Raw genomic sequence first — 72,089 nt, forward strand, 5'->3', positions numbered from 1 at the left:
CATTTGCATGAAGCTTTGTTTTGCATGGCAAAAACGTGACTGATGGAAATTTGCCACTTTACCAAGGCATTTTGCCATCTTTCTAATGGCTTCTAGAAGGGATGCCACATGGTTTTGATTATGACATTTGTCAACAATGGCTTTAAAATATTGCCACGGTCCCCCATTATTTTAAAGACTTTCTGAAATAAACTTGCTGGATTTGGATGGTCTAAATGTAATAGGTTTGGTGTCTTTTGGACTATGAACCAAACATAGATCGATAAATCTTGACCCACAGAATTACTGGTGAAATATAATATTTCTATGAATCAATAATTCTTATTGTAAGTCAGAAATTTTATCAATCATATTTCGACCCTCACAATTTTGCTGTATTTTATGCCCAATAGGCCATGCGCATACCTGGTTATTCATGAGAGCTCTAGAGAATAGGACAAAATCTCATAGGTACGGCCCCACTCCACTTTCATATAGGTGAATTCATCAAGTGTATACTGCTTTTAAATACACCATCCATAAGGAATATGAATTCATTAAGAGTTATAACTCAACCTCTCAATTAGTACCAGCCAAGCACTCTCTTTTAGTGCTTCAGTGTCAATATCAACTTGTTATTACCCATATGAACCTACTTCATGGGATCTCCAATCACATAGGTTGGGTTACCATCTCTATTGACAACATGTCGGCCTTAACCCTATCTCTTTTGAGGTTTGAAGAATTAATTTTTATCCCACAGGTTTAGTTAGAGGATCAACCAAATTTATCTCTGAGTTCACATAGTCAACAAAAAATTATTCCATCTCTTAACAGTTATTTTATGACATCATGTATCTACTTTTACAATTATAAGATTTAATATTTGCAATAGCTATTGCCGCTTGACAATCACAATGCATAGACACGGGAGGCAATACATCATTTATTAAAGGAATATTAACTAAGAAGTTTCTTAGCCATTCTGCCTCAGAACCAGCTAACTCCAGAGCTACAAACTCTGATTCCATAGTCGATCTAGCAATGATCGCCTGTTTAGCTTATTTTCACGATATTGCACCACCACTAAGGGTGAATACATAACCACCAATGGATTTTGTCTCATCTGAATCAGAGATCCAGTTTGCATAGTACCCTTCTAAAGTAGAAGGAAATCCACTATATAGGATACCATAATTCATGGTTCCTCTCAAATATTTCATTAGTCTAGCTAATATAGACCAATGCTCTCTGTTGGAATTATGTGTATATCTACTCAGTCTACACACAATATAGGCTATATCAGGCTTTGTAAAATTTATTAAATATATCAGACTCTCAATAATCTGAGCATATTTAGACTGAGCAACTGGGTCACCATTATTCTTTTTCAACTGAGAGTTAGCATCAAAAGGAGTGCTCACAGGCGTGACATTAAAGCATTCAAACTTTTTTAGAAGTCTCTCAACATAATATTTTTGTGACAACATTATGACATCTTTACTCCTTATAACTGTAACTCCCAATATTGTATTTACTTCATCCAGATTTTTTATATCAAAATTAGCAGACAAAAATAATTTAGTACTTTGCACAATATTTAAACTTGTACCAAATATAAGCATGTCATCAACATATAGACATATTATCACATAATCATTATGTACTGCTTTAGAATAAACACACATATCCACCTCAACTGAAGAAAAATTATCTCTCAGTAAGACTTGTTCAAATTTCTCATACCACTGCTTAGGAGCTTGTTTAAGGCCATAAAGAGATTTAATTAACTTACAAACTTTATTTTCTTGCCCAGGAATGACACAACCTTTAGGTTGAAAAATATAAATTTCTTCTTCTAAATCACCATTTAAAAAAGTTGTTTTGTCATCCATTTGATGGATAAAAAACTTACGAGTTGAAGCTAAGGCAATTAAAATTCGAATAGAAGAAATTCTAGTCACTGGTACAAATGTATCATAATAATCTATATTTTATTTTTGAGAAAATCCTTTTGTTACCAACCGAGCTTTATATTTATCTAAAGATCCATCATGATAAAATTTCCTTTTGAAAATTCATTTACAACCAATGGGTTTTGCACCAGGAAGTAAATCTGTTAAAATCCATGTTTTACTTTTCACAATATAATCAATTTCAACTTTTATTGCCTCTTTCTAATAATTAGCTTCTGAAGAAGATATAATTTCAAAATAATTTGATGGTTCATTATCGACAATAAAAGTTTGAAAATCATTTCCATAAGAAAAATATTCTTTCCTAGGCCTTTTGCTCCTTCTCAGTTCCTCGTTAGAGATACTTTCATTATTTATTTCAATAGGTGTATGAGAAATTTTATCAGACAGTGGATAAATATATTCAAAGAACTCGACATTCTTTGTCTTAATTATAGCATTGCTATCAAGCACATCACGCTTCAAAACAAGAAATCTATATGCAACACTATGTTCAGCATATCCAATAAGCATACAATCAGCAGCTTTAGAACCTATTTTTCTCTTTTTAGGTTCAGGCAAAAGGACTTTAGTAAGGCACCCCCACATTTTTAAATATTTCAAGTTAGGTTTATAACCCTTCCACAATTCATAAGGAAATTTGCCAGTTCTTCTATGTAGTATTCTATTTTGTAAGTGACGTATTGATAATATAGCTTCACCCCACAAATTATCAGGTGCATTAGAACTAACTAACATGGAATTCATCATCTCTTTCAATGTTTTATTTTTCCTTTCAGCTACTCCATTTGACTTTGGTGAATAAGGCGGAGTTACTTCATGAATTATTCCTTCTTTTTCACAAAAATCATTCAAAGAGAAACATTCTCCACCTCTATCAGATCTAATTCTCTTGATTTTTCTACTAAGTTGATTTTCAATCTCAGTTTTATAAGAAATAAAAGCATTAAAGGCGTCATCTTTATTTCTAACTAAATACAACTTAGTATATCTGGAAAAATTATCAATAAATGTCACATAATACCTTTTACCATCTCTAGTCATGGTTTGTTTTAAATCGCCTAAGTCAGTGTAAACCAAGGATAATAATCCAGTTTCTCTATTTACAGAAAAATAAGTCTTTATGGTGCTTTTAGCTTCAGCACATATTCACACTTGTCAATATTATTTAAGTCTAAATCGGATATTAATCCTAGCGAATGCATTTACTTTATATATGCGACATTAACATGTCCTAGTCTAGCATGACATAAAGAAATCGACTCAACCATATAAGCAGAAGCAGATGCATTTCTTTTGATAACATCAGAAACCTTAAGTATAAAGAGTCCTTGGTTACAATAACCCTTTCCCACAAACATATTATTTTGGTCATTATATTCTTATCAGATTCAAATGACACCTTCACTCCGGCTCTTCCCAACAACGATACAGAGATCAAGTTTGCCCTCATAGTAGGAACATGCAGTAAATCAACAAAGGCTAAAGTTTTTTCCAAAGTGAGTGTCAGGAGAACTTTACCCTTACCCAAGACTTTGGTAGTACTTGAGTCTCCAAGGTAGACCTCTTCTCTATCATCCTCTACAGGAGTATAAGAAGAAAATGCTTCTTGATTTGCACAAATATTTCGAGTAGCCCCAGAGTGTACCACCCATTCTTTTGCATGTGCTACAATATTTACTTGAGAAATGATAGCCGCAATAATATCACCTCCTTCAGCTAAGTTAGCCTTAGTAGTATTAGTTTTTCCTTTGTCATTTCCTGCTCTGTACCTGCACTTTGAGGCATGATGGCCTGATTTTCCACAAACAAAACAAGAGCCCTTTTCTCTTAAGGTTAGGATTTTTGGGCTTATAACCTTGAGACTTATTCTCATACCTTTTGCGGTTGTTGCTGCTACTTTGCACTAAGTTTGCTTTAAGAGGTGTTATCCGAGCTTTGTCAGATTCTTTTATGTTGGAATCTTCAATTAGGATGTGGGTCATAATTTTCTCAATGGTGAAATTTTTCTGTTTGTGCTTTAAGATGTTCTTGTAGTCATTCCATGAGTCAGGAAGCTTCTCAATTAGTTCTTCAGCAGCAAACTTTTCCGGTAAAGACACCCCCTCGGCCTTCAAGTCTTCCAGCAATTTTTGATATTCGTTGATTTTCATATTCATCTCTTTATCATCTCTCATCTGCCACTGATAAAATTTTCTTACTACAAAATTTTATTTTGTAGCATCTTCAATAGTGAATTTTTTAATTAAGGCTTCCCAGATCTTTTGCTTCCTTATAACTGTAATACACGTCAAACAGTTCATTAGAAATAGTTTGCAATATAGTATGGCGGCATAACTTGTTGGCGTGTTGCCATGATTCTACTATTTTATTATCAGCATCTGCACTAGGTTGTGGATGCAGCAGTGCATGTGCAACACCATGGACATCAAGCAGTGAGAAAATATGTTCCCTTCAAAACAGTTATGTCTTCAGAGAAAAGATGAACGAAGATCCAAACAATCATTTGATGGACTTTGAGGAGATCATGAATACCTTCCAATATAATGGTGTGTCACAAGATGCAGTCTACTTAAGGGCATTCCCCTTCACTCTCAAGGATAATGCAAAGCACTTGCTTCAAATCTTGCCTAATGGATCGATTAGAACATGGGATGAGATGACCAGAAAATTTCTTGATAAATAATTCTCATCAGCAAAGACGGGCAAGTTTAGAAGGGAGATCCACAACTTCTGGCAGAATGAGACTGAAACGGTGTTTGAAGCTTGAGAGAGGTTCAAAGAAATATTGCATAAGTGTCAGCATAGTGGAATAGAACTCTGGATGCAACTCCAGGATTTTTGGGATGGATTGACACTAACCTCACGCAGGACATTGAGCAACGCAACTTGATGGTCTATTGATGGTCTATTGATGGAAAAAACATTAGAGGAGATAGTCACAATTTTAGATGAGTTGTCTGAGGATACAATCAGTGGCCGTCTGAAGTTGCTGAAAGAAGAAGAACAACTGGAGTTCACCAAGTTGATGCTAACATATCGGTACAAGTACAGCTTGATGCCATGGCAAAGGAAATAAGGAAGCTAACCTTAGCTCCAATACATATTGAATACACGATAGAAAACTCATGCTGAGAGTGGGTGATGAGACCGTAACTTTCGAGATGAATGTAGAAACGAGGGTGAAAAAGGAGAAGCCAGCTACAAGTGTAGAGTGAAAAGTGAAGGGCGTGAAAGAGAAGGCTGCTGATAGTGGAAAAGATAAGTGTAGGATGTACCCCAAAAAGGCTGAAAAGAAGTTGTCTGCATGGATGTGTGCATTGGTTCGGGCGCGTGGAATGGAGCCCAATTTTGACTCAGACCCCGACTAGATATTGAGGAAAGTTTTCATAACCTTATGATTTTTAATTGTGTATCATGGGGACATGCCATAACTTAAAGTGTGGAGTAGGGGGATAATTATATGTTGTATGTATGTTAGTTTTAGTTTTTGTTTTGTAAAATTGAAAAAAAAATAGAAACTTTTAAAATTTTCAACTTTTCCCAATGATGGATATCATTCGACAGGTTTCTTGAGCGATTTAAGTCGAAAGAAAAAGAAAAAAAGATTTTCTTTTGTTAGGTAGTGTAATAATTCCCCCTTGGTTTTTCTTTGTGTCGCGATTCTTTTCCAAGGGTTTTGTTTGAACCGGGTATAGTTAGTTTTTATTTTTAGAAGTAGAAAATCTTGTGCTATGATTTTAATTGAAAGCAATGTCTCTTAACTTTATTATGCCTTGAGAATAGTGACTGTTTTAGTTGTGACACTTAGGCTCAGTTTTTTACTCTTGCATAAGCACCTTAAATTGTATAAGTTTAACTTTGCTTAACTACTTTGACTAGAGAGTCTTGATCATCCAATCTTGAGTGAGTTATGTGCCATGTGTGTGTGAGGTTTTTGTGTTATTCTGTACATTATATTTGATGTCTAGAACTTACCCCGTATGTTTGCAAAGCGAAATAGTAGTTTTGTTCAGTTTGGGAAGTGATATAGGTATTTCTTTGTTGAGCCAATTATATGCTTTTACCCACCTAATTGTTATGTATCTTAGTTAACCTCGTTGAGCCTGTAATTCTGTTTCTTTTGGCAACCACATTACAAGCCTCACCCATTTGTTTGACTTGACCATCTATTTGAACCATTTACCTCTTGTGAACACTTGAATTTGGTATGAACTTTGTAAAAGTTAAAGTGTGGGGTGTTGGTTGGGCCGAGTGGAACTTTTGAAATAAGAAAAAAGGTGCACTGTTTTGAAAAAGTAAGAGCCACTTGAATTGGAAAAAAGAAGAGATTAATTGTACTATTGTGAAAAATATTCCTTGACAGTGGTTACTTATGATGTAATTGTGCTTAAATAAGTTGGGAGTTAATATATATTGATGTGAAGGTGGAGTTATGGTTTGACATAACTGTGGGGTTTCGAACAATGAAATGTATGTATTAAAGTGCTTAGAGAGGTGTAATCACTCTTATATCTAAATGTATCCTACCCGTCCCGCAGCTTACATTACAACCAATGAAAGTCCTATTTAATCCTTGACTGAATGAGCTCGATTAGTTGAGTATTACACTACGGGTAAGCCTATGGTTCATCTTTAGTGGCATATGAATGTTGTTTCTGAGAGTGAGTAAATTCTTACTATCTTGAGTTCCTAATTATTCTTAAATCTTAACTTTTATTGTGTGTGGAACTAATCTCTATTATTGTGAAGGCACTTGATTCATGAAAGAAATGCGATATTGTTGACCTCTATATTAGAGTAAGTGAGTGAGTTGTAAATAATGCATGGTTCTTTTGAGTCAATTCTTGAGGTGTAGATGTTACACTATTGTGCTTAGTCTATTTTAAATATTCTTGGTGTAATGAATTATGAGAGTTGCTTAGTAAGGTTGTGTCTATATAAAGTGTGGTTTGATTGCTCGAGGACGAGCAATGGTTTAAGTGTGGGGTGTTGATGGTAGGCTATAATCTTGTGTTTTAGTCGCTTATTACATTCCAATTTACTAGACTTTAATTGAGTTTGAGCGTTAATTGCTAGTATTTTACACTAATTGTGTATTTTATGCATTGTAGGAGTGATTCTGAGCTATGTAGATATTATGGAACTAATTGGAGCTAATTGGAGCTTTGAAGTCTGAATAAAAGCCCAAAGAAATAAGCCGGAATCGTGTTCGGGGGTCGAGGATCACTTCTGGGCATCAAAATTTAAGGAAGAATAATCTGCTGAAAAAATGCACTGGTGCGGCGCACTGGGCGATGCACAGTGCGATGCATCAGTGCAAAAATCTGTCAAAAAATAGCAAACTTCATAGACTGGATTTTTGGGATCTGTCAGGAAAAAGCACTAATGCGGCGCACTGGGCAATGCACAGTGCGATGCATGAAAAGCAATAAGTTTGCAAGTTTTTCTATTTCGGCTAGGAAAGGATGATTTCGTTTGGGCCCAACCCTACTTGATATAAATACACAGAAAAACGGTATTTTCAGAACTTTTGACACATCTAAGACCTAAGGAGGCTAGAGAGAAGGTGGAGAAGCCAAAGCACAAGGAATTCATCATTCAATTCTCACTCAAGATAAGAGTTTGGATCATTTAATGCTTTTCTTTATATTTGTGATAAATTACTCCATATCTATGGAGTAGTTCTCTTTAGGGATTGATGGATTTGGTATTTTGATGATTGTTTGTGGATATTAACTCTAGTTTTTATGTATTAAATTATTTTGGGTGATTTAATTATTGGATCTATATTCACATGTTCATATAATCGAGAGACGCATAACTTGTGATGTTTTTGCATCATCTTGTTGGTTGAATTCATTGATTCTTTTTAGTAATTGAAAGAGGGTAGTTGAATTATTGTTTAGACCTAGTTAAGAGGATAATCGAAAGAGGCTAGTTGAATTATTGTTTAGACCTAGTTAAGAGGATAATCTAAAGAGGTTCTCCTAAAGACCAATCCATTACGAATTCTTGCATATCTTCGCCGAGCTTAAATTGGTTCATATTGTGAGGTTGAGACTTAATCGAGAGAGGAGTTTCTACGAAACGGTTGAACTAATAATTGAGTGAATTCGAGAGACTCACTTGAACATTAGGAGTGAATTAACTAGAGTTAACCCAGACAATTATCTTGCACCTATCCAATCAACCCCTATTTTCTCCTATTGATATCTTCTTTGCTTACTTTTATTGCGATTGTCATAGTCAATTAGCTCTAGATTCTTAGTTAATTTTAGTTTTTAATCACATAATTCTCAACTGTTGATCATATTGGATAGCAACCAAGTTATAAACTACGAAAATACTGTTTAACTCCAATCCATATGGATACAATAATTTTCTATATTATCTTTTACTAGCGAGCATATTTAGGTGTGTGTTTTGAGCTCGTCAAATCAACTAATATTTTATGCCAATTAAAATATATAGAAAAAGATATTAGAAGGAAAAGGATGTATAAGAGGGAAAGAAGATAAAAGTATTTCTTTTGTCTTGCAAGTTGCTAATGATGAAAAGGAGAGATTGACAGTGGCTATTTATAGCCTCATTTGCATGAAGCTTTGTTTTGCATGGCAAAAACGTGGCTGATGGAATTTGCCACTTTACCAAGGCATTTTGCCATCTTTCTAATGGCTTCTAGAAGGGTTGCCACATGATTTTGATTATGACATTTGTCAACAATGGCTTTAAAATATTGCCACAATAATTTGTTATATTTTTTCACAAAAGAAATTTAAACTTATGAGTCATGAAATTATGAGAAGAACTCATTCCATTATCTATTTTTTCTACTATTATATATATTTTTGTTGAGTCCCACAATGTGGGTGTGGGAGGTCATTTATCTCTTTATATGGTCTTCTGCAATCCTTACCAATTAGTTTTTGGGTTGAGTTAAGTTTAAGGTCCATTTATCATGGTATCAGAGTCAGGCTCACCCCATTGTATGTTTCCCACACGACTTTTCATCTACTGAAACAACGAAAACTTTTGAAATTTGTAGTCTTAAACAAGTCAAAATTTTCGTATGGTTATAATTCTTTTGAAACTTGTGGTGGTAAATATGCCAGAGTATTTGTATGATTATAAAAACTTATCATTAAAAGTATAACTGGAAGTTTAAGTTAAATGTTTTTTCAAATTTAGAAAGAGGTCATTTTTTTTGGAACAGACCAAAAAAGAAATATGTTCACATAAACTGAAACGGAGGGAGTAATTATTATCTTGACTTTAAAAAAAAAAAAAGAAGAAGCAAGCACCTCTCCATCGACAAAAAGTAACGCAATTAATTAATTCTACATTTGATGTCAACGTTTATCGTTTAGTAACAATTGCTATTCCTTCTTAAGTATAAAACCGAATCCAACTGCTCACAAGCAAACAAAACAAATCTATCAAAATGTTCGAAACAGAAACAACAACAAGGAAAATGTAAACTTAGCTTTATGATCAAATCCAGTCATAAACTAAGCCGAAGATTATAAGAAACTATTAACTGCATATAGAAAGCACGAACTCTTAATTCGCCGAAATGGGCATCTGTACATAATTTATTTACATACAATGGTAATCTTTGATTATAATAAGTGGCGTAAAGTCCTATAAATTTTCTGTTACCAAGATTTCCCTATGTATATAATAACTTCACGAGCATTGACAGAGCAAACTTTAAGCCATGGCCAAAATCACCATATTTTCTGTAGTTGCACTTATCATAATATTTGCACTGTCTACGAAGCAATCATCTGCTTAAGCAACTCCTAGCAAACTAGGGGCACCGCATAATGCAGTTACAAGCTTAACAAATACAAATGAAGCAACTTTTGGTGGATGGGCACCGGTATTTTTCCATTTCAAGCTTGTCAGCTAACACAAATGCAATTATAACTCCTCAAGACCCAATTATAAGTGCAAACGAAGCGACTCCACTCAAGATTGGGATGCGCCAGGGTGTAATTACAAATGAAGCAACTCCTCGTAAACTTGGGGTACGCCAGGGTCCAATTACAAACTCGCCAAATACAAATGAAGCAACTCATCGCAAGCTTGGGATACAATAGAGTGGAATTACAAATGAAGCAACTCCTCGCAAGCTTGGGATACTCCAGGGTGGAATTACAAATAAAGCAACTCCTCACAAGCTTGGGGCACGCCTGGGTGGAATTACAAACTCGTTGAATATAAATGAAGCAACTCATCGCAAGTTTGGGATACGTCAAGGTGGAATTACAAATGAATCAACTCCTCGCAAGCTTGGGACACGTAAGAAAATAATTGCAAATGAAGTAACTCTTAGCAATAGCGGGGCACGCGAGGGCCAAATTACATGCTCGCAAGATACAATTGAAACAACTTCTCGCAATCTTGGAGCACACCAGAAGATAATTACAAATGAAGCAACTCCTCGCAAGCTCGGAGCACGCCAAAAGATAATTGCAAATGAAGCAGCTCATGGCAAGCTTGGGGCCCGCCATAACGCGGTTACAAGCTTGCATAATGCAAACGAAGCAACAAACTTTGGTGGATCAAAACACCAGGATTCTCCCATTTCAAGCTCATTAGCCCAAACAAGTGTAATAATTCCTAAAGGCCCAATTATAATTACAAATGAAGCAACTACTCGCAAGCTAGGGAAATGCCAGAACCCAATTATAATTACAAGCTCGCCAGATACAAATGAAGCAACTGATTCTCGTGAATCAGGGCTCCATTCTTTCCACATCTCAAGGTCGCCAACTCAAACAAATAGAGTATTTCCTCGCGATCCAGATGAGACGGGACATGTTTCAAGCTCGCCAACTCATGCAAATGTAGGTCTTCCTCGCAAACCAGGGACCGGACATGGTGACTAGGGGATCGTTTTTCTCCCATCAAAATTGTACCTGTTGAAATTGTCAAAAGTCCCACATCGGTGGATGACAATTTTGAATGGGAATTTTACCCTATAAAAGGAGGCCTAATGTTTAGGATTTATACACACCTCTCATTTGCCTTTTTATCTTCTTAAGGCATTTATATCTTCTCTCTTTAGTATTATTTCACTTGTAATTTTGGAGTAAAATAAAAATATTGATTGTGTCCGAGGAAGTAGGCAAAATTGGCCGAACCTCGTAAATTCCGGTGTTCTTTTATTGTTGTCTCATTGTCTTGTTTATTATTTAGTGGTTGTCATAATTTTTGGTATAGTAGTTGTGACTCATTCACATTATATACATTTGGCTTCCGCAACAATTGATATCAGAGCCAAGGTACTGTCTAAGTATGCTCTGTGGTTGTAGCATAGTCTGATCTTCCACATCAGAACAGATCTATCTTGGTAACTGAGTCAAGGTTCTGTCTGAGTATGCTCTGTGGTTGCAGCTTAGTCTGATCTTCCACACCAGAAAGAAAATAATCTTGATTTGTATCGTCAGCTACTAAATAATATTTGTGTCAAAATGGGAGACAGTAAACAAGAAGAATCTACATCAAGTGTCAATAATACGTCATCGTTGGCATCTTCGCTTATGACAAAAATTGTGTCAAATGCGAAATTTGCGGTAGAAATTTTTGACGGGTCAGGACATTTTGGGATGTGGCAAGGCGAGGTTCTAGATATTCTTTTTCAACAAGGGCTAGATCTTTCCATTGAAGAAAAGAAGCCAGATGTTATTGAAGAAGAAGATTGGAAAATTATCAATCGTGTTGCTTGCGGTACCATTCGATCCTACCTTGCTAGAGAGCAGAAATATCCATACACAAAGAAAACTTCTGCAAGTAAATTATGGAAAGCACTGGAGGATAAATTTTTGAAGAAAAATAGTCAAAATAAATTGTACATGAAGAAGAGACTGTTTCGCTTCACCTATGTTCCTGGTACCACAATGAATGAACATATCACCAGTTTCAATAAGTTGGTCACAGATTTGCAAAATATGGATGCAACTTTTGATGATGGTGACTTGGCCTTGATGTTGTTGGGGTCACTTCCTAATGAGTACGAGCACCTTGAAACTACTCTACTCCATGGAAATGACGAAATTTCTCTCAGAGAAGTTTGTTCGGCTTTGTACAGCTATGAACAAAGAAAGGGAGAAAAACAGAAGGGCGGAGAAGGAAAAGCACTAATTATGAGGGGTCATCCTCAAAATCAAATGAGGACTAAGAAGGGAAGATCCAAGTCGAGATCTAGACCCAGCAAAGATGAATGTGCCTTTTGTCGAGAAAAGGGGCACTGGAAGAAAGACTGTCCGAAGTTGAAGAATAAGGCCAGAAATAACAATGAAAAGGCCATTATGGATTCAAATGTAGCTGATTGTGATGATTCAGACTTCTCATTAGTTACAACAGAGTTATCAACATCATCAGACATATGGTTGATGGACTCGGCTTGTAGCTATCATATGTGTCCCAACAAGGACTGGTTCGTGAATTTTCAAGAAAGAGAATATGGAGTCATCCACACAGCGGATAACAGCCCTCTCACCTCATATGGCATTGGTTCAATAAGATTAAGGAGCCATAATGGAATGATCAAAACATTAACAGATGTTCGATATGTACCGGGTTTGAAGAAGAATCTCATCTCTGTGGGAGCCCTAGAATCAAAAGGGTTCAAAATCATTGCAGAAAATGGAGTGATGGGAATATGCTCCGGTGCACTAATGGTAATGAAGGCCAATCGGAAGAACAATAACATATACTGCTATCGTGGTAGTACAGTTATTGGGACAACAACAGTGACATCCAGTGATGACAAAGATGCAGAAGCAACCAGGCTATGGCACATGCGCTTGGGACATGCTGGAGGGAAATCCTTGAAAGCTCTATCTAATCAAGGATTATTAAAAGGCGTAAAGACTTGCAACTTGGAGTTTTGCGAGCATTGTGTCAAAGGAAAACAGACAAGGGTTAAATTTGGTACAACGATCCATAATACTAAAGGCATTTTAGATTATGTACACTCTGATGTTTGGGGTTCTTCCAAAACACCTTCATTGGGTGGGAAGCACTATTTTATAACATTTGTTGATGATTTTTCCCGAAGAGTGTGGGTGTATACAATGAAGAGGAAAGATGAAGTGTTGGGAATTTTTCTCAAATGGAAAACGATGGTGGAGAATCAAACAGGCAGGAGGATCAAGTTTATTCGCACAGACAATGGAGGTGAATACAAAAATGATCATTTCAATAAGGTCTGTGAAAATGATGGCATCGTCCGACACTTCACTGTCAGACATACACCACAACAGAATGGAGTGCCAGAACATATGAACCGGACTTTACTGGAGAATGTACGGTGTATGTTGTCCAATACTGGCTTGGGCAAAGAATTTTGGGCTGAGGCAATTACATATGCATGCCACCTCATTAATCGTCTACCATCTGCTGCCATTGATGGCAAGACACCATTTGAAAAATGGTATGGAAAACCTGCTGTAGATTATGACTCTTTGCACGTGTTTGGCTCAATTGCATACTATCATGTGAAAGAGTCAAAATTGGATCCGAGAGCAAAGAAGGCTATATTTATAGGGATTACTTCTGGAGTCAAAGGATACCGCTTATGGTGTCCAGAGACAAGGAATATTATATTCAGCAGAGATGTTACCTTTGATGAATCTGCCATAACAGATAAGGTGACAGTTGAAGATGTCAAACAAACTGGTGGTGCATCAAAGCAGGTGGAGTTTGAGGGAAAATTTATTTTTCCTACACAAGAAGCAGAGGAGGAAACTCATGAAGATTACCCTTTGGAAGAAGAGCCAGTAGAGAGGGAGATTCCAACTCAGGAACCTCGACAACAACTTGAATCAATAGCAACCAGCAGGCCAAAAAGGACAATAACGAAACCTGTTCATCTCATAGAGACGGTTGCTTGTGCAACCTCAATTGTAGCTGATGGTGTTCCTACCACTTATAAAGACGCAATCCAAAGTTCAGAAGAAGATAAGTGGAGGATTTCCATGAATGAAAAAATGCAGTCCCTTCATCAGAATCATACATGGAAATTGGCCAATCTCCCGAAGGGAAAGAAAGCAATTAGGTGCAAATGGGTATTTGCAAAGAAAGAAAGATTTCCTAACCAAGAAGATGTTCGCTACAAAGCAAGATTGGTGGCCAAAGGATATGCTCAAAAGGAGGGAATTGATTACAATGAAGTATTTTCTCTAGTTGTAAAACATTCTTCCATTAGAATTATGTTGGCTTTGGTAGCACAGTTGGATTTGAAACTAGTTCAGATGGATGTAAAAACTGCGTTTTTACATGGAAACTTGGAGGAGGAAATCTACATGAATCAGCCAGAAGGATTCAAAGTTGCTGGAAAAGAAAATATGGTATGCAAACTTGAAAAATTATTGTACGGATTGAAATAATCTTCTAGACAATGGTACAAGCGATTTGACAAGTTTATGTTGCGGCAAGGGTACAAGAGAAGCAAATACGATCATTGTGTGTATTTGCGCAAACTTAATGATGGTTCCTTTGTATATCTTCTCCTATATGTTGATGATATGTTGATAACTTCCAAGAATTCGGAAGAAATTGATAAGTTGAAGATTCAACTGAAGGAGGAGTTCGAGATGAAGGATCTGGGTGAGGCAAAGAAAATTCTTGGCATGGAGATAATAAGAGATAGACGTACAAAGAAACTCTGTTTATCTCAGAAAGAATATTTGAAGAGAGTACTAAAGCGTTTTGGCATAGATAAGAAGACTAAGCCAATTAGTACGCCACTTGCTCCCCATTTTAAGCTAAGTACTACTATGTCGCCAAAGGATGAAACTGAACAGGAGTATATGTCAAGGGTACCATACGCAAATGTTGTTGGTAGCTTGATGTATGCAATGGTTTGTACGAGACCTGACATTTCACAAGCCGTTGGAGTTATTAGCAGATATATGCATAATCCAGGAAAGGAGCATTGGCAAGCTGTGAAATGGATTCTACGGTATATTCATAGTACTGTAGATGTTGGGTTAGTTTTTGAGCAGGAAGGCAATCGGTCTGTAGTTGGATATTGTGACTCAGATTTTGCGGGTGATCTGGACAAACGAAGGTCAACTACTGGTTATGTGTTTACTTTTGCAAAGGCACCAGTTAGTTGGAAGTCTACTTTGCAGTCAACAGTTGCTTTGTCTACAACAGAGGCAGAGTACATGGCTATTACAGAGGCTGTGAAGGAGGCAATTTGGCTTCAGGGGTTGCTAAAGGAGCTTGGTATTGAACAAAAAAATATTATAATTTTTTGTGATAGTCAAAGTGCTATTCAATTAGCAAAGAACCAAGTTTATCATGCAAGGACGAAGCACATTGATGTTCGGTATCATTTCTACGAGAAATCATAGAAGAAGGTGGAGTCACGGTGAAAAAAATTCATACTACGGAGAACCCTGCTGATATGCTGACAAAAGTGGTGACTGCGGTCAAGTTTCAACATTGTTTGGATTTGATCAACATTGTTGAACACTAAAGATTGAAGATGAAGACACGACCAAAATTTGTTATTGAGAGAAAATTGAAGATGTGGAATTTTGCCAAGGTGGAGATTTGTTGAAATTGTCAAAAGTCTCACATCGGTGGATGACAATTTTGAATGAGAATTTCACCCTATAAAAGGAGGCCTAATGTTTAGGATTTATACACACCTCTCATTTGCCTTTTTATCTTCTTAAGGCATTTGTATCTTCCCTCTTTAGTATTATTTCACTTGTAATTTTGGAGTGAAATAAAAATATTGATTGTGTCCGAGGAAGTAGGCAAAATTGGCCGAACCTCGTAAATTTCGGTGTTCTTTTATTGTTGTCTCATTGTCTTCTTTATTATTTAGTGGTTGTCATAATTTTTGGTATAGCAGTTGTGACTCATTCACATTATATACATTTGGCTTCCGCAACAGTACCAACCAGTACATTTTGAAGTAACTTCTCATAATAACTAATGGCTGCTCGATCGAGCCCACTATGTATAATAAGTATATGTTCCATGAGAGATCATAGTTATCTTGTATATCTAAATGTGTTGTATTAATACTATCTATGCACTGTGTGCTTTGTTATCTTCCATTCTAGCTGCATATAGAGAGCATGAAATCTTAATTTGCCGAAATTGGAATCTCTACATATACACATTTTGAAGGACCTTAAAACTGGTCACTTTCATATTATTTTATAGAAGAGACAGAGCATATGAGCTGAGGACTCGACAACACACAATCAGAGGCAGATTCGGGATTTGAAGTTTGTGATTTTCTATGACGACCTCAAGTTGATACTATAATAATAATTGGGTTCACAGTAAAATATTTATGGATATTTTGTCATTTATATACATACAAGGATCTAGACAAAAGCTATTGAGTTCACGTGAATCTCTAGCCGATACTCTAGAGTCCGCCTCCGTAGACAATTCATCTAGTAAACAAATATATGTAATTATCTTGATAGTATTTTACTAGGTGATGTAAATGAAGTCTGAAATTGTCTGTTCATTGACATTAGTTATTACCACGATTTCCCTATATAGCACCCCCTTAAAGTATTAGCATTGCAGAATTTGGACATTTTTATCTTTAGACAGCAAACTTTAAGCCATGGCCAAATCAACTCACTTTCTTCTACTTGCCGTCATTCTCATGATATTTACACTTTTTTTGCAACCATTGCAACTCATTACCTCAAACCAACATGAATGAATCAACTCCTCGCAAATTAAGGGCACGCTATAATGCAGTTACAAGCTTGTCAAATACAAATGAAGCGACTTTTGGTGGATCAGGGAACTGTTATTCAGCTAGCGATTCAATTAGGCCAACTCAAAAAACTGCAGAAACTCCTCGCAAACTAGGGGCACGCCAGAACCCAAATACAAGCGTGTTTAACACAAATGAAGCAACTTCTGATGAATCAAGGCACCGTTATTCGTCTAGTGAATCGAGCTTGCCAACTCAATCAAATGCAGAAACTCGCAAACTTAGGGGATAATAACAATAACTACTACTTCTACACTTTAGTCTCAAAAATAAGTTGAGGTCGGCTATATGAATCCTTACAAACTAGGGGGACAATAACAATAACAACAACAACAGCAACAACAACAGCAACGTAACAACTATTACTTCTATGTCTCAGTTTCAAACAAGTTGAGATCGGCTATATGAATCCTTGCAAACTAGGGGGGACAACGACAATAACTACTACTACTTCTATACCTCAGTCTCAAATAAGTTGAGGTTGTTTATATGAATCCTCGAAAACTAGGGGGACAACAACAATTACTATTACTTCTACGCCTCAGTCTCAAACAGGTCGCCTCAGTCTTTCAACTATTGATAAATTCTGACTTTAGCCTTTGTGATATCTAACTAAGCACATTTATCTTTTAATTAATTGAAATGTGCACTTCTGATCCCTTAGCTTGTGAATATTTATAAATTTACTAGAATTATTTATCATTTTATCATTTAATTATCCATGTGTAATGTTAAATTTGTGTTGTTACTCCATATTTGAGGGTGATATGATTCTAAACATAGTCCAATTAGTATAACATATTTCTTACATATAGGGACCAAAACACACACATTTTAATTAATTGAAGAGTCAATGTGTTGAGTCATATATTACAAGGATAAAAATAAGAATTTACAAATAACTGAAGGACCAAATTTATAGTCACACAAATTTCTAAGACTTGTTTTAAAGGACAAACTTCAAAAGTATTACATTTCTTTCGTGCACATAAATTGAAAAGCAAAAAATATACAAATATACATTCATTATAATTCTATATAACTAATAGGTGAATTAAACTATCCTTAAATAAAGGGATTTTAACATATTTGATTGGTCCGCTAAAAATAATTATAGCGGCTAGCCAAATATAAAAAGTATATATTGATTATAAATAAAATATATTATATTCAAATATAAAAATATATATATTTTGACTATTACTTTGAGGTTAATTATACCGTAAATCCCAAATAAATTCTGGTTCTTTAATCTTATTGACACCTCTCCCTTTCCCTAGGTTTTCTCGGTACAAATAAGAAATTCCCACATCATAGGTGTGTTTGGTATGAAAAAAAATACTAATAATAGAAAAAAACTGTCTTTTTTGTATACTTTCCCCGGTTGCCGTCACTCGGACTCGAACCGAGATGCATTAGGACTGCTTACCCAACATGAATTTTTAGCTAAAATGGTTTTCGGGAGATAGAGAAAGATATTTTCGGGGTTGGAGTCACCGAAGTGGACGATAGGCAAGAGAAGACGCGAAAAACTTTTTGAATTCCTGGTAGAAAGAAAGCTCACATCGACGGGAAGGTTTGGCACCTCAATGTTGGTTTATTCGAAAAAGGCCTTGTTCTTTGGAAGATTTATCTTGTGTCTGGAACCCATCTTTCGACTAACCTAGCCTCCTCCGTCCCTCGGGACTTTTTAGTAAGTGTTAGTGTTCCAATAACGTCTTGGATAAGAATCTACAACGCACTAGAATGCCCTTGTTGACGATCCTTTACTCCGACAACATCTAGGGTTCCTATCACTTATTTTTCCTTGTTTGGTTGGTGAGTTCAAAAAAAAATTCGGAAAATATTTTTTAGTATTTGGTTAGAGAGTGTAAAATATTTTTAGAAAAATAATTTTTTATGCTATTCTCCTAAACCACCTTCCCCAAGTTTCTTGTACTCCTCCCCCATCCCCGACTCTATTTTCTTCAACAATTTAATTATTCTTGTCAAAATTCATACAAGCTCAAATGAACTAATGTGCTACTTTACTTTTTCACATAAGAACAACGTTGAAATTTGAGCTCGATAATTAAAACGAAAATATTTTATTTTGTTGAAAAAAATATCATTTCTACAACATAAAAATAAATTAATCATTTTGTTGAATGAAAGAAAATATTTTTTCTACATCATGAAAAGAAAATCCTCAATTTGTTGAAATGAAAGAAAATATTTTTCTATATCATGAAAAAAAAGTACTTATTTTGTTTAAATAAAAGAAAATATTTTCTCTAAATTATGAAAATAAAATACTCATTTTATTGAAAAGAAAATACTTTTTTACATTATAAAAAAGTATTCGTTTTGTTGAAATGAAAGAGGTGGGTGGGGGTGGGTTGGTGGGGATAAAAAATAGGGTGGAGAAGGTTGAAAAAGAATTTGGAAAATATTTTTCCTTCTTTTGATAGGGAAAATATTTTTTTTCAATCGGAGAAAATTGAGTTCATGAGAAAAATATTTTTCAAACCATTTAAGCCAACCAAACATGAAAAAATTGGAAAACATTTTCGTTCGTACCAAACACACCCTAATTTGGACTTGGGAATAAAGAAGTGGATGCCACAATGTCGTATAGTTTACTCATCTTATTTCCTGCTGATCTCTCTCTCTCTGCTGAAGACTGAAACACTAAAACAAGAAGTGAAGAATCAACTTTTTTAGAGGAAAATGACGACTTCAAATTTGGAAGTTCCTTTGCAAGTTCCCACCTTTCATCATACACCTTATTATTGGTACACTCTCTCTCTCTTTTTTTTTTTTGGGGGGGGGAGGGGGGAAGTGGGGGTTGTGTATATATGCATTCTTGAAATACAGACATAGCTGGTGATTGCTGTTTGCTTATGAAATCTGATGCATAAAATGATGATACCCTTTTGGTTTAAAAGCCTAATTTAAATGAATTTCACAGCTGTCTAGTTTTAGAATCTGCCCTCTTTTTTTTCTCTTTTTTTTTTCTTTTAAATCTTTTAGTACAAAAGTATATATGGAAATTTGGTCAAGAAAGCTGGCACCACTGTTATGAAAACCAAATATATTTGTGTGAAATTGTAAATGAATAAAGAACGAGCTGAAATTTTCTTTGTAATGTGAATTAAACAGTTGATAGCCATAGTTTGTTTTGTTTTTGGTTTGGTCGGGTTTACCCACCCGGTGTCCGATGCCCGTATTGGAGCCCAACTATATTCGGATTCGCGCATAAGGCCCATTCAAGGGGGAAATGCTCCCTAACATGATTTTTTCCATATCCACGGGACTGGACTCGAACCCGAGACCTCTGGTATCTATCCCACCACAGCCCATGTCGGTAGTTGAAGCCATAGTTGAATGAGTAGAAAAGTGGAATAATTATTTTATTATCTAAAAGAAGTTAACGTACTAGTACTATTCTTGTATTTTCTTATTCCTAGTTCTTTATTATTACATGTTGTGTTATTCACTTTAGTTACCCTATTACATGTTGTGTCAAGCGTAACCCCACTTATGAGATTACACTGGGTTTGTTGTTGTTGTTGTAAAGAAGTAAACCAGATAATAACTTGTATCTTTTATTTGGTTGAAGAAGTTTAATGCACTAGTGCAAAATAAGTTGGAGGTATATTTCTGAGCCTATTTTGGAAGAAATGCTCCTCCCTTCCTAAAAATTATATGTTCATAACAATAAGGGAAACTTTTGAAACCCGTGAAATCTCTTTATTTTGAATTATTCAATCTAAGTACTTATCTTCTCAAATTTGACATGTCCGTTTTTTAATTTCCATTCACTTTAAGCTTACTTACCGAGGAGAGAGGAACTGACCCCAACTAATTTAGAATTGAGGCATAGTTGATTGATTGATTAAGATTATCTAGCACTAACAAGAAGTAGTCTCTGTCTGCTTTCTTTATTTACTTTTTATTACAGTGAGGAAAACGTCTACCTGCTATGCAAAAAGCTATGTGATGATGCGCTGGCAAATACCAACGGTTCTGATCTGTTTATTATTTTCATTTCCAATGAGAAGAAGCAGGTAACTACTCTTTGCTCTTCCTTTGGTTACTCATTACTCTCTTAAGAAGTTCATGCACTTCGCTGATACTTCATTTCAGTGAAAATGATGCTCGTATAAGATGTTTTTCGCAACTAGTCAGGGTAATGTTTTCCGTTATACTAGCGAATAGTTTACTGGATAACAAAATGATATTAATTGCAAGTCTTTGTTTGCAAATGGAAGAGACTAATTGTTTATAACATTAGATGAACTTGGTCTTTTTGCTTACCATTTGACGATTCCTTGTTATGTATTACTCCGTTCAATTTTTCTCTCTATCACCAATTTCAACAAAGTAATAGGATGAAAGGAACTTCATGTATACACATATCTGAAAATGTTCCAGGGCACTTAAATGAGTTAACCAAACCTGGTGGCTCGGTTGATTGGCACCACGGGCCTAAACGACGAGCAAACACTCGAACATACTATAAGCGTGTCATCAAGTTAGGTTAGGCCAACCTCGGAACTAGATGCTGCTGCAGAATAAACCAATTTCAAAATGAATAAATATGACTTAAACATTCTAGTATTTTGTTGCCTTCCATCTTAGTTGTTTTAATAAAGGAGAGACGAGAATGGATGACAATTAAGTTGTTCCTATGCTATGGCCATGTTTAGTAATTTAAAGATATGCGTTCAGATTCCTCTGTGGCATCAGAAGGCTAGCCAGCGAGCAGAGGGAGTTATTTTGTGGGACTATCACGTCATTTGTGTACAGGTCAGATTAACCTACTTCGTTCTAGTATAAGCTGTATAGCTATTAGGGAGTTCATGTCCTTAAGATATCTGGTTGCAATGCTAATGCAGAAAAAGGGAAATGAGAACTCTTCATCGCTAGTGTGGGATTTAGATTCAAGCCTTCCGATTCCATCTTCTCTTGGCTCCTATGTTGCTGAGAGCATTCGTCCATCAATTCAAATATTTTCAGAATTCAAAAGGTAGTAACTTTTCTAGTCCCAAGACGAAACATGACTTCATTGAATACATCGATAAAGCTACATATCACTAGAATTTTTGTTCTTAAATGAGGAAGAACTGTTATTTCATTCTCTTCCGTAAAAGCTAGATGTTTCATATGTGCTCAAATCTAGAATTCTTAAACTTGTGATGCAAAAGTAGTTGTTCTGCCTTTATGTGTGTTATTCTCCATTCCCGCCTGACGTCATCCCGACCTTAAAATGTTTCTAACTTTCCTTCACACTACATGTTGAACATTTAAGCTCTACATAGTGAATCTCATTTTCTATTTATCTTTAAGAAATTAGCTTTATTTGTAGTCGATCCTATACTGGTGTTCTCATGAAATAAATAATGCTCCTTTATTGACCTTTCTCTGAAGAAACAATTCTTCTGGTGATCGTGCATGGAGTAATAAGCTAACTGCAACCACATGAACCAAATTTGGCAGGTTCTTTCGAGTTGTGCATGCCCCTATATTTCTCCGACACTTTGCATCTGATAGAAGACATATGAAGGATTCTGCTGGAAATTGGATTGCCGAACCGCCATTGCACGAAGCTATTGTTGCTGAAGGTAAATACAGGAAATTAAAGTTTACAAAATTATGCTTTTGCCATTTGTTGGTAAATGTTGCCTGCGGGTAACTTCATTTAATGAATGAAAGGACGTCTAGGTTAAATAATTGTTGCTCTCTTAAATCGGGCACTTATTAAAGTTTCATAGCCTGCATGTTCCTTAAGGCACCTAAACTCTGGTTATCTATGCATTATAACATGCATCTTGGTGACACAATGCTCGCTTTAAATCAACTTACATCTTACAGTGAAAAAAGTGGAATTTATTTAATGCGTTCTGCATTTATCAAAATACTCTGGCCATTTTGAAATTCTTAGAACTTCAAGGAACTTTGGTGATTTCTCAAAACATACCTTTCAGTGAACCTAATCGTGGATCACCTTTTGAATTATATAATTGAAACCCTCAAAGTTTAGTGCTTTTCTTTTCGTCTCTCATGAGCCGATGGTCTATCGAAAACAACCTCTCTGCCTTCAAGGTAAGGGTAACGTCTGCTTACACACTACCCTCCCCAACCCCACTTGTGAGATTACTCTTGTTTGTTGTTGTTGTTAAATCCTCAAAGTTTAGCTTCTCGAGTGTACCTGAATATGTTCTGTATAAAAGTTCATTTAGGATCTATTGTTTCCTAATAACTTACACATTGGAAACTTTAAGTAAGTCTAAACATCATTGTTTCTGGAAGAAGATTCATATTAAAACATATCAGAGCTATGATAAAAGGGCCAGCCCGGTGCACTAAGCTCCCGATGTGCGTGGGGTCCGGAGAAGGGCCGGACCATAAGGGTCTATTATACGCAGCCTTACCCTGCATTTCTGCAAGAAGCTGTTTTCACGGCTCGAACCTTATCAGAGCTATGATAATTGAACCTTAATTGACGAAACAACTTTATCTTCACGTTTTGGCTCAGTAAGGTGTAAAATAAGTCGCTACGACTATGGTTGTTTACTGTTAACTCGGTGGGCAAAGTAGTCACTTCAAACACGGGAGTGTACTTCTCCATTCTGATTTTAAGTTTATTCTGATCTTTGGTAGATAAACATAACTTTGTTCCCTCGATATAATTTTTAACTCAGAAATACTCAAATGCTTCCTCTAATTCGATTGTTCTCTTTTTCACTTTTGGTCATTATCTACGTAATAAACCTCAATAAGGAATTACCGTTTTGCTTGACAGTCAATTAATTTGCTCCACTTAATCTTTTGGCTTGCTACACTCGACCAAATTTGGAGGTGGAAATATTGCATTAAAATTTGAAATACGTTACTGTATCCCACATCAAAATAACTAGCAGTTTGAACCAATACATTTGAGCTTCAAGTATTTGTTCATTGTTAAATAGGGAAAACACATTTACATTACCTATAAATCTGATAGGTAGCTCATGTGTTTTAGGGTCATTTGGTGCATTTAGTGAGAAAACATGGTGACCTCTCGTTTATTTGAGCTATTGTTGCTAATTTTGTTCTACATTTTGCTTGTACAGATGGAACCATACACAACCTGAACGAGTACATTACAGTCTCTCCAGACGATGTTGTGAAAAATGTCGGAGCTGATAATGTCAATGTTGTTTTCTCCGAGAAACATGGCGTTGTAGTTGGTGAAAATGATTTAATGGAATTTTTCTCTTTGATTCCTGATGAGAGTTGAATAATGTACTAGCTGAGAGTTGAGTTCATGCTCTAGGATGTTTACATTTGTAAAGAAACAGAAAAAAGAAGTGTCTTGTGGAAATTTTGCAAATAGAGGCTGGTGTGGGCCGAGTGTCTTTCGGAAACGGCATCTCTACTCCCTTGGGGTAGGAGTAAGGTCTGCATACTAACTACCCTCCCCGGACCCCACTTGTGGGATTTCACTGGGTTGTTGTTGTAGAGGCTGGTGTGGGCCGAGGGTCTTTCGGAAACAACCTCTCTACTCCCTCGGGGTAGGGGTAAGGTCTGCGTACTCATTACCCTCCCCAAACCCCACTTGTGAGATTTCACTGGGTTGTTGTAGAGGTTGGTGTGGATTCCTCTCGAGGTGAGGGTCTTTCGGAAGGTCTGCGTACACATTACCTTCCCCAGATCTCACTTGTTGGATTCCACTGGGTTATTGTTGTTGTTAGGCTCGTGTGGATCATCTATCTTACCTGATAAAAAAAAAAAAGAAAAAAAAAGAGGTTGGTGTGCATGAATTCTTGTTTTACCAAGTCTTTTGGGGGTGATGTTTTATTTTGTAGAACTTGTGTAGACATTTTCTGGTGTTTGTGAACATGGTTGAAGGAGGCATACCATATTGTGCAGTGATTTCTTCAAAATACTACATTCACATGACTTATTAGCAATTTCTTAGCAACATTTCTATTTTTTTTTATTAACGATGATGTCTGATTCAACTTGCACGCACCTCAACTATTCTACTGGATATCTACTTTCTTCCAGCAACACAAGTATCAGGTAACTTTGATCACTTAGGCTTAGACTGGCCAAAAGAAACCACTTAATGTTTTCTGTTTTCGCTATGTTGAACCTTGGTCTCCAATGTTTGCACTATTTCTTTGCTACATTTTTCCCCTTCTCATTGTGTTCTTGAATGGGAGTTCGAATATTCAAGAGACAAGTACTTCTACCTTAATCACTATAAATTCTAAGAATACCTTAATCTTTCAGTCATTCTTTCTTAAATTTCATATCAACTCAAATAATGCCATATAAAATGGACTCGAAAAGCACCATATAAAATGAAACAGATGAAGTATACAATAGTAGAGTTTATAATCAATACTATTATTACCACCAGGCATAAGTGGTTTATTGAGTTTATAATCAATACTATTATTACCATCAGCCATAAGTGGTTTATTTTCTTGAATCCTATGGGCCAAATTATGCTCCTATTAATTGTGGAGAAAATGTGGGAAATTTCCTCTTCATTGTGAGATAAGTGGTAATAATTGATTCAAAAGTCTCTATCAATGCTGTATTGTATTTCTTTTCCATCATGAGTTGGAATAATTTCTTTTACATAATTATGGACACATTAGCTACTCATTTTATCCTTTAAAATATAATTTTTTTTACACTAATATTATAGTTTAACTTGTAATAGCTGATTATTTATTATTTTACTTGGGGATCTAAGTTTTATGCACTGTGACAATGTAAAGATCTTGTCATTATCCCCTTATTTTAACATGTTATATTAATTGTACCAAGCTACCAATTATAATACTTATCATATAGATTTATATGTAATTATTTTATAAATGACCTAAATATATAAATATTTTTTAAATCATCAATATTTAAAACTTAACTCTTTACAGATTACCAAGTAATGCTTCTCTCTCTATATATATATTGCAGTACACATTTCTTAGCCTCATAACAAAAAGCAAAGTTACTCGTTTGGCATATTTGCCTCAACACACAATTCCAAAATGTGAAATTGTACAAGTGTAATAACTTTTTTTTTATTTTATACAAGTTCCAACTCCATTTATTTTGTCTTTTTTTTTTATTAAAAAAAAAAAAAAAAAAAAAAAAAAAACCTTGCTTGGTAGTTTACCTGGCAGAAGAATAAGATACCTGGACCCATTGAGGTTCACACATAAAATATCATTTCCTTTTCACTGAGAGTCACAAACTCAAAAAAATCAGAATTTTTACAAACAAAAAGAAACTAAATGACTAACAAAAAATAAAAAAAATAAAAAAAATCTCCCCTATTTTCTCTCTCATCATAATCCACACTCCACACTCCCTCTTCTCTCTCTGCCCATTCCTTTATTTTAGGAAATCTATACTCACCAATAGAAACTCAAGAATCATCATCAAACATGACCCCAATCAGATAGAAAATACAACAAAGAAGAACAAAATCTCATTTTCCTACCTCATAAATTTTACTGCCAACTTTTTGATACATACCCTTCTTGCCACGTGTCCCTTTGTCTCACCACTAACTTAACCCCCCCCCCCCCCACCCCCCAAATAAAATAAAAACAGCTATATTTTCACTCAAATTTCTTAACTTCCATAACAGCCACTACTCTCCACATAAAACTATAAACTTAGAACATTTCACTTGAAAAAAGAGAGAGGAAAAAAGTGAAGCAGAAATCTTTTCTCAAAACACAATCTATAGGAAGTTAAATTCAACTTCCACACTTCCAAGATTCTTGTTTCAAGTTTCGTTTAGTTTTTTTTTCTTGGTTTTTTTTTTATAGTTTTCTGTACAATTTGTGTAGAATCAAGAAACCAAAGAGTTAAAGTTTGAAACTTTTTTACAAGTTTGAAACAATGGCTTCTTTGGTTTCTTCACCATTTACATTGCCAAATTCAAAAGTAGAACACTTGTCATCCATTTCTCAAAAGCATTACTTTCTTCACTCATTTCTTCCCAAGAAAATAAACCCCACTTACTCAAAATCACCAAAGAAATTCCAATGTAATGCTATTGGCAATGGTTTATTCACTCAAACAACTCAAGAAGTTAGGAGAATTGTGCCTGAAAATACTCAGGGACTTGCTACTGTGAAAATAGTCTATGTTGTATTGGAAGCTCAGTACCAATCATCACTTACTGCTGCTGTTCAGACACTGAACAAGAATGGTCAGTTTGCTTCTTTTGAGGTTGTGGGGTACTTGGTTGAGGAGCTTAGAGATGAGAATACTTATAAAATGTTTTGTAAAGATCTTGAGGATGCAAATGTGTTTATTGGTTCATTGATTTTTGTGGAAGAATTGGCTTTAAAGGTAAAATCTGCAGTGGAGAAAGAAAGGGACAGACTTGATGCAGTTTTGGTGTTTCCATCAATGCCTGAGGTGATGAGGTTGAACAAGTTGGGATCTTTTAGTATGTCACAATTGGGGCAATCAAAGAGTCCATTTTTTGAGCTTTTCAAGAAGAAGAAACCTTCTTCTGCAGGTTTTTCTGATCAGATGTTGAAGCTTGTGAGAACATTGCCTAAGGTTTTGAAGTATTTACCAAGTGATAAAGCTCAAGATGCTAGGTTGTACATACTAAGTTTGCAGTTTTGGCTAGGAGGTTCACCTGATAATTTGGTGAATTTCTTGAAAATGATTTCTGGTTCTTATGTTCCTGCTCTTAAAGGGATGAAAATCGACTACTCGGATCCGGTTTTGTACTTGGATAATGGAATTTGGCACCCTTTGGCTCCTTGTATGTATGATGATGTGAAGGAGTATTTGAATTGGTATGCAACAAGGAGAGATACTAATGAGAAACTCAAGAGTTCAAATGCTCCTGTTGTTGGGCTGGTTTTGCAAAGGAGTCATATTGTTACTGGTGATGAGAGTCACTATGTGGCTGTGATCATGGAATTGGAGGCAAAAGGGGCTAAAGTTATCCCAATTTTCGCCGGTGGGCTAGACTTTTCGGGGCCAGTTGAGAGATATTTCATTGATCCTATTACAAAGAAGCCTTTTGTGAATTCAGTAATATCACTTACTGGTTTTGCACTTGTTGGAGGGCCAGCAAGACAAGACCATCCAAGGGCAATAGAGGCTTTGATGAAACTTGATGTGCCTTATATTGTGGCATTGCCTTTGGTTTTCCAAACAACAGAGGAATGGTTGAACAGTACTTTGGGGCTGCACCCTATTCAGGTGGCTCTACAAGTTGCTCTCCCTGAGCTGGATGGAGGAATGGAGCCCATCGTATTCGCCGGTCGCGATCCAAGAACAGGCAAGTATCTTTTTACTTCTTTGTTCTTTCCCTTAGCAATGTTGATTTCCATTTTTACTAGATATGAAATGCAAAAGTATGTTTAGTTTGATTAGTTTTCCTTTCATTACTTGAAATATGCAGGGAAATCACATGCTCTTCACAAAAGAGTGGAGCAGCTTTGCACCAGGGCAATCAAATGGGGAGAGTTAAAGAGAAAAACAAAGGTATGTGTGCTGAAATATTGGTTCTTGCCCCTAGCCTATTGTAGTAGTCTATTCATATTGGTTCTATTCATATTGTTTCAGATTTAAAGATAAGATTTGTTTAGTGGTTTTAAGGTAATACATTGGCTAATAGAAATAATGAAACACCTCAGAAAGGTGCTTAGACCAAGGGTAAATTTCACAAATGGTCATATAACTTAGTTATTTCAATGACAATTGATTTGATATGAGAAAGTGTAATTAACATTGTCAATTGCTTGCAAATACTTGACAATGTCAAGTTGTCTTAGAGCAACGGTCCAGTTGTCTCCGTGTGACATATAGGTCACGGGTTTGAGCCGTGGAATCAGTCATTGATGCTTGCAATAGGGTAGGCCCCTTGGGGTGCGGCCCTTCCCCGGACCCTACGGGATGCTTTGTGCACCGGGCTGCCTAATTACTTGCAAATACTGTTTAACATGAACCAATTTCTTTGAGTAAGTGGAAATTAATATGGACCATTGATAGAACTCTCTTATCTGTCACTTAGAAATACTATTTGATGTAGACATGTTTAAGAGTTCCCTTCTTCTATTGTTTCAACTTTGATCACTTTCATTAGGACTTCAGCAAATCTCATGGATTCTGAAATGACTGTTTTGATATTTTATCATGATCACAAGTTGCAAATTAGGATGAAATTCTCGATACGCAACCAGAATTTTTCGATTTTCCTGTTTAGGGTCAGAATTGTACAATTTCTCTATCTTGCAATGGTCATAGACCAAAGGGACAACAATATTGAAACTTGGAGACCTGTGGTTCCCTTTTCATAATTCTCCCTAAATGTGTATTATGATCTTTATTAGCTAGAATTAGAAGGGGAGCCTTGGCGTAACTGGTAAAGTTATTGCCATGTGATCAGGAGATCACGGGTTTGAGCCGTGGAAACAGCCTCTTGCAAAAATGCAGGGTAAGGCTACGTACAATAGACCCTTGTGGTCCAGCCCTTCCCCGAGCCCCGCGCATAGCGGAAGGTTAGTGCACCGGACTGCCCTTTTATTAGCTAGAATTATTCGGTGGATTTATTAATCTAATTATGTTGCATTATAACAATGGTCAAATTATTTTCTGCTACTGATGCTCAATGTGTAACTAAACAATGTGCAGGCTGAGAAGAGGTTGGCAATCACTGTCTTCAGCTTTCCTCCAGACAAAGGCAATGTCGGAACTGCTGCATACTTGAATGTCTTTGCCTCCATATACTCTGTTCTCAAAGATCTCAAGAAAGACGGCTACAACGTTGAGGGGCTGCCTGAGACTTCTGCACAACTTATTGAAGAAGTAATTCACGACAAAGAAGCTCAGTTCAGCAGCCCAAATCTTAACATAGCTTACAAGATGAATGTTAGAGAATACCAGAAGCTAACCCCCTATGCTACTGCTCTTGAAGAAAACTGGGGGAAAGCACCTGGTAATTTGAACTCTGATGGAGAAAACCTCTTGGTATATGGTAAACAGTACGGCAATGTCTTTATCGGTGTTCAGCCCACGTTTGGATACGAGGGTGACCCGATGAGACTTCTGTTCTCCAAATCAGCTAGCCCTCACCATGGTTTTGCTGCATACTATTCCTTTGTGGAGAAAATTTTCAAAGCTGATGCAGTTCTCCACTTTGGTACTCATGGTTCTCTTGAGTTCATGCCAGGTAAACAGGTGGGAATGAGCGATGCTTGTTTCCCTGATAGTCTCATTGGAAACATTCCCAATGTCTATTACTATGCAGCAAACAACCCATCTGAAGCAACTATTGCCAAACGAAGGAGTTATGCGAATACCATTAGCTACTTGACTCCTCCGGCTGAGAATGCTGGACTCTACAAGGGACTCAAGCAGCTCAGTGAGCTCATTTCCTCATACCAATCTCTGAAAGACTCAGGCCGTGGCCAACAGATTGTGAACTCTATCATCAGTACAGCTAGACAGTGTAATCTTGACAAGGATGTTGATCTTCCAGAAGAAGGGGAGGAAATCTCGGCCAAAGAGCGTGACCTTGTGGTAGGAAAAGTATACTCTAAGATTATGGAGATCGAGTCTCGTCTTCTTCCGTGTGGACTTCACATCATTGGTGAACCTCCAACCGCGATGGAAGCAGTTGCTACTCTTGTCAATATTGCGGCATTGGACCGTCCTGAAGAGGGTATTTCTGCCCTTCCATCTATATTGGCTGCGACGGTTGGAAGAAGCATTGAGGAGATTTACAGAGGAAATGACCAGGGCATCTTACGAGATGTGGAGCTGCTCCGTCAAATTACTGAGGCATCACGTGGAGCAATATCAGCATTTGTTGAACGTACGACAAACAACAAGGGTCAGGTTGTGAATGTCAATGACAAGCTAACCTCAATCCTTGGTTTTGGTATAAATGAACCATGGATCCAGTATTTGTCAAACACCCAATTTTACAGAGCTGATAGGGACAAGCTCAGAGTTCTATTCCAGTTCTTGGGAGAGTGTCTGAAGCTAATTGTCGCTAACAACGAGGTGGGAAGCTTGAAACAGGCTCTAGAAGGGAAATATGTTGAACCAGGTCCAGGAGGGGATCCGATCAGAAACCCGAAAGTTTTGCCTACTGGGAAAAACATCCATGCTTTGGACCCACAAGCTATTCCCACAATAGCAGCAGTGCAGAGTGCCAAAATTGTTGTTGAAAGATTGTTGGAGAGGCAAAAGGCCGACAACGGGGGCAAGTACCCGGAGACTGTTGCTCTGGTTCTTTGGGGAACAGACAACATCAAGACCTATGGAGAGTCATTGGCACAGGTTATGTGGATGATTGGTGTTAGGCCAGTTACAGACTCGTTAGGACGGGTTAACCGGGTGGAACCTGTTAGCCTTGAAGAGCTTGGAAGGCCTAGAGTTGATGTTGTTGTCAACTGCTCTGGGGTGTTCAGAGATCTCTTCATCAATCAGGTATTGGCACTAGTGCAATGTCAAGCTGTTCTATTTACAATATCTTCTGCTTGTTCTATTAGATTACAAACACAGATGATGATTATTGTTTTTTTGTTCCAACAGATGAATCTCCTTGACCGAGCAGTCAAGATGGTTGCAGAGCTCGACGAGCCAGAAGACCAAAACTACGTCAGGAAACATGCACTAGAACAAGCAAAAACACTCGGAGTTGATGTTCGTGAAGCTGCTACAAGGATCTTCTCAAATGCTTCAGGATCTTACTCCTCCAACATTAACCTTGCTGTTGAGAATTCAACATGGAATGATGAGAAGCAACTTCAAGACATGTACTTGAGCCGAAAGTCATTTGCATTTGACTGTGATGCCCCTGGTGTTGGCATGACTGAGAAGAGGAAAGTTTTTGAGATGGCTCTTAGCACGGCTGATGCCACATTCCAGAACCTTGACTCATCAGAAATTTCACTCACAGACGTGAGTCACTACTTCGATTCAGACCCAACCAACCTTGTGCAAAACCTCAGGAAAGACGGGAAGAAGCCTAGTGCATACATTGCTGACACCACTACTGCTAATGCTCAGGTGAGTTTTATCACTTGTTAGTTAACTTGCAAAATGTTACTCATTCAGTTGATAGAAGCTCTTTTAGTTTATGTCTAATGCCTCACTCTGTGATGATTCAGGTACGTACGTTGTCTGAGACTGTGAGGCTTGACGCAAGGACAAAGTTGTTGAACCCCAAGTGGTATGAAGGCATGCTATCCACTGGCTACGAGGGTGTTCGTGAGATTGAGAAACGATTAACTAACACAGTGGGGTGGAGTGCAACTTCAGGCCAAGTTGATAATTGGGTGTATGAAGAAGCCAACACAACCTTCATTCAAGATCAGGAGATGTTGAACAGGCTCATGAACACAAATCCAAATTCTTTCAGGAAGTTGCTTCAGATATTCTTGGAAGCCAACGGGCGTGGATACTGGGAAACTTCTGCAGAGAACATTGAGAAACTCAAGCAATTATACTCAGAAGTTGAAGACAAGATTGAGGGAATCGATCGATAAATGTATAGCAAAAAGAATGATCTCTGATTATTGCCTGTTTGTTCCTAACTGTTTCTGATGTGAATTCCTTTGACAGTCCCCAGTGTAATTTTGTTCATTTTTGGGGATGTCCTACTTCTATGAGAAAATACTGCTTCCATATATTCAAATTTGAGCTTGAAACTCGCAATTGTCTTCATCTTCTCAAAATGTTACTTCTACAATAGGTATGTTATGACGGAAGCCATTTTCTAGGAAATTTTTTATTATGAGAAAATCATTTTCTGGTGATCGGTAACTAGAAAGCATTTTTCAAGGAAAACATATCCATCAAGAGGAGAATGACTACCCTCACTTGGGTCGGAGGTCATTTTACTTACAACTATCTTGACTATTAATTTCGTATTATTTGTTCCAACTAACACTTAGACATTATTATTAATAATTAGTATTCAAAAGTTTCATCATAACACTCTAGTTTTCTAATAATATTATTTCTCTTCAATATATATTTTTCCGCACAATATGTTCCACTCACCAACCAAACAATGGAAAACATTTTCCGTGGAAATGACTTCCGTCTTACCGAGCACTCCAAGTGTGTCAATTGCAGTCTTGGGACATTTATAGTTCAACTGTTCGAATATCAAGATAAAAAATATGAAAGCAATATTAATTTTCTCATCTGTATACATGTAAAGGACTGAAGACGTACAAAGAATGTTCTGTGGAACTTTAGCATATTCAAAAGCAAAATGAAAAAAAAAATGAAAATCAGAAGAAAGCTAGTAGCACTGTTTTCTCCTTTAATTTCTTTTGCCACAAAAATTTTTGAGAGTTAAAAATAGTAGTACAACAAAAATCTACAAGAGCACAAAACCTTCCTTTCACCCCATTCCTCCCTACTAAAGAATGGTATAAAAGAATGGCAGAATTCAGCTGCACATAAACTTTACATGTTTTACATTTTCCCTGTGGGACCCTTCCAAGTATGTTTACTGAATCTATCATTACACTATACCAACTCCATTAATAGGGGGTCACCTGCTGCCATAACTCTGATCAGCTTTATGAACTCTTGCTCACTTGATACTTTCCAGGGGTGAATTGCAGGCGCTTCGGCTGAATAAAATGTCGTTAAATTACCCTGAGGCTTCTTCTTGTAAATCATTGAATTCAACACTGAATCAAAATTTTGTGGAGAATCCATCGCCATAAAAAACATTGGCACTGCAATCTTATGATGCATGTCGAGATTCCCTACTAGATTAACAAGATCGACAAAGTCGGATACAAAACGTCGAGGGATGTAGAATATCTCTGAACTGCATAGCATTAAGGTCTCGTCATTTTTCATTGACTCTTTGTAATTGACTTGCAAATGTACTGGCATTGTCGCCACCACTTTCTTAACAACGTCTGCTTGCTTCACAAACCAGTCTGAATTGCCAGCAACTGAAACAGAGTGCCATGACTTGGATAACTGCATGCATAAGAAAGACATGAGATGGCTATGAATAACAGCAAAAAGTACAAGTAATAACATAAGAAACGAGAGAATAGAACGGTAAAATGCCTTCAATTAAAGCATAAAAAGTGGGAATTGGCTGAATTTGTAACAAGTAACATAACATATAAACCTCCCACTAACAAGAAGTTGATACCAAAAATAAGGACTTCACATTTTGTACTTACCTTGTTTGTTATCCAGAGCTTAGACTTGTCAGCTTGAAGCAAGTTCCAGTAATTAAGGATAGTATCGTCCTGAAGAAATAGAAAGCCTTCTGCACTAGAGTATCTATCGAATAACTTTGGCGCATACCTGAAACAAAATTTGCCAACATTCTATTTAGTATTTAAATCAAGAATATCTGAACTTTCATGTAGCCAAGATAAAAATTTAGACAAACACGATTAGAATAGTTTTTGAATAAAGAGAATAACTAGAAAGTCATGGTATTTTTGCATATGCTATGGTAGGAGTATCTTCCATTACTGCTAGCACTGATTTACTGGTTGGTCTAACAAGAGTCACAGATTGCAACAAGTGTTGTACCAAAGTTCTATCCAACACTGAATTAGAATAGGAGCGAAGCAATTAGATGTTTAGAAAAAGCCTAGACCGTTTCATTTAATGAGCTTATCAACAATCAAAGGGTGGAGTTATAAGTTTGAAGCAAATTCTCCCTCAAGCACCATTATAGCAGTAGGTCCTGTGTAGCACAAATATCACCACTTTTTTTTTTTTGAGAAAGGTAACTAATAAGTATCACCACATTTACAGCCAGGCTTGATGCCCTTTTCCTCTCCAACACTGCATCTGGTGTATCCAAAAATATAGATCACATATGTATGATCACTAGTCTGAAATTTCATTCTCAAACACCTCTTTTTCCCATTCTCCTCAACTACTCCTCTTCGTGCCGAACTATTTCAAAGTGAGTCACGTGATCAAGACTTATGTTGTCTGCGACCATCTGACCAAAATATGATCTTGAAGAATTTCGGCCACAGAAGACTCCTGTTTGTACAGACCATTATATTGCAGTCTCCGTATGCAATGCCAATCTCCTAACCCAACATATAGTGCCATGGGTCTCAGAACACAAAAATATTTCTGCCCACGAGTACGTCAATGGAGACACATAAATATGCTAGATGTTACAAAATATTCCATGAATGATGAGCTGCATTTTATTGACCTATTTCACTTCAGTGTGAGTCAGATATTTTTATATTAAGGAAAAGTAGTTGATGAATTTCAAGCAGTTACAACTTAATAGTTTCAGGTCACACTCCAACATCATTTGCAGCAAATCCTCGAGTCAAACTCAACACTTTATGCTAGTAACAAGCTAAAAATGCTCCAGAAAAAAAAGAAGAAAGAAACTGGCAACCTTTATACCATCAAGTGCAGAAACAGCCAAATGTCTAACTTGAATCCATCACAAAATCACAAACATAAAGTATGCATTTGCATGGATGTACTAATGCACACTGCATATCGAGAAATGACCAACATCTCATTAAATTGAGCTGCTACTGAAATCACTAGTGCACCATGCATCGTCAGTGAGATTCAAGCAGATAAGGTTGAACACTAGATATAAATAGACTTCATACTGTACCACTTTACAAGTAGATAGTCACGAGCCTTTTTCTTAGTATTACAAAATATCATGATTAAAAATGAATATCAAAATTGGAACAAAAAGGTTCGACTCGACCTCCTATATATTAAACCATAGTGTATCTGTTAATCAATGTATAAGCAAGAATGGCCTCCAAATATTAGCACTATAATTAAGAATAACTATTTAGCAAAATAAACATTAGCATTTAATACATGATCATCATTGTCACTAGCAGAGCCATACCCAGCCATAACATGCAATCAAATACTAACACTAGCCTACAAGCCTCTAAGAGTATCAAAAGAAATATATATATATCACTTTTATGCGGACCGAAAGACATCACTAAAAACTCATAATGTCCATATCTAGTACGAAAGGCAGTCTTCGGGACATCTGAGTCCCGGATCATCAACTGATGGTACCCCGATCTAAAGTCGATCTTCTGAGGAAAAAGTGACCGCGCCTGCAGTCCTGCCCAATGCCTTCCCAATTTCTGCTACTGCGATGACCACCTCCGCATCTGCGAGTCCGCTTCTGCGGACAAATGACCGCACATGCGGTCCCAACTGGGCAAGGCCACTTTCGCTTTTGCGGCTCAAGAGCCGCTCTTGCAGCGCTGCACCTGCAAGCCAAAATGCGCAGGTGCGATTGCACCAGACACAACAACCTTCATCACTCACACAAGGTCCAAACTTGTTTCGGATTCAATCTGAATCACACCTAGGGTCCATGAGACCCCGTTCGAATATGTTCGAATATACCAACTAGTCCCAAAACATATAACGGACCTACTCGAGGCCAAAAATTACATCAAACAACAGCGATTCTACAAATCGCAACCTGGATCTGCACAATTAAGTGCAGGGTATAGTATGAGTAAAACCGGCCCAATGTACTCAACAAGTAACATAACCAACCTCGGCGAGGTAAAAGAAGCGAGAACTATAAAAAATACTTGCTATAACTTGTACAGTTTCATCTTTTTAACAAGTACATAACAATAATAAAATCAAGTCATAAAGCACATAAAGAAACATCATTGTGTGTGTGTGTGTGTGCAGTTACTCAAATACTTTATTCAGCCAGTGTTCAGCATATAAAGAGGATATGCAGTTAAATCAGGTAATTAACCACGCAAATTGCAAGTAAGGGTGACTGGGCAGAATTATAAAGCAGGGGACTTCGTCCCATTCTCCATTTTTGGCAAATTGGAGCTTGAGGAGAGGCGATTTTTGATAGATTTTCAAGGAAAACTTGAGGTAAGTCCCTTGTGATCATTTCTACTCCATAATATTAAATTATAATTTTTAGTTTTAATACAATGTATATAATATTTTGCTTAGCCGGAAAACGCCATCTCCGGCAAACTTTCTTCTCTTCTTTGCTATTTAGTCACGTACAATGATATAAATACATTGTATTTTTGCATAAATACATTTTTTTTGCTTGTATTTATGTATTTCGAAGGTTTGTATTTTTTCAATACAGCTGAATACATCTGTATTCATGCATGAATACAGGATATAATAATTGAAATACACTGAATACAAATATTAAAATAGAACAAAATATAAACAGTGAATACTGAATATAGCAGTAATAACATGTATTAGGAATAACTAAAAGAAGGGCTGGAGCAGAAGAAGAATGATCATCAAGCAACTAATAAAGAGCGAAGTTAGGAAGATGCTTTTGGGAATTTGGAGGGGAGGGGAAGGGATGGGGGGAGCGAGACTGAGTACAAGAGCTTGCAGGTTGAGGGTTGTGAGGTTTTGTCATTCTGCTTCCGTTTTCAGTTAGTGATCTTTCCCCACCTTGATCCTTGTATTAAGAGGATCTATCGGAAACAGTTCCTCTATCCTTCCAGGGTAGGGGTAAGGCTGCGTACATCCTACCCTCCCCAGACCCACTTGTGGTATTACATTGGATCAGTGTTGTAAATAGCGAGCGCTACGCCGCTAACAGCGTGTGGCAGACACGAGGCGAGGCAGCTGCGCTTTTTTGGTCTGTTGCGTTGCGTTGCGAAGAAAAGGCGAGCGCCTCTGCCTGTGTAGCGAGAGGCGATGCGAGGCGACGTTATTTGAAAAAAACGGAAGAAAAGGCAGCGATTTAGATTAAAACACAAAATTAGGGCTTGGGTTTCACTTCTTCTCCTTCAGCGACGAGCAGCGACCATTTCTCAGCAGAAAAATTAGGGCTTCATCTTCTTCTTCTTCTTCCATCATCAGCACACTAACACACGTATGTTACTTTCTTTTCTTTTCTTCTTCTTCTTCTACTTTCTTCTTCTATTTCAGTTGTCTTTTTCTTTTTTTCTTCGCTCTGGTCGACTTCACCATTGTTGTCTTCTTGTTTCTTTTTCTTTTTCTTCTTCTTTCTTCTTTCTTCAATGATCAGCTCTTTCTTCTTTCTTTGCTCTTTTTTTCTTCTTCTTTCTTTGCTCTGTTTTTCGACCAGAGCTCTGGATTTTTTTTTTTGGGTTCTGTTTTTCGACCAGAGGCAGTAGCCCTCTTTTTGTTTGCTCTGTTTTTTCAATTATAGACTTATAGTCTTATAGAGTAGAATTAATTGCATTTTGACTTGATAATTTTTTTTCTATAAAACAACATTGAAATGGTGTCATCCGATAGTAATAAATGAAGAAGATGATAGCCAATATAATGCTAACATTCATGAAGTTGTAGAATTTGAAAATCTTGAAGAAGAATAGATGTTGCTTGTTTTAGACTATTAGACTTTAGTTTATAAATCTACTATGACTATCTATTGAGTCTTTAATTTTTGAATTGATATATTTATTAATATATTATTGTTATTAAGTTTTTAGTTATATGTATATAATATTTTATGTTTTTGTATAAATTGTTGCTTCACATCAAAATGGCGAGCGCTTCGCTGCACGCCTCTCGCCACAGTGAAACGGGCCCTCGTCGCTATTTGTCGGCTCACGCTATCCAAAACACTGCACTGGATTGTTGTTGATCCTTGTATTAAGAGGAGAAAAAAAAAGAAAAGAAGTTAAATTCTCCTTCAAGTATGAGTTGAATACTTTCACTAATCAGGTGATCTTTTGGTATCTTCGAGGTTGTGGTACTTTGAGTAGGAGAAAGTGATTTGACTTCACCATACTATCCCATGAAATTTTTCTCATCATACTGCAAAAAGAGGAATTCCTACCAGACAAGTAAGAGTTCCTCCTTATATCATTTTCAACACATTTTCTTCTGTTTATAACGTTGATCTTTATGTTCTCTATTACTTGGTACTTTTCTGCTTCTATTAATCAACTAAGAATTCTTCTTCAGGGTTATAACTATACAACACAGTTAAAAAGAAGAAGAAAAAGAAATTTCAGAAGATTTAGACAAAAAGGCATGCATTGAGGAAGTGAATGGCTAATGGTGGTGGCAAATGTCAAGGATAAGCATCTTAGTTCTTAGCTGGAAATTTTAAAGCAGAAGAAGGAGAAATACAGCATAGGACATGGCCCCTCTAGCACTCATGTAGTCATGTGGACCATTTAGAAGAGAGAAACCAAAGGTCGTTGGGGAGGATCTAAAAATACTTCACAGATTCTTACCTTTTGTTATTTCTTGTAAATATTTGGAGCACTTATGAGATCTGATTAATAACAGGATCAGTTCCTCTTTCACATATTTTTGAGATTCTCTACCTTTTCTTTATGCGTTGTATACAGGGTCCCGACTTTTCCTACTATATCAGTACAACCATTACTTAATTAGGGAAGGTAAAAAAAGGCAGCATAGTAACTACTGAGGTTCAATAATAATTAGTTCTCACTCTTGCATGACAACTCTCAGTGAGCTCACTGATTTATCTATTGATCACCTCTACCAAAAGAATGGAAACAAATGTATACCAAATAAAAGAAATATGGAAAAATATGTCAGCTCAATTGATGATATGCTTTATACTGTTATAGACTAACAAGACAGACCGGTTTCATATTGACTACCCCCTCTATACTTTTCCACCCAAGATAACAACAGAAACCATAAACATTTTTTGAGAAAGGTAAACATTCAACAGAAACCATAAACTCATTCCCAAAAAATTAAAAAGTGAAAGAAAAAGGATATTGATGACTAACCTGTAAATATAATCCACATTTCCTTTTTCAACGGCAAGATCTACATTCTTCTGGTTGGACAATATGATAACCGTCTTAAATATCCTTCCATAAAGCAATCTCCACTCCAAGGCAGTACGTTCAACAGGTCCACTACAAAAGATTACGAGCACAACATTGCCGAAATTCTTCCTCCACTTGATCAGATTGGCAATTTCATAATTCACTGTACCTATCTCTTCTACACCAAGATGCACAGATGGCAACTTCTGAGGTACAAATTCCTTCCTGTCGCCATGGCCTATACTTGCCCTTGGTCGATCTAACTCCAAAGACATTAGTCGAGGCTGCATGTACCCAACAGCAAGCAGATCTTGAAGCCATGCAGCAGTAAACTTGACATCTTGCTCTGTCCAAAAGCCTTCTTCAGCCATTGCATAGCTTAACTCCAATATCTTTTCAAACAACCTGTGTTTACCTGATCTCCATGCTACCAAAAATTTGGTTAAGCGGCCAACATTCACGTGTAGATCTTTCTCTTCTGAAAAAGGATATCCCTCGATTCTATCATACCGATGAATAGTGGGAGGATACACTACAACATATCCACCAATCTCCCACAATAACCTCTGTGCCCAATATCCTCTTAAAACATCCGAAGCCATTGTACTAACAGAAACTGGCAGCATCAAACCCCAAAATGCAGATGAATGAAAAATAGTATTAAACGAATTAACTGGAACCATCATACCCTGGGGCAACGCCACTTTCGGAGCATGCTCATCGAACCTAATATCAAACGCTTCAAGCCCCGACTTCCTAGTAAAATAAAACACCGAATCCACATCCGGTAAACCATTCGAAATCCCTTGCTGGATAAACTGCCTTCCACCAAAAATCTCAGTGTAAAACTCCTCATGTCCAATCTCACCCACATTTTCCAATGGCAAACCTCTAGGCCAAACGGAACGTTGCCCGAAATGGATATAAGGGTTCACCACAGTCCTATTAGGATTATCGTGACTATACTGCAAAATCACCTCTAGCCTAGCACCCTCACCAATCAATTCAACATCAAAATGTTTGCCAATATCATCATCAATCACAACACCACGATCATCGACATCCAAAATCTTTTTAGCACCATGTTGTATAGCAAACAAATAACCAACAGTTTTTCTAACATAAGAATCATAAGGCAAGTAATCAACAACCCTATATCCTAACTTAGCTTGCATTTCCAAAGACAAGTAAATTGTACCTTTCAAAATCCAATCTTTAGGAGTTTTTGAATTCCCAATTGCAAGAACCTGCCACCCTTTGATCCTTACCAGCTTTTTAAGCTCTTCTGATGGATAATCTGAAACAGAAACCACAATCCATTTCTCAGATTTAAAATTTACATAAGGAGTAGACTTATCTGAGACTCTTAGTATATCATTCCACTTAATTCTGGGAAATTCAGGTTTAATAGAGTGAGTTTGAGTTGACTGCAAACAAAGGAGTGTGGTGGTGTCACCAGCAGCACTATGGAGGTAGAAAAAAATGGCAATTGTGGAGATTAAGAGTAAAAAGGTGAGAACTTTGTAAAGATTGTCAGAAACCCATGTGGAAAAATCAAGATTCTTGGCATTTGATGATACTGATAAGGGAATTGATGATCTTTCCCTAGTGGGTTTTGATCCTTTTGGTGATTTAGGACCAGAACCCTCACGATCTTGGACTAACATTGAAATCCCACCTCCACAATTCACACACACACACACACAGTACACAAAAATGTGACTGTAAGTTTGAATCTTTATTTGAGAAAGTTCAAGTCTTGATTCTTAAATCTAGCATTTGACTAAAGTTTGAATCTTTAAGAGTGTGAGAAATGTTACAAAGCGTGTGTTTTTGTGTTTGCCGACAGAGGTTGGATTTCGGGTTGGGGGGAGGGGGGAGGGGGGGAGTTGCTTTAGCTTGAAGGTTAACTTCAGTTGGGGCAGTTTGGTGAGAGCCGAGAGGTACACTTTTAAGACTCAACCATTTCTATTTTTTATTTTTTTTTCAATTTGGATCTAGGAGGTGTATTTTGTTTGTTGGGTAGTGATCATTTGTTTATATTTTTATCTTTTTGTTTACTTTATTTATGTTGATGATCTGGAATTGGGTGGCCAATAACTCAAGAATAGACAAATCAACAACTGAAGAGATTTCTGAAAAAAAGAAAAATCAACTCAATGGATTAAGACATAAAAGTCATGAAAAGAATGGCAAAAGTGGACAAAACTTTAGGTGTAAGTTATTTGTTGAAGTTTTACAATAGCAACGCTTACAACAACATGCCCACTCAATAACAACACTTCGATGCCAAATAAATTGAAGTTAAAGTTATATGAATTCTCGGTGTTTATATTCAAATTTATCTTAGGTCAATATTATACAAAATAAAAATATTCAGAGTATTTTTTACTATGATAAGGTTTAATGACTCTTAGAAAACATAAGATTTAAAGTAAATGTAGTAAGGTAACTAAACCATATTCCTAACTAATTGATATCTTCTACATAGATATTTTTTCTTTCATTGTGTCTTACTTCGTTAAGTATGTATGTATTTCACGAGGTTGTAGGTCTTCCAATATAACTTCATTTTACGTGATTTTAGGTCTATCTTGTCCTTTTTTAACAACTTCATACATAACTAAATCATCTCAATCTGCATTCTCTCTTTGTTCCCAATACGCGCTACTTGCACCCTTTTATTTACCGGACAACATTTACTTATGTATAACATTACTAATCTTATAATTATTTTATTTGTTGAATTATGAGCCTCTAAAATTAAGATGTGAACCCAAAATCATGATGAAAATTTGGCACGCACAAACGACTATTTGTAGGGATGCTATTTAGGGATTAGCCAATACTTAATTCGTCTTGAAATTTTGAACTAAAATTTTTATTTTTCTGGACAATTCAGGACATTACTGTCCGAAAAAATTGAATAGAAAAACTGAAATTCGGGACGCATTGACTTATCCCTTAATAGTAGCCATTTAAAATGATCATTCTTAGGGATACTATTTAGGGATTAGCCAGTACTTAATTTGTTCTGAAATTTTGAACAAAAAATCTTATTTTCTAGACAATTCAGGAAATTGTGTCCGAAAAATTGAACTGAAAAACTGAAATACAGGATGCATTGGCTTATTCCTTAATAGCAGCCATTTAATTTGTCCTGAAATTTTGAACAAAAAAAACTTATTTTCTGGACAATTCAGGACATTTGTGTCCCGAGAAATTAAATTGAAAAACTGAAATTCAGGATGCATTGACTTATTCCTTAATAGCAGCCATTTAAAGTGGCTACGTTGTGTCAGTTCTACATGAAAATTGGCTATTGGTCCAGTGGGCTTAAAGCAACTAGGTCTTGTTAGGGCGATATACACAGATAGCCAGTAATAACACATGTATTTACTTTTAAGCCACTGTTTTAAATGTATTTAGTCTTTAGCCACTGCTTTAATAAACTTTTACCCGCCCGGACAAAAATACCCTTCTGCTATATAGGATTTCGTTGATACATACGCTCCTTATTTACGATCAGCAGCAGCTCAAACTTACGTGCAGAGAATTGTTGTGATCGTCCAAAATTGCATAAGCTTCTCTTCCGATTTCAAACTTCCAGTCTAAGTTCAGAATTCAACTTTCTCGTCCAAAATTTACCATAAAATTACAGTAAGTTCTAAAATTTCAGATATCTCTATATGATTTTGTGTGTTTGTGTGGATTTTTATTTCGTTGCTGAAGAATAAGATGCTAGGAATTTGATTTTTTTTTCTTTTCTGTATTGATAACGTTAAGGACATCGCGTCCTTAACTCTGTGATTGTTCTGTAAATATTGAGGACATAATGTTAAGGATTTGGTGTCCTTAACATGACTGTTGTTCTAAAAAATATTAAGAACAAAGTGTCCTGTATTTTGCAACTTGTATTAATAAAGTTAAGGACACGATGTCCTTAACTTCATGACTGTTATTCTAAATATTAAGGACATAGTGTCATGTATTTACAAATTGTATTAATAAAGTTAAGGACACGATGTCCTTAACTTCATGGTTGTTGTTCTAAATATTAAGGACACTGTCACGGCCCAAAATCCAACTAGTCGTGATGGCACCTAACCCAACCCGCTAGGTAAGCCAACTTTCAATTATCCAATTCCAATAACAATTATTAAAGCAATTTAAGTAAATAATTATCTTAACCTTATACATTTTCCAAGAACTGGCAGTACAAATCATGAGCTTCTAAGAATAGAGTATACAAAGCGGAAATGAAATAAATACATAATCTGTTTGAATAATACATAAACAAAACTTTTATAAATCTAAGGCTACCGTGAACAAGAGGCACCTACAACAGAAACGCAGGTACATCTTCAAATCCGGCAACCATCGAGTACAGCAACAACAACAGCCAACATCTGCACGCAATGTGCAGAAGTGTAGTATCAGTACAACCGACCCCATGTACTGAGTAAGTAACAAATCTAGCCTTAGATTGAAAGTAGTGACGAGCTTCTACCAAGGTCGGGTCCAAAACCACTAGTCCACAACAGTCCATAACAACATAAAGCAAATAATACCAGAAGTAATCTCAGAGATGAAATGCTCAGCAAAATCATGATTTCAAAAATAACAGTTCTTCCTTTCAAGTACATCAGTGAAAAACCCAAATCGTTTACCGAAATTTCCAAAAATATGAATAAGTTTGAAAGCAATAATTTTTCCAACATCCTTTCAATCATAAATGATATGTTTCATTTTCTTTCCAGATAACCCAGGTAAAACAAATGCATCACTATGCCCATCTGTCAACATGTGTGAGAAATCATGAATAATGTGATACCGTACAACATGAGGAAAGCATATCTCTATGCATATATGTCATGTGTGCATGTCAATACAATGTATCTCAGAGATTGTACTCATGTACTCATACTCTTAGAGTACTCAATCTCACTGTCTCGCATTCTCTCTCACTATGCTCAGCACACTCAATCACTCAGCGCCTATACAATACCTGCTGCGGCGTGCAGCCCGATCCCTGTTTATAGTCGACTGCGCTCACTGGGGGTGTACAGACTCATGAGGGGCTCCTACAGCCCAAGCGCTATAAGCACGGATAACTCACGTGCTGCACGGACAACTCACGTGCCATAATATAAATATTTGAATCTGCACGGTCAACTCACGTGTTGCACGGCCAACTCACGTGCAATAATAATATAAGGATCCGCACGGCTAACTCACGTGCAATAATAATATAAGGATCCGCACGGCCAACTCACGTGCTGCACGGCCAACTCACGTGCAATAATAATATAAGGATCCGCACGGCCAACTCACGTGCTGCACGGCCAACTCACGTGCAATAATAATAATATATATAAAGACAACATAGTCTATTGCGGCGTGCAGCCCGATCCCAAAAATATCCTCACAATCAGGCCCTCGGCCTCCCTCAGTCATCAATCTCTCCAGTCTCTCTCTCATGGGCTCACAATGTCATGAGAATAGCCCAAAATGATGATATGATGTATCAATAAATAATAATAGAGACTGAGATATGATATGTAATGACATGAATATGACTGAGTATAATTTTCAATTTAAAACAAATAATTTACAGCAATATGACCTATGTGGGTCCCAATAATACTGGCACATAGCCTTAACATGATTTTAAATATACTTTTCAGCTCAATTTCTTTAACACATAAAACCGCATGAAAAATGTCAAGATTATTTAACTACAAAATTTCACATAAATAATTATGTCATAATTTCTATAGTGCACGCCCACACTCCCGTCACCTAGCATGTGCGTTACCTCCCAACAATTCACGAAATACATATATTCAGGGTTCATACCCTCAACTCCAAGATTAGAAGAGTTACTTACCTCGAACAAGCCAAATCCAATGTCGAGCAAGCTAAGCAATCTCTAGAAATTCCATTCTGCGCGTATCAACTTCCAAATGGCTCGAATCTAGTCACAATTAATTTGATTCAGCTCACAAAAATTATAGGAATTAATTCCATATCAAAATACTAATATTTTTCAAAAATCGGAAATTACGCCCCAAAAATCACCTGTGGGGCCCATATCTCGGAATCTGATAAAACTCACAAAATCTGAACCCCCATTCAACCACGAGTCCAACCATACCAAAATTACTCAAATTCAACCACAAATCGGCCTTCAAATCCTTAATTAAAGTCTATGAATTTTTCTACTATTTTCAACCCAAAACACTAATTTGTTGATAAAAACAATAATAGATTCGTGTAATTTAACCAAAACCGAGTTAGAATCACTTACCCCTTGTTTCCCTTGAAAACTCCCAAAAATCGCCTCTTCCAGAGCTCAAATCCGTCAAAAATGGAAAATGGGACGAAGTCCCATTTTCAGAACTTAAACTCACTGCCCAGGCTTTTCTTCTTCACGAACGCGGTCAGTGCCTCGCGTTCGCGAAGCACAAAATAGTTCTCATCCAAATTCCTCCTTCGCGAACGCAACATCACCCTCGCATTCGCGAAGCACAAAGTGCCTCTGCCTCAATGCCTTCTACGCGAAGGCATTCAACCAATCGCAAACGTGATGCTTCGTTCCCCCTCACTACGTGAACGCGACACCCCCTACGCGAACGCGTAGACCAATTGCCTGGGGTCCTCAGCTACTTCCTCTCTTCTTCGCGAACGCGTAACACCTCTCGCGTTCGCGATGTACACCCAGTCCACCCTTCCCGAATGCATTCTTCTCCTCGCGAACGAGAAGAACAAATATTGCCAGCCTCTCAGTTCCTCTTCGCAAACACGAGGTTCCACTCACAAACGCGATGAAGGAAACCAGATGGTGCATCAGAAAAATTCCAGCAGAGTTCCAAGTCAAAAATCCAACCCGCTAACCATACGAAACTTATCCGAGCCTGTCACGACCCAAAACAAACCCCCTGTCGTGATGGCGCCTATCGTGGAACTAGGCAAGCCGACTCATTTCCAAAACAAAACGATATTTTCATTTCAAATATAATTTCAAGGTTATCTAACATAAAAACCTTCATTTAAAGAGTTCAAATCAAAAAATAAAAACAGAAGTGCAGAAAAGAAAAGCCCGACATCGGGGTGTCACTAGTCATGAGCATCTACTATAATCTGTCTAACAATATCAAGGCTAACTCAGCCTGGAAAATAGCTAAATACTACTAGAGGAAGATAAGAGGGAGAAGAGCAGGGGTTGCGATCGCCAAACAGCTACCTTGCTATCTCCAAGAAAATCTGTAACCAGAACACTCAATAACCGCTACCGTGTCCAGCCACACCTGGATCTGCACACAAGGTGCAGGGAGTAACGTGAGTACGCCAACTCAGCAAGTAACAATAATAAATAAAGACTGAGCAGTAGTGACGAGCAATAAAGCATATAACGTTCATATCAGGAAATCTCAGTAAAATACCACATGCTCTTAAAAATTAGGATTTGAATCAAATATCTCGTTTAAACCCAGTTCCAATAAAAATCATTTTTATTTTCCAATAGTTTTTCAAACAAAGTCTCAATGCAAAGGTGAGCAAAAATGATGAAATCATAAACAGCCACTCGGGCAGACCTCACAGTCACTCGTGCCACTCGAGCATACCTCACAACCACTCATGCCACTCGGGCATACCTCACAATCACTCTTGCCTCCCAGTCACTCGGCACTCGGCACTCGCACTCAGTAGGTACCTGCGCTCACTAGGGGTGTGTACAGACTCCGGAGGGGCTCCTTCAGCCCGAGCGCTATAATCTGCACGAACAACTCACGTGCGATAATAATAAAGTATGCTGCAGGCGGGCAGCCCCGATCCACACTCATCCTCACCAATCAGGCCCTCAGCCTCACTCAGTCACAAGTATGCTGCAGGCGAGCAACCCCGATCCACACTCATCCTCACAAATCAGGCCCTCGGCCTCACCCAGTCATAAGTAACTCAAGCCTCTCGGGCATTTCAGTAAAACAGGGCATTCGACCCAAAACATTTATATACATCAAAATAGCGTCATAAAACTGAGTTATGCAGTAAACAAGTATAAACATGACTGAGTATAGATTTTCAATCGAAAACAATGAGAGGATGGTAAGAAACAGCCCCTAAGGGTCCAAACAGCATTGGCGCAAGGCCCAAACATGGCATTCAGCCCAATTTACATAAAATCTTTCTAAATCATATAAGTATCAATGGTTTCAACAAAGTATGCAACTTTACAGTTGCTACGGGGTGGACCAAGTCACAAATCCCCAACAGTGCACGCCCACACGCCCGTCACCTAGCATGTGCGTCACTAAAAATAGTAGAATGATACAAAAATCCGGGGTTTCATACCCTCAGGACTAGATTTACAATCGTTACTTACCTTAAACCGATCAAATCTCTACCCCGCAGTGCTCTTGCCTCAGGACTCGGCCTCCAAATGATCCAAATCTATTCATAATCAGTATAATACTATCAATATACGCTAATGGAATGAATTCCACAAGAAAAGCTTCAAAATTAGACCAAAACCCGAAATTGGCTCAAAATTCGCTTGTGGGGCCCACATCTCGGAACCCGACAAAAGTTACAAAATCCGAAAACCCATCCAACCATGAGTCTACCCATACTAATTTTACCAAAATCCGACCTCAACTCAACCCTCAAATCTACAAATCTTATTTCTAAATTTCTAAGTTTCAATCTCTGATTTACACCTCAAAATAATGAAATCTAGTCGGATTACTCGATGATAATTCAATATTATGGAGTAGAAATGATCACAAGGGACTTACCTCAAGTTTTCCTTGAAAATATAACAAAAAACGCCTCTCCCCAAGCTCCAATTTGTCAAAAATGGCAAATGGGACGAAGCCCCCGTTTTTATAATTCTGCCCAGACATCCTCGGTTCTACCTCGATCTTGGCCTTCGATCGAGGTCCTCGATCCTGGTTCTCAGTCCTGGCCCTCGATTATGTCTTCTTCCCAGCCTTCGATCGTGACCCTCGACCCTGGGCTCGATCATGCCTTCGATCGTGACCCTCGACCCTGGGCTCGATCATGCCTTCGATCGTGACCCTCGACCCTGGGCTCGATCATGCCTTCGATCGTAACCCTCGACCCTGGGCTAGATCATGCCTTCGATCGTGACCCTCAACCTTGAGCTCGATCTGGGCTTCGATCGTGGCCATCGACCCTGAGCTCGATCTGGGCTCGATTCTGGGCAGAAGCAATTTCCAACAGAAGGAAATTGCAGCAGCTGTTCTAGTTCAATTTTTGATCCGTTAACCATCCGAAACTCACCCGAGGCCCTCGGGACCTCAACCAAATATACCAACAAGTCCTAAAATATCATATTTAGTCGAATCCTCAAATCACCTCAAACAACGCTAAAACCATGAATTACACCCCAATTCAAGCCTAATAAACTTTGAAATTTCTAATTTCTACAAATAACTCCGGAACCTATCAAATCACGTCCGATTGACCTCAAATTTTGCACACAAGTTCTAAATGACATAACAGAGGTATTCCAATTTTTAGAATCAGATTCCGACCCCGATATCAAAAAGTCAACCCTCCCGGTCAAACTTCTCAAAAATAAAACTTTTGGCATTTCAAGCCTAATTCCTCTACGGACTTCCAAATAATATTCCGGACACGCTCCTAAGCCCGAAATCACCATACGGAGCTATTAGAATCATCAAAATTCAATTCCGAGGTCGTTTACATATAGGTCCATATCCGGTCCACTTTTCTAACTTAAAATTTTTAATTATGAGACTAAGTGTCTCATTTCACCCTGAGTTCCTTCCGGACTCGAACCAACTAACCCGATATAACATAATTTAGCTGAATAACACAAAAAGAAGTAGGAATGGGAAAAACAGGGTTATAACTCTCGAAACGACCGGCCGTGTCGTTACATCCTCTCCCTCTTAAACATCCGTTCGTCCTCGAACGGGTCTAGAAACATACCTGGAGTCTCAAATAGGCGTGGATATCTGCTCCACATCTTACGCTCGATCTCCCAATTGGCCTCCTCCACAGGCTGACCTCTCCATTGCACCTTCACTGAAGTTATATCCTTTGACCTCAACCTTCGAACTTGCCGATCCAAAATAGCCACCGGCTCCACATCATAAGTCATATCACCCTCTAACTGAACCGTGCTGAAATCCAAAACATGGGACGGATCTCCAATATACTTCCGGAGCATGGAAACATGAAACACTGGATGCACACTCGACAAATTGGGTGGCAAGGCAAGCTTATAAGCCACCTCTCCTATCCTCTGAAGCACCTCAAAAGGCCCAATGAACCGGGGGCTCAACTTGCCCCTCTTCCCAAACCTCATAACACCCTTCATGGGTGATACCTTCAGCAAAACCTTCTCCCCAACCATAAAAGACACATCACGGACCTTCCTATCCGCGTAGCTCTTCTGCCTAGACTGCGCCGTGCGAAGCTGCTCCTGAATCAATTTCACCTTATCTAATGCGTCCTGGACCAAGTCTGTACCTAAGAGCCTAGCCTCACCCGGCTCAAACCATCCAACCGTAGATCTACACCTCCTCCCATACAAAGCCTCGTACGGAGCCATCTGAATACTCGACTGATAACTGTTGTTATATGTAAACTCCGCGAGTGGCAGAAACTGGTCCCATGAACCCCCAAAATCAATGACACAAGCACGCAACATGTCCTCCAATATCTGAATAGTGCGCTCGGACTGCCCGCCCGTCTGAGGGGGAAAAGCTGTGCTTAACTCAACCTGAGTACCCAACTCTCACTGCACGGCCCTCCAAAACTGCGATGTGAACTGAGTACCCCTATCTGAAATGATGGAAACTGGGATACCATGCAGGCGAACGATCTCTCGGATGTAAATTTCAGCCAATCGCTCTGAAGAGTAATTAGTAAGAATTGGAATGAAGTGCGCGGACTTGGTCAGCCGATCCACAATAACCCAAATAGCGTCGAACTTCCTCGAAGTCCATGGGAGCCCAACTACAAAGTCCATAGTGATCCGCTCCCACTTCCACTCTGGGGTCTCTAACCTCTGAAGTAAGCCACCTGGTCTCTGATGCTCATACTTAACCTGCTAATAGTTTAGACACCGAGCCACAAACCTAACTATATCCTTCTTCATCTGCCTCCACCAATAGTGCTGCCTTAAATCCTGGTACATCTTCGCGGCACCCGGATGGATGGAATACCGCGAGTTGTGGGCCTCTTCAAGAATCAGCTCTCGAAGCCCATCTACATTAGACACACATATCCGGCCCTGCATTCTCAGCACCCCGTCATCACCAATAGTCACATCCCTAGCATCACCTCTCCGAACCCTGTCCTGAAGAACGAGCAAGTGAGGGTCATCATACTGACTCTCCCTGATACGGTCATAAAGAGAAGACCTGGAGACCACACAAGCCAATACCCAACTAGGCTCCGAAATATCCAATCTGACAAGCTGGCCTGCCAAGGTCTGAACATCTAATGCCAAAGGTCTCTCTGCTGCTGGAAGATAGGCTAAACTCCCCAAACTCTCTGCCCGGTGACTCAAAGCATCGGCCACCACATTGGCCTTCCCCGGATGGTACAAGATAGTGATATCATAGTCCTTAAGAAGCTCCAACCATCTCCGCTGACGCAAATTAAGATCCTTTTGCTTTAACAAATACTGCAGACTCTGGTGATCAGTATAGATCTCACAATGAACCCCATACAAATAATGATGCCAAATCTTCAAGGCGTGAACAATGGCTGCTAACTCAAGATCATGGATAGGATAGTTCTTCTCATGGGTCTTCAACTGGCGCGAGGCATAGGCAATCACCCTACCCTCCTGCATCAAAACACAACCAATGCCTATCCTCGAGGCATCACAATACACGGTGTAAGAACCTGAAGCTGATGGCAAAACTAACACTGGAGCTGTGGTCAAAGCAGTCTTGAGCTTCTGAAAGCTCTCCTCACATTCATCCGACCACCTGAATGGAGCACCCTTTTGGGTCAATTTGGTCAAGGGAGATGCAATAGATGAAAATCCTTCCACAAAGCGACGGTAGTAACCCGCCAAACCAAGAAAGCTCCTAATCTCCATGGCTGAGGACGGTCTGGGCCAACTCTGCACCGCCTCTATCTTCTTCGGATCCACCTGAATACCCTCACTGGACACCACGTGCCTCAAGAATGCTACTGAACTGAGCCAAAACTCACATTTAGAGAACTTTGCATAAAGCTTCTCCTCCTTCAATCTCTGCAATACAGCCCTCAAATGCTGAGAGTGCTCTTCCTGGCTACGAGAGTACACCAGGATGTCGTCAATGAATACAATGACGAATGAGTCCAAATAGGTCTAGAATACACTGTTCATCAGATGCATGAACGCTGCTGGGGCATTGGTCAGCCCGAAAGACATCACCATAAACTCATAATGGCCATATCGGGATCTGAAAGCTGTCTTGAGAATATCTGAATCCCGAATCTTCAGCTGGTGATAACCGGACCTCAAATCAATCTTGGAGAACACCCTCGCTCCCTGAAGCTGGTTGAATAAATCATCAATACGAGGCAAAGGATACTTGTTCTTGACTGTGACCTTGTTCAACTGCATGTAATCAATACACATTCTCATGGAACCATCCTTCTTTTTCACAAATAGAACCGGTGCACCCCAAGGTGACACACTAGGCCGAATAAACCCCTTATCAAGGAGTTCCTGAAACTGTTCTTTCAATTCCTTCAACTCCGCCGGTGCCATACGGTACGGTAGAATAGAAATGGGCTGAGTGCCCGGCACTAAATCAATACCAAAGTCAATATCCCTGTCAGGCGGCATGCCCGGTAGGTCTGCAGGAAACACATTCGGAAAATCACGTACCACCGGAACAGAATAAATGACAGGAGTCTCTGCACTAACATCCCTCACAAAAGCCAAATAAGATAGGCAACCCTTCTCAACCATGCGATGAGCCTTCAAATATGAAATCACCCTACTTGGTACATAATCTATAGAACCGCTCCACTCAACCCTCAGAATTCCCGGCATAGCCAACGTCACTGTCTTAGCGTAACAACATAGAACAACATGACATGAAGATAACCAATCCATATCCAATATCACATCAAAGTCAACCATACTGAGCAACAATAGATCTACTCGGCTCTTCAGACCCCCAATAGTCACCCCCACATGACCGATATACGCGGTCCATAATAATAGTATCGCCCACAGGAGTAGATACATGTACAGATGAAACTAAGGACTCACGGGGCATATCCAGAAAATGGGTGAAATATGAGGAAACATATGAATACGTGGAACCAGGGTCAAATAATACTGAGGCATCTATGTGGCAAACTGAGACAATACCTGTAATCACAGCATCTGAAGAAATAGCATCTGGTCTGGCAGGGAGAGCATAGAAACGGGCCTGACCACCCCCTGATCTGCCTCCCCCTCTAGGACGACCCCTAGCTGACTGACCTCTACCCCGAGCTGACTGGGCGGATGGTGAGGTAGCTGGGGCTGTAGTCGGAGGCTGACTCCTCTGCTGAGATAGACCTCTATGACGACGAGGACACTGCCTCCATATATGCCCAAGCTCCCCACACTCAAAACAACTCCCTGGTGCTGGCGGCGGAAACTGAAGGGAACCCCTAGCACCGGGATGACTGGTAGAAGAACCTGGCATGGAAGAGCCCGGAACAGGTGGAGCACGGGATGAACTCTGAACTGGAAGGGCACTAAGTGATGAGTGGCCCTGATGAGAACTGTGAGAACCATGGCCAGATGATGCACCCCGATGAAATGGCCGAGCTGACTGAGCCTGTCTGAAATGACGACCTCTACCGTGCTGGAACTGCCCCCAAAAGGAGCACCGCTGAATCCACCCTGAACACGAGGCCTCTTGGCCTCCCGCTCAACCCTCTCCTGACTGCGAACCATCTCAATCTGCCGAGCAATGTCGACAACCTCATCAAAGGTAGCACCCGAAACTCGCTCCCTGGTCATGAGCAACTGTAGCTGATAAGTGAGGCCATCAATAAACCTCATGATACTCTCTCTGTCCGTGGGAACCAACCAGATAGCATGACGGGCCAACTCAGAGAACCGCATCTCATACTACGTCACAGACATATCACCCTGGCGTAGTCGCTCAAACTGTCTACGCAGCTCCTCTCTGCGGGATCGAGGCACGAACATCCCCAAAAAGACCACGAAGAACTGCTGCCAAGTAAGGGGTGTTGCGCCGACAGGCCTACGCCTCTCGTAAGTCTCCCACCATCTGAGTGCAGCCCCAGAAAATTGAAAGGTAGTGAACGAGACCCCACAAGTCTCCAAAATACCAGCAGTATGGAGTATCCTCTGACACCTGTCCAAAAAGTCCTGAGCGTCCTCTCTCTCTGTGTCACTGAAAGGTGGTGGCTGAAGTCTCCCAAACCTCTCCAACCTACGCTGATCATCCTCAGGCATAACAGGAAACACATAATCCTGAGCAACAACAACCGGATGGGCTGGTGGTGCCTCTGGCGTCTGAAGTCCCTGAATAACCTGCTCGAGTGTGCGAGCGATGGGAGTCTGAGTGCCTCCCCTGGCCTGAGAAGTGGTTACGGCCGTCGAAATAGAGATCGCCTGAGCAAGGCCAGTACACGATGTCAGAATCCGAGCTAAGGCCTCCTGAAGGCCTGGAATCACAATAGGCACATGTGGTGCCTGAGCTGGTGCATCAACAACTGGAACTTAGTCCTGATCTGGGACAACCGGTGGATCTGTAGGTACTGCCCCTACTGCTGTACGGGCTGTACCTCTGCCCCTACCACGGCCTCTACCGTGGCCTCGGCCTCTCGCGGCCCTGGCTGGTGGTACTGGTAGCTGGCCCTCCTGACCGGTAGCACGAGTCCTCACCATCTGTGAAAGAATGAAATAACAGATGTTTAGTTACTAGAATCAATAGATTCGCACGACATGAATTCAAGAATATGGAGTTTCCTAAAGGTTCTGCAGCCTCCTGAAGATAAGTACAGACATCTCCATACCGATCCGCAAGACTCTACTAAACCCGCTCATGACTCGTGAGACCTATGTAACCTAGGTTCTGATACCAATCTGTCACGACCCAAAACTAACCCCCTGTCGTGATGACGCCTATCGTGGAACTAGGCAAGCCGACACATTTCCCAAACAAAATGATATTTTCATTTCAAAGATAATTTCAGGGTTATCTAACATAAAAAACTTCATTTAAAGAGTTCAAATAAAAAAAACAGAAGTGCGGAAGAAAAAAGCCCGACATCGGGGTGTCACTAGTCATGAGCATCTACTATAATCTGTCTAGCAATATCAAGGCTAACTCAGCCTGGAAAAATAGCTAAATACTACTAGAGGAAGATAAGAGGGAGAAGAGAAGGGGTTGCGATCGCCAAATAGCTACCTTGCTATCTCCAAGAAAATTTGCAACCAGAATACTCAATAACCGCTACCATGTCCAGCCACACCTGGATCTGCACACAAGGTGCAGGGAGTAACGTGAGTACGCCAACTCAGCAAGTAACAACAATAAATAAATACTAAGCAGTTGTGACGAGCAATAAAGCATATAACGTTCATATCAAGAAATCTCAGTAAAATACCACATGCTCTTAAAAATCAGGATTTGAATCAAACATCTCGTTTAAACCCAGTTCCAATAAAAAAACAATTTTATTTTCCAATAGTTTTTCAAACAAAGGCTCAATGCAAATGTGAGCAAAAATAATGAAATCATAAACAGCCACTCGGGCAGACCTCACAGTCACTCGTGCCACTCGGGCATACCTCTCAATCACTCTTTCTACTCGGGCATACCTCACAATCACTCTTGCCTCCCAGTCACTCAGCACTCGGCACTCGGCACTCGCACTCAATTGGTACCTGCGCTCACTGGGGGTGTGTACAGACTCCGGAGGGGCTCCTTCAGCCCGAGCGCTATAATCTGCACGAACAACTCATGTGCGATAATAATAAAGTATGCTGTAGGCGGGCAGCCCCGATCCACACTCATCCTCACCAATCAGGCCCTCAGCCTCACTCAGTCACAAGTATGCTGCAGGCGAGCAGCCTCGATCCACACTCATCCTCACAAATCAGGCCCTCGGCCTCACCCAGTCATAAGTAACTCAAGCCTCTCGGGCATTTCAGTAAAACAGGGCATTCGGCCCAAAACATTTATATACATCAAAATAGCTTCATAAAACTGAGTTATGCGGTAAACAAGTATAAACATGACTGAGTATAGATTTTCAATCGAAAACAATGAGAGGATGGTAAGAAACAGCCCCTAAGGGTCCAAACAGCATTGGCGCAAGGCCCAAACATGGCATTCAGCCCAATTTACATAAAATCTTTCTAAATCATATAAGTATCAATGGTTTCAACAAAGTATGCAACTTTACAGTTGCTACGGGGCGGACCAAGTCACAATTCCCCAACAGTGCACGCCCACACGCCCGTCACCTAGCATGTGCGTCACTAAAAATAGTAGAATGATACAAAAATCCGGGGTTTCATACCCTCAGGACTAGATTTACAATCGTTACTTACCTTAAACCGGTCAAATCTCTACCCCGCAGTGCTCTTGCCTCAGGACTCGGCCTCCAAATGATCCAAATCTATTCACAATCAGTATAATACTATCAATATACGCTAATGGAATGAATTCCACAAGAAAAGCTTCAAAATTAGACCAAAACCCGAAATTGGCTCAAAATTTGCTTGTGGGGCCCACATCTCGGAACCCGACAAAAGTTATAAAATCCGAAAACCCATCCAACCACGAGTCTACCCATACTAATTTTACCAAAATCTGACCTCAACTCGACCCTCAAATCTACAAATCTTATTTCCAAATTTCTAAGTTTCAATCTCTGATTTACACCTCAAAATCATGAAATCTAGTCGGATTACTCGATGATAATTCAATATTATGGAGTAGAAATGATCACAAGGGACTTACCTCAAGTTTTCCTTGAAAATATAACAAAAATCGCCTCTCCCCAAGCTCCAATTTGTCAAAAATGGCAAATGGGACGAAGCCCCAGTTTTCATAATTCTGCCCGGACATCCTCGGTTCTGCCTCGATCTTGGCCTTCGATCGAGGTCCTCGATCCTGGTTCTCAGTCCTGGCCCTCGATTATGTCTTCTTCCCAGCCTTCGATCGTGACCCTCGACCCTGGGCTCGATCATGCCTTCGATCGTGACCCTCGACCCTGGGCTCGATCATGCCTTCGATCGTGGCCCTCGACCCTGGGCTCGATCATGCCTTCTATCGTGACCCTCGACCCTGGGCTAGATCATGCCTTCAATCGTGACCCTCAACCTTGAGCTCGATCTGGGCTTCGATCGTGGCCATCGACCCTGAGCTCGATCTGGGCTCGATTCTGGGCAGAAGCAATTTCCAACAAAAGGAAATTGCAGCAGCTGTTCTAGTTCAATTTTTGATCCGTTAACCATCCGAAACTCACCCGAGGCCCTCGGGACCTCAATCAAATATACCAACAAGTCCTAAAACATCATACGAACTTAGTCGAATCCTCAAATCACCTCAAACAACGCTAAAACCATGAATTACACCCCAATTCAAGCCTAATGAACTTTGAAATTTCTAATTTCTACAAACAACTCCGGAACCTATCAAATCACGTCCGATTGACCTCAAATTTTGCACACAAGTCCTAAATGACATAACAGAGGTATTCCATTTTTAGAATCAGATTCCGACCCCGATATCAAAAAGTCAACCTTCCAGGTCAAACTTCTCAAAAATAAAACTTTTGGCATTTCAAGCCTAATTCCTCTACGGACTTTTAAATAATATTCCGGACACGCTCCTAAGCCCGAAATCACCATACGGAGCTATTAGAATCATCAAAATTCAATTCCGAGGTCGTTTACATATAGGTCCATATCCGGTCCACTTTTCTAACTTAAAATTTTCAATTATGAGACTAAGTGTCTCATTTCACCCTGAGTTCCTTCCGGACTCGAACCAACTAACCCGATATAACATAATTTAGCTGAATAACACAAAAAAAAGTAGGAATAGGGAAAACAGGGTTATAACTCTCGAAACGACCGGCCGGGTCGTTACATCCTCCCCTCTTAAACATCCGTTCGTCCTCGAACGGGTCTAGAAACATACCTGGAGTCTCGAATAGGCATGGATATCTGCTCCGCATCTAAAGCTCGATCTCCCAAGTGGCCTCCTCCACAGGCTGACCTCTCCATTGCACCTTCACTGAAGCTATATCCTTTGACCTCAACCTTCGAACTTGCCGATCCAAAATAGCCACCGGCTCCACATCATAAGTCATATCACCCTCTAACTGAACCGTGCTGAAATCCAAAACATGGGACGGATCTCCAATATACTTCCGGAGCATGGAAACATGAAACACTGGATGCACACTCGACAAATCGGGTGGCAAGGCAAGCTTATAAGCCACCTCTCCTATCCTCTGAAGCACCTCAAAAGGCCCAATGAACCGGGGGCTCAACTTGCCCCTCTTCCCAAACCTCATAACACCCTTCATGGGTGATACCTTCAGCAAAACCTTCTCCCCAACCATAAAAGACACATCACGGACCTTCCTATCCGCGTAGCTCTTCTGCCTAGACTGCGCCGTGCGAAGCTGCTCCTGAATCAATTTCACCTTATCTAATGCGTCCTGGACCAAGTTTGTACCTAAGAGCCTAGCCTCACCCGGCTCAAACCATCCAACCGGAGATCTACACCTCCTCCCATACAAAGCCTCGTACGAAGCCATCTGAATACTCGACTGATAGCTGTTGTTATATGCAAACTCCGCGAGTGGCAGAAACTGGTCCCATGAACCCCCAAAATCAATGACACAAGCACGCAACATGTCCTCCAATATCTGAATAGTGTGCTCGGACTGCCCGCCCTTCTGAGGGGGAAAAGCTGTGCTTAACTCAACCTGAGTACCCATCTCTCGCTGCACGGTCCTCCAAAACTGCGATGTGAACTGAGTACCCCTATCTGAAACGATGGAAACTGGGATACCATGCAGGCGAACGATCTCTCGGATGTAAATTTCAGCCAACCGCTCTGAAGAGTAATAAGTAAGAATTGGAATGAAGTGCACGGACTTGGTCAGCCGATCCACAATAACCCAAATAGCGTCGAACTTTCTCGAAGTCCATGGGAGCCCAACTACAAAGTCCATAGTGATCCGCTCCTACTTCCACTCTGGGATCTCTAACCTCTGAAGCAAGCCACCTGGTCTCTGATGCTCATACTTAACTTGCTGATAGTTTAGACACCGAGCCACAAACCTAACTATATCCTTCTTCATCCGCCTCCACTAATAGTGCTGCCTTAAATCATGGTACATCTTCGCGGCACACGGATGGATGGAATACCGCGAGCTGTGGGCCTCTTCAAGAATCAGCTCTCGAAGCCCATCTACATTAGACACACATATCCGGCCCTGCATTCTCAGCACCCCGTCATCACCAATAGTCACATCCCTAGCATCACCTCTCCGAACCCTGTCCTGAAGAACGAGCAAGTGAGGGTCATCATACTGACTCTCCCTGATACAGTCATAAAGAGAAGACCTGGAGACCACACAAGCCAATACCCAACTAGGCTCTGAAATATCCAATCTGACAAGCTGGCCTGCCAAGGTCTGAACATCTAATGCCAAAGGTCTCTCTGCTGCTGGAAGATAGGCTAAACTCCCCAAACTCTCTGCCCGGTGACTCAAAGCATTGGCCACCACATTGGCCTTCCCCGGATGGTACAAGATAGTGATATCATAGTCCTTAAGAAGCTCCAACCATCTCCGCTGACGCAAATTAAGATCCATCTGCTTTAACAAATACTGCAGACTCTGGTGATCAGTATAGATCTCACAATGAACCCCATACAAATAATGACGCCAAATCTTCAAGGCGTGAACAATGGCTGCTAACTCAAGATCATGGATAGGATAGTTCTTCTCATAGGTCTTCAACTGGCGCGAGGCATAGGCAATCAACCCAACCTCCTGCATCAAAACACAACCAATGCCTATCCTCGAGGCATCACAATACATGGTGTAAGAACCTGAAGCTGATGGCAAAACTAACACTGGAGCTGTGGTCAAAGCAGTCTTGAGCTTCTGAAAGCTCCCCTCACATTTATCCGACCACCTGAATGGAGCACCCTTTTGGGTCAATTTTGTCAAAGGAGATGAAATAGATGAAAATCCTTCCACAAAGCGACGGTAGTAACCCGCCAAACCAAGAAAGCTCCTAATCTCCATGGCTGAGGACGGTCTGGGCCAACTCTGCACTGCCTCTATCTTCTTTGGATCCACCTGAATACCCTCACTGGACACCACGTGCCTCAAGAATGCTACTGAACTGAGCCAAAACTCACATTTAGAGAACTTTGCATAAAGCTTCTCCTCCTTCAATCTCTGCAATACAGCCCTCAAATGCTGAGAGTGCTCTTCCTGGCTACGAGAGTATACCAGGATGTCGTCAATGAATACAACGATGAATGAGTCCAAATAGGTCTAGAATACACTGTTCATCAGATGCATGAACGCTGCTGGGGCATTGGTCAGCCCGAAAGACATCACCATAAACTCATAATGGCCATATCTGGTTCTGAAAGCTGTCTTGAGAATATCTGAATCCCGAATCTTCAGCTGGTGATAACCGGACCTCAAATCAATCTTGGAGAACACCCTCGCTCCCTGAAGCTGGTTGAATAAATCATCAATACGAGGCAAAGGATACTTGTTCTTGACTGTGACCTTGTTCAACTGCCTGTAATCAATACACATTCTCATGGAACCACCCTTCTTTTTCACAAATAGAACCGGTGCACCCCAAGGTGACATACTAGGACGAATAAACCCCTTATCAAGGAGTTCCTGAAGCTGTTCTTTCAATTCCTTCAACTCCGCCGGTGCCATACGGTACGGTAGAATAGAAATGGGCTGAGTGCCCGGCACTAAATCAATACCAAAGTCAATATCCCTGTCAGGCGGCATGCCCGGTAGGTCTGCAGGAAACACATTCGGAAAATCACGTACCACCGGAACAGAATAAATGACAGGAGTCTCTGCACTAACATCCCTCACAAAAGCCAAATAAGATAGGCAATCCTTCTCAACCATGCGATGAGCCTTCAAATATGAAATCACCTTACTTGGTACATAATCTATAGAACCGCTCCACTCAACCCTCGGAATTCTCGGCATAGCCAACGTCACTGTCTTAGCGTAACAACATAGAACAACATGACATGGAGATAACCAATCCATACCCAATATCACATCAAAGTCAACCATACTGAGCAACAATAGATCTACTCGGCTCTTCAGACCCCAATAGTCACCCCACATGACCGATATACACGGTCCATAATAATAGTATCGCCCACAGGAGTAGATACATGTACAGATGAAACTAAGGACTCACGGGGCATATCCAGAAAATGGGTGAAATACGAGGAAACATATGAATACGTGGAACCAGGGTCAAATAATACTGAGGCATCTCTGTGGCAAACTGAGACAATACCTGTAATCACAGCATCTGAAGAAATAGCATCTGGTCTGGCAGGGAGAGCATAGAAACGGGCCTGACCACCCCCTGATCTGCCTCCCCCTCTAGGACGACCCCTAGCTGACTGACCTCTACCCCGAGCTGACTGGGCGGATGGTGAGGTAGCTGGGGCTGTAGTCGGAGGCTGACTCCTCTGCTGAGATAGACCTCCATGACGACGAGGACACTGCCTCCACATATGTCCAAGCTCCCCACACTCAAAACAACTCCCTGGTGCTGGCGGCGGAAACTGAAGGGAACCCCTAGCACCGGGATGACTGGTAGAAGAACCTGGCATGGAAGAGCCCGGAACAGGTGGAGCACGGGATGAACTCTGAACTGGAAGGGCACTAAGTGATGAGTGTCCCTGATGAGAACTGTGAGAATCATGGCCAGATGATGCACCCCGATGAAATGGCCGAGCTGACTGAGCCTGTCTGAAATGACGACCTCTACCGTGCTGGAACTGCCCCCAAAAGGAGCACCGCTGAATCCACCCTAACCACGAGGCCTCTTGGCCTCCCGCTCAACCCTCTCCTGACTGCGAACCATCTCAATCTGCCGAGCAATGTCGACAACCTCATCAAAGGTAGCACCCGAAACTCGCTCCCTGGTCATGAGCAATTATAGCTGATAAGTGAGGCCATCAATAAACCTCATGATACTCTCTCTGTCCGTGGTAACCAACCAGATAGCATGACGGGCCAACTCAGAGAACCGCATCTTATACTCCGTCACAGACATATCACCCTGGTGTAGCCGCTCAAACTGTCTACGCAGCTCCTCTCTGCGGGATCGAGGCACGAACTTCCCCAAAAAGACCACGAAGAACTGCTGCCAAGTAAGGGGTGTTGCGCCGACAGGCCTATGCCTCTCGTAAGTCTCCCACCATCTGAGTGCAGCCCCAGAAAATTGAAAGGTAGTGAACGAGACCCCACAAGTCTCCAAAATACCAGCAGTACGGAGTATCCTCTGACACCTGTCCAAAAAGTCCTGAGCGTCCTCTCTCTCTGTGCCACTGAAAGGTGGTGGCTGAAGTCTCCCAAACCTCTCCAACCGACGCTGATCATCTCAGGCATAACAGAAAACACATAATCCTGAGCAACAACAACCGGATGGGCTGGTGGTGCCTCTGGCGTCTGAAGTCCCTGAATAACCTGCTCGAGTGTGCGAGCGATGGGAGTCTGAGTGTCTCCCCTGGCCTGAGAAGTGGTTGCGGCCTTCGAAATAGAGATCGCCTGAGCAAGGCCAGTACACGATGTCAGAATCCGAGCTAAGGCCTCCTGAAGGCCTGGAATCACAATAGGCACATGTGGTGCCTGAGCTGGTGCATCAACAATTGGAACTTAGTCCTGATCTGGGACAACTGGTGGATCTGTAGGTACTGCCCCTACTGCTGTACGGGCTGCACCTCTGCCCCTACCACGGCCTCTACCGCGGCCTCGGCCTCTCGCGGCCCTGGCTGGTGGTACTGGTAGCTGGCCCTCCTGACCGGTAGCACGAGTCCTCACCATCTGTGAAAGAATGAAATAACAGATGTTTAGTTACTAGAATCAATAGATTCGCACGACATGAATTCAAGAATATGGAGTTTCCTAAAGGTTCTGCAGCCTCCTGAAGATAAGTACAGACGTCTCCATACCGATCCGCAAGACTCTACTAAACCCGCTCATGACTCGTGAGACCTATGTAACCTAGGCTCTGATACCAATCTGTCACGACCCAAAACTAACCCCCTGTCATGATGACGCCTATCGTGGAACTAGGCAAGCCGACTCATTTCCCAAACAAAATGATATTTTCATTTCAAAGATAATTTCAATGTTATCTAACATAAAAAACTTCATTTAAAGAGTTCAAATAAAAAAAATAGAAGTGCGGAAGAAAAAAGCCCGACATCGGGGTGTCACTAGTCATGAGCATCTACTATAATCTGTCTAACAATATCAAGGCTAACTCAGCCTGGAAAAATAGCTAAATACTACTAGAGGAAGATAAGAGGGAGAAGAGAAGGGGTTGCGATCGCCAAACAGCTACCTTGCTATCTCCAAGAAAATTTGCAACCAGAACACTAAATAACCGCTACCATGTCCAGCCACACCTGGATCTGCACACAAGGTGCAGGGAGTAACGTGAGTACGCCAACTCAGCAAGTAACAACAATAAATAAATACTGAGCAGTAGTGATGAGCAATAAAGCATATAACGTTCATATCAGGAAATCTCAGTAAAATACCACATGCTCTTAAAAATCAGGATTTGAATCAAACATCTCGTTTAAACCCAGTTCCAATAAAAAACATTTTTATTTTCCAATAGTTTTTCAAATAAAGGCTCAATGCAAATGTGAGCAAAAATGATGAAATCATAAACAACCACTCGAGCAGACCTCACAGTCACTCGTGCCACTCGGGCATATCTCTCAATCACTCTTTCCACTCGGGCATACCTCACAATCACTCTTGCCTCCCAGTCACTCAGCACTCGCACTCAGTAGGTACCTGCGCTCACTGGGGGTGTGTACAGACTCTGGAGGGGCTCCTTCAGCCCGAGCGCTATAATCTGCACGAACAACTCACGTGCGATAATAATAAAGTATGCTGTAGCCGGGCAGCCCCGATCCACATTCATCCTCACCAATCAGGCCCTCAGCCTCACTCAGTCACAAGTATGCTGCAGGCGAGCAGCCCCGATCCACACTCATCCTCACAAATCAGGCCCTCGGCCTCACCCAGTCATAAGTAACTCAAGCCTCTCGGGCATTTCAGTAAAACAGGGCATTCGGCCCAAAACATTTATATACATCAAAATAGCATCATAAAACTGAGTTATGCGGTAAACAAGTATAAACATGACTGAGTATAGATTTTCAATCGAAAACAATGAGAGGATGGTAAGAAACAGCCCCTAAGGGTCCAAACAGCATTGGCGCAAGGCCCAAACATGGCATTCAGCCCAATTTACATAAAATCTTTCTAAATCATATAAGTATCAATGGTTTCAACAAAGTATGCAACTTTACAGTTGCTACGGGGCGGACCAAGTCACAAATCCCCAATAGTGCACGCCCACACGCCCGTCACCTAGCATGTGCGTCACTAAAAATAGTAGAATGATACAAAAATCCGGGGTTTCATACCCTCAGGACTAGATTTACAATCGTTACTTACCTTAAACCGGTCAAATCTCTACCCCGCAGTGCTCTTGCCTCTGGACTCGGCCTCCAAATGCTCCAAATCTATTCACAGTCAGTATAATACCATCAATATACGCTAATGGAATGAATTCCACAAGAAAAGCTTCAAAATTAGACCCAAATCCGAAATTGGCTCAAAATTCGCATGTGGGGCCCATGTCTCGGAACCCGACAAAAGTTACAAAATCCGAAAGCCCATCCAACCACGAGTCTACCCATACTAATTTTACCAAAATCCGACCTCAACTCGACCCTCAAATCTACAAATCTTATTTCCAAATTTATAAGTTTCAATCTCTGATTTACACCTCAAAATCATGAAATCTAGTCGGATTACTCGATGATAATTCAATATTATGGAGTAGAAATGATCACAAGGGATTACCTCAAGTTTTTCTTGAAAATATAACAAAAATCGCCTCTCCCCAAGCTCTAATTTGTCAAAAATGGCAAATGGGACGAAGCCCCCGTTTTTATAATTCTGCCCAGACATCCTCGGTTCTGCCTCGATCTTGGCCTTCGATCGAGGTCCTCAATCCTGCTTCTCGGTCCTGGCCCTCGATTATGTCTTCTTCCCAGCCTTCGACCGTGACCCTCGACCCTAGGCTCGATCATGCCATCGATCGTGACCCTCGACCCTGGGCTCGATCATGCCTTCGATCGTGACCCTCGACCCTGGGCTCGATCATGCCTTCGATCGTGACCCTCGACCCTGGGCTCGATCATGCCTTCGATCGTGACCCTCGAACCCTGGGCTCGATCATGCCTTCGATCGTGACCCTCGACCCTGGGCTCGATCATGCCTTCGATCGTGACCCTCGACCTTGAGCTCGATCTGGGCTTCGATCGTGGCCATCGACCCTGAGCTCGATTCTGGGCAGAAGCAATTTCCAACAGAAGGAAATTGCAGCAGCTGTTCTAGTTCAATTTTTGATCCGTTAACCATCCGAAACTCACCCGAGGCCCTCGAGACCTCAACCAAATATACCAACAAGTCCTAAAACATAATACGAACTTAGTCGAATCCTCAAATCACCAAACAATGCTAAAACCATGAATTACACCCCAATTCAAGCCTAATGAACTTTGAAATTTCTAATTTCTACAAACAACTCCGGAACCTATCAAATCACGTCCGATTGACCTCAAATTTTGCACACAAGTCCTAAATGACATAACAGAGGTATTCCAATTTTTAGAATCAGATTCCGACCCCGATATAAAAAAGTCAACCCCCGGGTCAAACTTCTCAAAAATAAAACTTTCGGCATTTCAAGCCTAATTCCTCTACGGACTTCCAAATAATATTCCGGACACGCTCCTAAGCCCGAAATCACCATACGGAGCTATTGGAATCATCAAAATTCAATTCCGAGGTCGTTTACATATAGGTCCATATCCGGTCCACTTTTCTAACTTAAAATTTTCAATTATGAGACTAAGTGTCTCATTTCACCCCGAGTTCCTTCCGGACTCGAACCAACTAACCCGATATAATATAATATAGCTGAATAACATAAAAAGAAGTAGGAATGGGGAAAACAGAATTATAACTTTTGAAATGACCGGCCGAGTCGTTGCAGAGCCCCTCGGGACCTCAACCAAATATATCAGCGAGTCCTAAAATATCATACGAACTTAGTCGAACCCTCAAATCACCTCAAACAATGCTAAAACCATGAATTACACCCCAATTCAAGCCTAATGAACTTTGAAATTTTTAGTTTCTACAAACGACTTCGTAACCTATCAATTCACGTCCGGTTGACCTCAAATTTTGCGCACAAGTCACATTTCACATTACGGACCTATTTCAATTTCCAGAATTGGATTCCGACCCCGATATCAAAAAGTCAACCCCTGGTCAAACTTTTTAAAAATTCAACTTTCGGCATTTCAAGCCTAATTCCACTACGGACCTCCAAATAATTTTCCGGACACGCTCCTAAGTCCAAAATCACCATACAGAGCTATTGGAATCATCAGAATTAAATTCTGAGGTTGTTTACATATAAGTCGACATCAGGTCACTATTTTAACTTAAGCTTTAAACCTTGGAACTAAGTGTTCCAATTCATTCCAAAACCTCACCGGACCCGAACCAATTGCCCCGGCAAGTCACACAACAATTGTAAAGTACAATTTGAGAAGTAAATGGGAAAACGTGGTTGTAATACTCAAAACGACCAGCCAGGTCGTTACAGACACCATGTCCTTAACATTTTCACTGCACACATCAAAGTAAAGGACACCATATACTTAACATTTTTACTGCACACATTAAAGTTAAGGATAGCTTGTCCTTAATATTTACACTGTACACATCAAAGTTAAGGACATCATGTCCTTAAAATTTTCACTGCACACATCAAAGGTAAGGACAGCTTGTCATTAACTTTTACAATGCACACATCAAAGTTAAGGACACCGTGTCCTTAACTTTTACAATGCACACATCCAAGTTAAGGAAACCATGTCCTTAATATTTTGACTGCACACATCAAAGTTAAGGACATAGTGTCCTATTTTTGCAACTTGTACTGATAAAGTTTAGGACATGATGTCCTTAACTTCATGACTACTGTGTAAAAATTAAGGACATAGTGTCTTGTTTTTGCAACTTGTATTAATAAAGGTTAGGACATGATGTCCTTAACTTCATGACTACTGTGTAAATATTAAGGACATAGTGTCCTATATTTGCAACTTATATTGATAAAGTTTAGGACATGATGTCCTTAACTTCATGACTGTTGTTCTAAATATTAAGGACATAGTGTCCTGTGCTTTACAACTTGTATTGATAAAGTTTAGGACATCATGTCCTTAACTTCACGATTGATGTATAAATATGTCCTGAATTTCCCATTTTCTTGACTTGCAAGATGGATACAATATGTATTATAGTTGCTTTTAATGGTAGATGGACTGCAGACTATAAGTATCTTGATCATCAAACAAAGCTTGTTCTATTACCTGAGGCAATTCGATTTGAAGATTTTATTAACCAGGTCTTTGAAGTTATTAAATTGGATAGAGACAAGTTTGAAGCAATGATATGGTTTGATATCAATCTGGGAACAAGTAAGGGAATGCTTGTATCCAAAGATTTAGATCTTCACACATGTATAGAGTTACTAAAAAGTCATTCACTCTTCAAGGGCTGTCGTTTTATTATTGATGTTTCGGAAAGAGTTTTTGGTTCTACAAGCACCTTTGAACATGTCAATACAGAAACTCAACAAGACAATCAAGACGAATGCCAACAGATAATGAAAATAGATATGGTTGAAGCTCAACCAATAACTGAAGAGGTGCTTCAAACATTTGATTCTATTCAAGTGGAAGGACAAAGCATTATAGAGATTGACAACGAACAAGCTTTGGGTATTCAAGTCTTAGAGAGTGCACCGGTAATAGAAGAAGTTGCTGAAAAAACCTTTACTCAACTAACTAGACGAAGCTCAAATTCAAAATAAAAAGAATCCCCAACTACGATATTAAGAGAAAATGCTTCGTTGGACGAAATAAAAGTGGGATCAATATTTGACAAAAAAAGTATAATTAACTGTTTTTCCAATATAGCAATTAAAGGACATTTTAAATTCAAGGTTATTAGATCAAGCTCAACAAGATATTCATTGAAATGCAATGATGATAGGTGTGGGTGGTGTGTGCGTGCTTTCAGAATTAAAGATTCAACACTATTCAAGATAGTAAAGATTGAGAAAAATCATGACTGCTCAGTTAACACTATGAAAGCTGATCAAAGGCATGCAACTTCAAAGTTGATTAGTGGTTACATTATCGACAATCTTCGAGACCCAAGGTTTGAAGTTACACCAGCCTTTGTCATGGCAGAAATGCAAAAATTGCATGGACTAGACATTAGTTATCACAAGGCGTGGCGTGTTATTCAATGTGCTTCAGCTTTAATAAGAGGAACTCCTGAAGAGAATTATGAATTACTGTCTTCACACTTGTATATGATGAAAAGTAAAAACCCGAAAACATACACTAACATAAAGATAGAAGATAACAACAGGTAAACAATCAAAAAGAGTTTATTAGTCTATTTTATAAACTTTAGGACATGGTGTCCTTAATTTGGATGTGTGCAATGAAAATGTTAAGGACATGTTGTCCTTAACTTTGATGTGTGCAGTGAAAATGTTAAGGGCATGGTGTCCTTAACTTTGATGTGTGAAGTGGAAATATTAAGGACAAGTTATCCTTAACTTTGATGTGTGCAGTGAAAATGTTAAGGACATGTTGTCCTTAACTTGGATGTGTGCAGTGAAAAAGTTAAGGACATGGTGTCCTTAACTTTGATGTGTGCATTATAAAAGTTAAAGACATGGTGTCCTTAACTTTGATGTGTGCAGTGAAAAAGTTAAGGACATGATGTCCTTAACTTGGATGTGTGCATTGTAAAAGTTAAGGATATGGTGTCCTTCACTTTGATGTGTGTATTGTAAAAGTTAAGGACATGGTGTCCTTAACTTGGATGTGTGCATTGTAAAAGTTAAGGACATGGTGTCCTTAACTTTGATGTGTGTATTATAAAAGTTAAGGACATGGTGTCCTTAACTTTGATGTGTGCATTATAAAAGTTAAGGACATGGTGTCCTTAACTTTGATGTGTGCAATGAAAAAGTTAAGGACATGGTGTCCTTAACTTGGATGTGTGCATTGTAAAAGTTAAGGACATGGTGTCCTTAACTTTGATGTGTGCATTGTAAAAGTTAAGGACAAGTTGTCCTTAACTTGGATGTGTGCATTGTAAAAGTTAAGGACATGGTATCCTTAACTTTGATGTGGCATTGTAAAGGTTAAGGACAAGTTGTTCTTAACTTTGATGTGTGCAGTGAAAATGTTAAGGACATGGTGTCCTTAACTTGGATGTGTGTAGTCTAACTTTGATGTGTGCATTGTAAAAGTTAAGGACATGGTGTCCTTAACTTTGATGTGTGCAGTGAAAAAATTAAGGACATTGTGTCCTTAACTTTGATGTGTGCAGTGAAAATGTTAAGGACATGGTGTCCTTAACTTTGATGTGTGCAGTGAAAAAGTTTAGGATATGGTATCCTTAACTTTGATGTATGCAGTGAAAATGTTAAGGACATGGTGTCCTTAACTTTGATGTGTGCAGTGAAAATGTTAAGGACATGGTGTCCTTAACTTTGATGAGTGCAGTGAAAATGATAAGGACACGGTGTCCTTAACTTTGATGTGTGCATTGTAAAAGTTAAGGACATGGTGTCTGTTACGGCCAAACACACTCACGCAAGTATACGTGGTCGTCAAGTAATAAAGTAGTGAATAAAGTATCGTTCCCACGAAGACTTATGATTAACTTTGACTAATTCAAACTCGAATAGCTTATTGATTCAAGATATTTCTAACAAAATATATAATTTTCTAACTTACTACCTACGGACGATCAAATAATGAATCGCTAAGAATTCAACACAACACTTCAATAGTTTTGTTCAACAATCAATAGGATATAATATTCCAGGGTCACGGGTCATCTAACATTCATGTTGCATTCGTATTTTAAAATAGCTAATTGATTTATCTGAATTGTTGATTCACAGGGTTAATTTCACTCGTAAGAATCTGTCGAGTTCTTACTCGCATGCTCAAGTTAACTTAATACCTATATGTCTATGGAATTAAGTTTAACAAGAACTCATTTACAATTCCTGTATTTTAACCGAGTAAGGCAATTAGGTATATGTCTATCCTAATCGCGAATCCTTTCCCCGATGCCCGGGTTTTGAAAACTTACTCTATTTACTTCTATATGCAATCTAGGGTTCCCACTTTCGAGTTCAACTCTAGATTCGTAGATAGTATTTCACTGTTAATTACTCAGCAAAATAATTAGAAACAGAATTAAATAAACAACCCAATATGATAAACCCAACGTCGTCAAATTAAACTTCAAACATCAACATTCATGTATACCCATGACCCTAGAATAATAGGGTTCTTAGCCACTCATATTCAGGCAATCATCCCAAATTTCATAAGATTGCATAAAAATCAATAAAAGAAAGAAAGGATAAAACTCCAGACGAATTCCGTGGTCTTTGAACTTGGTTATAGCCTTTTTTTCTTCTCTTCCCCCGTCTCTCTTCTACAAGAGGCGTTTTAAAGCTTATATATTGCGTCCAAAAGTTGTAATCTAGAGTTCTCCTAACTCTAGTCCAAATCGGCTTCAGGGGTTGATGCTAAGGCGGATGCGACGCATCCACCTCGTCCTCCATTTCTTAACTTTGCATGTGAGGGTAGACGCGACGCATCCAGCCTTCTCTTCTACTTCCCAGTTTCGCACGCGATGGCGAACACTATGGCCCAACTTCACTGCTAAGGTTGCACGCAGGATGATGTTTTCCTAGGTTGGATGCGACGCATCCAACCCTTCTTCCTCTGGCTAAACCACCTTTTCTTCATATTTTGCACTCCGAACACCTTAAATCGTCACACATAACTTAATTAGTCATCAAACCAATAATTACACCATGTTGGGCGTTTTAAAGATTAAATAACATCAAGAAGTGGTTAAAACATGGGTAAAGTAACACCAACACATATCGAAATATGCCAAACATCACTACCCCACACTTAAACCTTTGTTCGTCCTCGAACAAACCATCACTATAGTAAACAAAATAAAATTAAGCTCTTATCATTCAAAGCACACTACATCTATGACCATGGTTATTTGCTACAATTAGGCTCTAGACTATGCATCAACACACTTCCCTTTTCTTATGCCCTTCTTTAAACATATTCGAACAAAGACAACATGCTCACAACAATCCTAACCTCAAAAACCGACTCAATGTCACAATGCACTCATGGCTTGAACAACCAACATCATAGAGAAGTCTAATAACGTTACCTATCCCTCGTGAAATCATGTGCCCTCACAACAAAAGCAGAGAGAGTAAAATCAATCCACACATTCGAATCTCATGCTCACAAAGAAAATTGCTCACTCTCACAAAAGAAGTCACATGCATGTAATTGGTACCATAGGCTTGCCCTTAATGTAAATCTCTACTAATGTAAGCTCGCTCGATCTAAAATCAATTAGGACTTTTTCATGGTTGTAATGTGGGCTAAGGGACGGGTAGGATATATTTAAGGAATAGTGACTCACCCTCCTAAGCACTTTAACACATCATCAAATAACTTAAGCGCGAATTCTTCAACACCCTTTCAATTTCACCAATAATATCACTCCAAACAATATTTCCTCTTTCTTTAAGCACTACTTTAATTCATACCCACTAGCAAGAACAAGACAACAATTTATTCATTTATATTTTTCTTTCTTTTTTTTCCAGATTTTTCTCTTTTTTTTTTTTTTCTTTCACTTTCCGCTAGTGGTGTATTATTTTACAAAATAAGTGCACCCTTCTTTCTTTCATTGGTTCCACTCAAAAGTCACCCCACACTTAGTCCCTTCTTACTTCTTTTAGTGCTCATCTAACAATTAAAGTGCTTTAAGAGGTAAAAGGATCAAAACAATGTCAATTAAGAATAAAAAGGGTATAGGCTTGTAATGTGGGTACCAAATAAAAGGTCTACAGGCTCAAAAGGGTTAACTAGGGATAGATTTTATTTGTGATAAGCAATAAGCTCAAAAAGATCAAAGAAAGCCTAAAATCATTTTTCAAACCGAGCATCACCTAAAATTTCGCTTCAACTCACATACCGGGCAAGTTCTAGACACAAGTACACTACA

At 39.4% G+C, this 72,089-nt stretch overlaps 3 protein-coding genes across 3 annotated transcripts; 2 read left to right on the top strand and 1 right to left on the bottom strand.

Moving 5' to 3' along the window:
* Positions 1 to 19,344: 19,344 nt before the first annotated feature.
* On the top strand, positions 19,345 to 24,673 carry LOC104108726 (protein N-terminal glutamine amidohydrolase). Its single transcript, XM_033659307.2, has 6 exons — positions 19,345 to 19,505; positions 20,675 to 20,780; positions 21,445 to 21,522; positions 21,612 to 21,742; positions 22,213 to 22,337; positions 23,829 to 24,673. Exons 1-6 carry the CDS (start codon positions 19,441 to 19,443, stop codon positions 23,993 to 23,995), a joined length of 672 nt encoding a protein of 223 aa, XP_033515198.1. The 5' UTR covers positions 19,345 to 19,440; the 3' UTR covers positions 23,996 to 24,673.
* Positions 24,674 to 26,350: 1,677 nt separating this feature from the next.
* Positions 26,351 to 32,421, top strand: LOC104108725 (magnesium-chelatase subunit ChlH, chloroplastic). Its single transcript, XM_009617831.3, has 5 exons — positions 26,351 to 28,033; positions 28,157 to 28,239; positions 29,389 to 31,191; positions 31,297 to 31,773; positions 31,875 to 32,421. Exons 1-5 carry the CDS (start codon positions 26,626 to 26,628, stop codon positions 32,250 to 32,252), a joined length of 4,149 nt encoding a protein of 1,382 aa, XP_009616126.1. The 5' UTR covers positions 26,351 to 26,625; the 3' UTR covers positions 32,253 to 32,421.
* A 471-nt stretch (positions 32,422 to 32,892) lies between these two features.
* On the bottom strand, positions 32,893 to 41,369 carry LOC104108724 (probable glycosyltransferase STELLO1). The gene is made up of 3 exons (XM_009617830.4): positions 39,480 to 41,369; positions 33,927 to 34,053; positions 32,893 to 33,714 (listed from the first exon to the last, which is right to left on the bottom strand). Exons 1-3 carry the CDS (start codon positions 41,186 to 41,188, stop codon positions 33,247 to 33,249), a joined length of 2,304 nt encoding a protein of 767 aa, XP_009616125.1. The 5' UTR covers positions 41,189 to 41,369; the 3' UTR covers positions 32,893 to 33,246.
* Between the last annotated feature and the right edge of the window lie 30,720 nt (positions 41,370 to 72,089).

This window comes from Nicotiana tomentosiformis, chromosome 4 (assembly GCF_000390325.3).
Source record: "Nicotiana tomentosiformis chromosome 4, ASM39032v3, whole genome shotgun sequence".
Taxonomy (NCBI): domain Eukaryota; kingdom Viridiplantae; phylum Streptophyta; class Magnoliopsida; order Solanales; family Solanaceae; genus Nicotiana; species Nicotiana tomentosiformis.

Excerpts from the sequence above, each read along its gene's own strand:
- LOC104108726 (XM_033659307.2), top strand. The coding sequence starts at position 19,441 with ATGACGACTTCAAATTTGGAAGTTCCTTTGCAAGTTCCCACCTTTCAT. Across the intron at positions 20,781-21,444 it reads TTTCCAATGAGAAGAAGCAG|ATTCCTCTGTGGCATCAGAA; the intron begins GTAACTACTCTT and ends ATATGCGTTCAG. Across the intron at positions 21,523-21,611 it reads ATCACGTCATTTGTGTACAG|AAAAAGGGAAATGAGAACTC; the intron begins GTCAGATTAACC and ends ATGCTAATGCAG.
- LOC104108725 (XM_009617831.3), top strand. The coding sequence starts at position 26,626 with ATGGCTTCTTTGGTTTCTTCACCATTTACATTGCCAAATTCAAAAGTA. Across the intron at positions 28,034-28,156 it reads CGGTCGCGATCCAAGAACAG|GGAAATCACATGCTCTTCAC; the intron begins GCAAGTATCTTT and ends TGAAATATGCAG. Across the intron at positions 31,192-31,296 it reads GAGATCTCTTCATCAATCAG|ATGAATCTCCTTGACCGAGC; the intron begins GTATTGGCACTA and ends TTGTTCCAACAG.
- LOC104108724 (XM_009617830.4), bottom strand. The coding sequence starts at position 41,188 with ATGTTAGTCCAAGATCGTGAGGGTTCTGGTCCTAAATCACCAAAAGGA. Across the intron at positions 34,054-39,479 it reads AATGTGGATTATATTTACAG|GTATGCGCCAAAGTTATTCG; the intron begins GTTAGTCATCAA and ends ATTTTGTTTCAG. Across the intron at positions 33,715-33,926 it reads AGCTCTGGATAACAAACAAG|TTATCCAAGTCATGGCACTC; the intron begins GTAAGTACAAAA and ends TTATGCATGCAG.